Genomic DNA, 72,089 nt, shown 5'->3' with positions numbered 1-72,089 from the left:
CATGCCACGCTCTAATTTAAGCACATATATTCCTTTGAAATTATAACCTTCATACCCACCCTTCTCTGCACTTTACATGATTTGCATGCTGACTGGGTGAACTTAGACAATGCTGATGTAGTGGATAACAAATCAACTGAGATCCATTTTGTGATAAGCTTACAGTTTTGTCTGAGAGTTATGAATCACAAGAAAAGTAGCAGTTAATCCTTTGAGCCTTATCAGATGGTGCATGCAATTGTAACTGCTTTGTGAGAAGCGGCAACAGTTGCTTGCATGAAATGCGACTCATAGGACAGAATATACAAATCTACATAATTTTTGCATGTTGATTTTAGAAATTGCAGTCAGGCCCAGAAATATTTGGACAGTGACACAATCTTCATGATTTGGACTCTGCATGCCACCATTGGATTTGAAATGAAACAACTATAACAATGGAATTGATAGGCAGACTTTAAGATTTAATTCAAGGGGTTGAACAAAAATGTATGGTTGAACATGTAGGAATGGTGGCAATTTTCATACAAACGCTCCTAATTTCAGGGGCTTAAAAGTAATTGGACAAATAAACATAACCCAAAGTGAAATGTTACTTTTCAATATTTTGTTGAGAATCCTTTGCAGTCAATGACTACCTGAAGTCTGGAAACCATGGGCATCACCAAACGCTGAGTGTCCTGCTTGGTGAGGCCTTGCCAGGCCTTTACAGCAGCTGTCTTTGTGGGTCGTTTGTGGGTCTTTCTGCCTTAAGTTTTTTCTTGAGCAAGTGAAATGCATGGTCAACTGCGCTGAGATCTGGTGATTGACTAAGTCATTGCAGAATATTCTACTTTTTTGCTTTAAAAAACTTGTGGTTTTTTTTGCAGTATGTCTTGGATCATTGTCCATCTGTACGGTGAAAGTATATCCCTACACACTTCACAATTCATCCGGCTGCTTCTGTCTTTTGTCACATCATCAATAAACACAAGTGGGCCATTGCCATTGGAAGCCATGCGTGCTCATGACATCACACTGCCTCCACCATGTTTTACATGTTTTTTTTGTGAGCTGTTCCAATGGTTCTCCAAACAGGTTGAGTAATGGTTTGCACCGCGTGGTAAATCCTTTGTATTTACTCTCTTGAAGTCTTCTTCTTATGGTAGACTTAGATACTGATACTTCCTGCAGTGTTCTTCAGTTGAGTGGATGTTGTGAAGGGGTTTTTCTTCACACGATGACTTGTATGCTCGGTTGGATAGTAAGGAGGGTGAGAATGATCTATACAGGTTGGAGAAACAGAGAGATAATGATAGAATGGATGTACAACAGGTCCGGGTGATTAAGGATAGAGAGGGAAATGTACTGACAGATGTTAGAAGAGTGATGGGAAGATGGAAAGAGTACTTTGAAGAGCTGATGAATGGGGAAAATGAAAGAGAGGCAAGGGTAGAAGAGGTGACTATTGTAGACCACAAAGTAGCACAAGTTAGTAAAAGTGAAGTGAGGAAGGCATTGAAGAGGATGAAGAGTGGAAAGCAGTTGGTCCTGATGATATATCCGTGGAGGTGTTGAAGTGTCTAGGAGAGGTAGCGGTAGATTTTCTGACTCGATTATTCAACAGGATCGTAGAGAATGAGAAGATGCCTGAAGAATGGAGACAAAGTGTGATGGTGCCTACTTTAAGAATAAAGGGGATGTGCAGAATTGCGGCAACTACAGAGGGATAAAGTTGATGAGCCATACAATGAAATTATGGGAAAGAGTAGTGGAAACTAGACTGAGAGCAGAAGTCAGCATTTGTGAACAGCAGTATGGCTTCATGACTAGAAAGAGTACTACAGATGCAGTATTTGCTTTGAGAATGCTAATAGAAAAGTACAGAGAAGGCCAGAGGGAGCTGCATTGTGTTTTTGTAGACCTAGAAAAAGCACATGACAGGGTGCCAAAAGAGGAGCTCTGGTATTGTATGAGGAAGTCTGGAATGGCAGAGAAGTATGTTAAACTGGTGCAGGACATGTATGTTCGCTGTGAGACAGTGGTACGGTGTGCTGTAGGGGTAACAGAGAAGTTCAAGGTGGAGGTGGGACTCCATCAGAGATCAGCTCTGAGGCCCTTCTTGTTAGCAATGGTGATGGACAGGCTGACAGATGAGGTTAGGCAGGAATCTCCATGGACCATGATGTTTGCAGATGACATTATGATCTGTAGTGAGAGCAGAAAACAGGTAGAGGAAAATCTAGAGAGGTGGAGGTATGCTCTGGAAAGAAGAGGAATGAAAGTTAGTCGCAGCAGGACAGAATATATGTGTGTGAATGAGAGGAACTCGGATGGAATAGTGAGGCTACAGGGAGTGGAGATCAAGAAGCTGGAGGATTTCAGGTACTTGGGGTCAACAGTCCAGAGCAACGGAAAGTGTGGAAAAGAGGTGAAGAGACGGATCCAAGGAGGTTGGAATGGGTGGAGAAAAGTGTCAGGGCTACTATGTGATAGAAGACTATCGGCCAGAATAAAAGGAAAGGTGTACAAGACAGTGGTGAGACCAGCGATGCTGTATGGACTTGGAACTGTTACAATGACGAAAAGTCAGGAGGCAGAACTAGAGGTTGGAGAGATGAAGATGTTGAGGTTCTCTTTGGGAGTGACCATGATGGATAGGATCAGGAATGAGTCTATCAGAGGAACAGCACATGTTAGATGTTTTGGAGAGAAGGTCAGAGAAGCCAGACTGAAATGGTTTGGTCATGTACAGAGGAGGAATAGAGAATACATTGGTAGACGGATGCTGGAATTGGAGCTACTAGGCAAGAGGTCTCGAGGAAGATCAAAGAGAAGATTTATGGACGCAGTGAGAGAGGATATGAAGGTAGTTGGTGTGATGGAGAAAGTTGATTTGCTGTGGCGACCCCTGAAGGTGAAAGCCGAAAGAAGAAGTCCTAAACCCTTGGTCCAATTTTGATGTGAATACTCTAGAATTACAGCTAGGAGTGTGCACTTTAAGCCCATATTAATTATATAATTGTATCTTGAATATGTTTTTGTAAATAGCTAAAATAACACAACCTCTGTCACTGTCCAAATATTTCTGGACCTAACTATATGTTTGAATAATCAATTTTTTAAATTTATATATTAATCTCCATAACAAGCAGTTTGTCCCAACTATAATTATTTAAACCACTTGTTTATCTTGTGGTGCTGCATTGCAGTCATAGGAATTGCAATGCAGGGTTGAAAACAGCAAAGTGGCAGTTTTGCCAAGTGGAACAGATGCTAAGATCTACAACTTTCTAATAACTTTAACAGCGCCACAAAAGCCAGCACAGACATGAGGACGTAATTAAACTTCTTTATGTTACTTCCTCAGGTTAACTTTATCCCTAAACCACTTGTCATTGCTAAGAAATTCAGATTTCACAACTGAAACCACCAAAAGAACAAGCCAATATCGAACTACATGGTAGAGCTCAGAAAAGTTGCAGAACGTTGCCAGTTTGGCATGGGTTTATTTGATGCACTCAACGATAGGCTTTTGTGCAGCATATATAATGAAAGCACACAAAGACGGCTCCTGGCCGAAAAAGACTTGATGTTAGTAAGGGCTGTAGAAGTTGCCGTTGCAATGGAAATGGTATCAAAGGATGCCATGCGGCTGTAAAAGAAAGTTTCAAATGAGTGTACTGTGAACAAATTTACTGGAAGGAATAACATTTGATGATAACATTTTGTCAATTCGCTAGCTTCTCTTGGTCAAATAAAACTTGTAAATTTAAGACTCAGCAAAGCTATCTCTATGTGAGAATAATATGCTTCAAGAGAGATTTTTAAAACATACAAAATTCGCTTCACTATTAATGGCTAAATGTATTTGCATTTTTATAGAGGACACGACTCAGATTGGATTCCACATAATATATCGTTACACCAACACTGGCAGAGTGAATGAGATTTCTCAGGTATAGTTTTGAACTAAAGCACAAAGAATGTTCGTACCTAAACAGTTATGACCTTCAGTTCTGGTCGGACCAGAGGTTATTAGGGGTGTATCTCTTTAAAGGTGTTGACAATGACTGCTTTGCAGCATACTGTTTGATGGGTGCAGTGAAAGATATGATGTGAAAGATATGACAGACAATCTAACACTCACACCTCTCCTGGGAATGCCTTGAAAAACATGCATAGTACTTCACTGTGCGTTCAGGAGTAGACAGTGGTGACTCATTATAGTTTGCTAGAAATGGTAGGCGTAACTGTGTTTTGACTAAACTACAGTATCTGATCCCGACACAGCTGATGGTATGCACTTTATTTACAGACAAAAAGAGTAAAAATCAATGCTCCAGTGAGAAGACTCCTCGATCTACAGTTTACTAGGCAGGTGTTTGGTAGAGTTATGTTTAACTCCTGATCACCAGCTTGCCATATGTAGATTAGTGACCTGCCTTACACTTTATAATTTCTTAACTTCACTTCACTCAATCATTTGACACAAAAATGCAGCATCAATGGATGCCAGTGCAAGGGAGGGGAAGTCAGTGAAAGGATGTCCAATGGCTACTTGTATTACAAACTGAATTTGTTCCCAGAGGCTAGTCAGACACCAGGCATCAGTAACAGCTTTTTTTTTTTTCTGAGACTCACATCTGTTTAACAGACCAAACAACATTTATGCGTAGATACAAATTTAAATAGAACAATAGTGCAATAGTTGTAGGCAATATGATTCTGTCAGACATCAGAGAGGATGCTACATGCAGTCAATATTAATTTTTAGGTTATAGTTAATACAGACCGTTGATATGCTATGAGTCTGCCATAGTCACTGCCGTTTTTTACACTGTTGCATGCTCGGGCAGCAACCTGAGAGTGACTGAAAATGACAGACATAAACTGGCCCCAAAGGCCAACAAGGTTATGGGATTGGCGCTGGACACTCTGACGGTGGTGTCTTAGAGGAGAATGTTGTCCAACACAATGGCATTACTCAAGAACACCTTTCACCCACTCCATGACCACTTACAAGAGTTCATTCAGCAATAGACTGATTCCACCAAGTTGCACTACTAAACATCACAGGAAGTCATTCTTGCCTGTGGCTGTCAGACTGTTTAACTTGGCCATGTTATAACACTGAATGACTCACCGCACTCATTACTGTTACTCATATCTGGTTGTGTTTTCTCTTTTTAACTTATCCATAATCTCCCCATTGATATTTCTCGACAGTAGTCATATTTTATCTTTAACCTTTATATTTCTATTTCGTTTTTATTTATATCCACTTTTTACTGTATGGAGTAACTGAAAACACTCAATTTCCTCCAGGATGAATGAAATATTTTTGATGACAGAATATGAAAATGCATTGACCTGACATACCGAGGAAGCTTGCATGAAGCCAGGTCACGCTTAAGATGGCTGCTCTGCCTCTGTTCAGATATATACAGTCAAAGAAAAACATAGTGGCGATAGTAGCTTTAATGTAGGATGCCTCATCTCTGATAGGAGTGTGGATCCATCAAAATGAAAAGATCAGGTCCAGAACCATTTATTTTTCAGGAAACAATCAATTTAATGTACATTTTGTCCATTGAGCATTTTCAAAATGGCAATTGTGCATTCGTCACCTCGGATGTATCACACACGGATGTCACGTTTACAGTTCAAGGGTGCCTTTGTTCAACTATGCTGTAGTTCATTCATTTACTTGGGTGTGTTGAAGGCACAACAATCCAGTGCTATCACACAGTAAGTGCTTTTGAATAGAATTTGTTCATTGTCACATAAGATGGAGAGCTATGGGGGCCTTGGCATTTGAAAAGGGCATATTTGAGGGCCTCCTCTGCGAGTATTTACCTTCAAGGACAAATGAAGCCATTGAGTCCATGCAAGCTGTGAATGAGCTCCTTCTGTACACACAAGCTTTTTGAATGCACATCAAAACAACCTCAGCCAACCCAGGGACACATTCCACAGGTGTTTAATGTGAGGGCAAATAGGCAACCACTTCAATAAAATACCCCTTGGATGGAACTGCATAAGCCAGAAAAGCAAGTGCTGGCCAGATCTCGCTTAAACGAAGGAACTTGGGAAGCCAACAGTTAAAGCTTTACCTGAAGTTATTAAGTACTAGGGACTGAGAAAGAGGATTTATTGTCATGGCAGGTTTAAAGCACATATAAATGCAACAGCTATGTATAGTACCAGTATATACATGTAATGAGGGGAATGCGTTTTGTAAGAGGTGGAAACAAGTTCACAATGATCAAGGAATAAAATTCATAAAATCTTTTCACAGGAAAAGAAGAAAGCACTTGACTGCATTTCTATTTTTACATGCTGTCATTTTGAGGTTAAACAGACAATACCAAACCAAGGCCGGCGAAGGCCATCCTATTTTAATTATATTGTACCGAAGTTCCCCTGCCCCACAGTCCCTTCCCTTCAGAAACACACACTAAACAGCATCACATTACACACATAACATTCCCACTCCCCATGCTATATAATTATACAATCTGCAGAAGACAGTTAATTTTAGGGTCAGTAAATGTTTGACTTCTTCTTGTGTATGAAGCTGAAAGAACAGGCTCGGGTATTCAACTACAAAATTTGAACTCCTTAATCTGCATTGTTCAGTTTTTGGATTTTATGATGTGTGGGTGTCCGCTAGAGTTGGAAGATTTTCCAGGTCCGGTGTTTTTCAATTAAAGATTTGTGGCATACAATGATTTGTGTTTCAGGTGTAACTGGTTGAAAATACTGGTTACTGTACATGAGTGTATTTCCACGGTAAATGTTTTTCTTTCTAATTTGGTCTATGGAAGAACAGGCATGATGGTTTCTATATAAGGACAAAAAACATGCAATGTTTTTTTAAATTGGAATGTTTTTATTAGTTTCTTTTAAGAATTTCCTGCATCCTTGAATCACAATGCGTCACTGGAATTGCTTGCTCTTGCTCTTTGCTCCTTTACCTCATGAACTGTGGTTAAGCACAGCATACAGTGTTTCAGCTGCTGGACAATTACTTTGTCATCTACAAGTTTGATGAGTACAGTTTAAGGCCTAAAAGTCACTACTAACTTGTCCTCATGGGCATAGCCATTTTCATTCATTCATCCATTATCTATACTGCTTATCTTGCAACGCACATTTTCATATATTCATTGTTTAGGATTTGTTTGAAGATGTGGGAGGATTTGTAAATCCTTTAAAGGTATGTACATGATAGTGGTATTCTTGCCAAGGTTGCCTGTCACATAAAAGAGATACACTTTTTGAACTAAGCATTGTTGGAGTATTGATAAAGTTGCATTAACAGAATTCCAAATCCACTGAGCATCCATTTCTCTAGGATTTTCACAATAGCCACTCATGTTTCCTGATCAAGAGGCTTTTTATAACTTGTAAACATGTCTGTGGTTTCATCAAATGTAGCAGAAGAGGATATGAAGTAAGTTGGTGTGAGAGAAGAGCCTAGACAGAGCAGGGTTAGATGGAGGAGGTTTATTCACTGTGGTGACCCCTGAAGGGAGTAGCCTAAGAAAAAGAAGTCTGTGGTTTCATCAAAGGTGTTTTGAAGAAGTAGTCCACTGAAATTAAGTCAAATTGATAATATATGCTTGCTGTCCTCGTACATCATGTTTGTAAATAAATGATGTGGGGAAATGAAATGGTCCCTTTGTAGATATAAAAGAATCATTTGAATCAAATTAAAACACTTGCATTTTCAAAAATAAATGTGGCGATATGCTATTGAATGTGATGGTATGCTGGTGAAAGTTTAGTTATGGATATTATATCTCATACCTGCCTAGTTATGTTTAACTATTTTACATTTACTACAGCAAAATATACTTTACGATAGTAAAATATAGTTAAACAAATTTAGTTAGCATATTTCATTGTGCCATCTTTAATTTGCCGTTAAATAGTTGTTCAATTCATTACAATATGATCTGATCAAATCTGACGCAACTGCATCAAACAGGTGTGGCTCGTATGCATGTGTGTGCTTGTGTGTGCTTATGTGTGCTTGTGTGTGTGTGTGTGTGTGTGTGTGTGTGTGTGTGTGAGAGAGAGAGAGTGAGAGAGAGAGAGAGAGAGGGAGAGAAAGAGAGAGAGAGTTTGAGCATGTGTGGTTGTGTTTGGACTTCTCCAAGTTTTCAAACTCATCAAATGTGTCAGATCTCAATTGTACCTTAAGTTTTAAATGATATTGCTTCAGAGTGTTTACACTGGCCAGTCATTAAGCATCTTCTATACTGCTCTACACTGCAAAACTGAGTGCAGGTTAAGCGGTACAAACAATGAATGAATGGATTTCTAAAATACATATCTTAAATTATATAACAGTGAGACAAAGACGAAAATGACTCTGGTTGCTACTCAGAACAAGACTGTACCCGGTTGATCCCATTTATTACTCATGATATATTCATCAAGAAAATATTTTCATGACAAACAAGACAGAGAATGAAAAAGCGATAATTTCCAACCTGACAGGGCTGAAACTTGCTTAGCTAACATCTTGCTACCCATTATGTCCTCGAGGAGCATGACATCACATCTCATTGTTTGAGCTAAAATCAGATACAATGTCTGTTGTGTTGTTTGGTATTTGCTTCATCTGTGAGGTTCACGTGACTTGCTGGCATAGACTAGTCTGACAAACAGAGGTGCAATATCATCCACTGTATGTAAAACCAGCAACTGGGTATTTAAACTTAGTGTGAAAATATTTAGTGAAGTGAAGCACTTTCATTTTTTCTCAAGCGTTTAATGTTATCACAAGTGTAGACTCCCTCTGATAGAATTTAAAAGGCCTGAGCACTTTCATATAAGCTATATATTGGCTTTTGTTGGAAGTTGCATACATTTTCTCACATGCCTCCATGACAACAGTCAAACAGATCTACACATCATTTTGGTTTATTAAGTCACACAATCTGCAGTAAAGTGTTTGTAAAAGGTATGACCTTATCTCAAAGTTTAGAATAAATAGACCATTCGTGATAGAAGCTGCTGAAACTGGTGATGTGCCAGTGGTAAATCTTATCTGGATAAAGAAAGGGTTTGAATTCATGCCAACTATACAGTATGTAAGTGAGAGAATTGTATGAGAGGCCTCCTAATTCTCCTAATAGTTTTTCTGACTGTGTATCCACCGACAAAGTTTTGCATACCGAAATGGGATTTTTCTCTATAAAATAATTAGTTTGTATTCTAAAATAACTTGAAATGATTCTTTGATATAAAATATTTCTATGTGTGAAAGAATTCTTACAAACCCATCCAAGTTGGCCTCTGTGATGGAGTTTGACTGGGGTCAATACAAGGCACACCCATGGCATATGTAGTGACTCACTTAAGATCAAGCTGCTACGGGTGCACTTTCCTGTATCCAGTTTATTGTCACACAATCTGAACATTAATATTTTAAATGCTTGGGGTTATTATGTGCAGTAATGTCATGTAACATGTTCATAACATGTAACACAAACATACAGATACATTTCTGGTGTATCAGTATCTTCTCTGAGAGCCAATGAATGCGTCAGGCAAAAGCAGTCAAAATGTAACCACTCTGTAGAAGCAAAGGTGAACTAATTTGTCCTTTGAAAAGTAAAAGTTCCGTCAAAAGGTGTCACCTCTCAACTCATACCAGTTCAAAAAGCTTTTGAATAACTTTGGATTTAATTCCTTGAGCTTCTTTGATTGTTTGGAAGACTTTTTCAAAGCAAGTTGAGTTGAGTAAAAGTTGTCCAGGCTGCCACCTGCTTTAGATCAAGCAGGGTGTTAATCAGCCTCAAGAAATATTGAAATTCCTCTAAAATCACATTATTGTTCCCCGAAAGCCCTAATTTAAAAACTGTGTTCATATTATTGAAATTATACAACCTGTAGTTTGGTGTCTAATTACTGTAGTACTTAAAAACTACTTAAATAACAATTTTGTCTTAAAAACTTGTTTTATATTGACATTTTCTACAAACTATGCAAATGTGAATAACTGTTTTGTTATTCTTGATTAGTGTGGGGGACCTCAGGGCTACAACTTTGTCACTAACACTAAATGTTTGGTGTTGATGAAAGCAGGGATTTTACCAGAGATGCTTATCAGATGACAGAATATTTAGCTCTGGTGGTGTTCTCTATAATTAAAGAGTTAGTTTACTAATAGCTGCAAACGCTGATCTCTTTTTTTGTCTTTCCGGTCTTTTAGATTCATCTACTTGTAATTACACTCATTTACACTCAAAATCCATCTTGCATGTGATGAATCCCTTTTTTCCCTCGCAAATAATATCTGAGGAATCACATTTGAAACATGACTCTGACAGCACAAAATCATGAGGCCAGGGGCTAGCCATGGTTAAAGGAAGCCAGGGAAAACCCTTAACTGAGTGTGTTAAGCTTGACAGCATACCTCAAACACATCTTCAGGGCTGCTTAAGAAGTCTGAAATTACATGTTGTCACAAAGAAAGAGATAAGTTAAGCTGGGTTCAGGCACTGGAAGAGATGCCTTTTTCAGCACACATTTGGCATCAATTATGAACAAATGTTTACAATTTAAGTTTTGGAAGACAATCTTGATCAATGACTTCCTTTTGCTGCTTTTTTCATAAACAAAACCAACATACTGAGTTAAACTGTTTCATTCTTTAAGGAAAACCAACAAAAAAAAAAAATGAAAATGAAGAAAATTCAAAGACAGATTTCAATTAGAACATAAGATCCATCCTTTACAGTACATCCATGTAATTAATTTAGTATGGTCATCCAAATCAAAGTGTCAAAAAATTAATTATCCAGGGCCAAGGGCTAATACACAAGTAATATGGACTGTGGTGTAGGCGGGAGACACATTTACCTCCGTTTGAATTCTTGGAAGCTGAAAAGCTGGACATTTTACTTTAAAAGCTGGACATATTACTGTATGAATAGCATGCTCCCCAAATAGGCATATAGAAGTTGCATTATGAGGTTTAACAATATTTGTATTATTATTAAAGAAAAACAAAGCAGCAGTTCCCAATTGTACTCACATCAAATCGACTGCCTGTAGTGACAGTTGATATTTGTAAGTTCTTTCTTGGAAACATTTAATCATGGAATAAGGTATGATTCAACACAGTGACTTGCAGTCAGGGGAGGCAGAGGTTACGCCTCATGTACCAATCTTGGAAAGAAAAAATGTGAAACGAAAATCAGAATTAAATGATTATATGTATCAGTGATTTGCACTATTAAGGTAATTTTCATTTAACTTCACCCGTTTTAGATTGATTTTTATTCAAAATTGCTGGATTTTCACATTTACTGTTCAAATTATTAAGAAGAGATGTGCGGTGAGCAGACTGTTGAGCCTCCTGGCATGCTCTTTACTAAGACCATATTGCTGTCTCCCTGTATGTGACCATTAAGATGTTTAAACAATTTTGCTATATGAACTACATTTCTAATGTACAGTGTTTTTTTGGCAACAACTGTGTGTGTGTTTCCAGCTTCTTGTGCTAGGCGATCATAAAACAGCTGCGAAGAGCCACCAAGTGAGGCGTACAGTTCTACTGCCTCATGGCAGGGGGCGCTCGTGATTCCCGGGATTCCTATTGCGACTCCCCAGCTGCAGAATAGAGTAACAGCTAGCGAGGATTAGCAAGTCAAGTGCAGCCATCCATTTATTTCTTTCCTTCAAAATGTTCTAAATTTGACTGGCATGGATATCATTTATAAGTAAAGGTAAGACCATAAAAACTTTTCTTTAGATTAAATGTGCTTTTTTGTGTGCCGCAGTTTGTGTGTATAAACAAAGCTGATGTGAGATTTTAAACATAAACTGTTAACTACTGACGGTCAAATGGCATCTTGAAGAGAAAGAATGTATTTCCTAAATGTTAGGAAACCCCAACTGTATTATGAAACCATAAGTCATAAACTCAGTTACTTCTCCAGTTGAGTCCCTGCATCCCTACATCCCTGCATTGACTTCTGTAACTGAAACTACCTACGTATCTCAGCGGACAATGATGGTGACTGAACCTACCTCTGTTGTCTACATGCATTGTGTTGCATGGGAATGAGGACAGCAAGAAACCTATCCTTTGTTGAACTCTTATATTTTGAACCATTACATTCACATGCACGCTACCGGAACACACAACATTTACCTCACCACTTCAAAGCTTCAGTCTCCGTACACAAATGAGAAGGAGAGCATGGTGCTTTTGCTGAGGGAGAGGAAGCAGATGAGAAGAACCTCTAATCTCATGTGATCCTGCCAAACTGATCCCTGACATAACAGCATCACATGCAACAATATGACATCGCAAAATATGAAATTCATACTTTTGCTGAATATTAGAAGGAGCAGAAGTGGAGCAATATTGAATAACATTTGAATGATGGGTTATTGAGCAAATTTACTTTTTCTTTGATGTAACAATGACCACATTGTTTTGGGGGTTATGTTATAAACCCAAAAAAGGACACTTATCCAGTCAACAAAGTCAACAGCTCATGGTACTGCATCAGTCATAATATCCCTTGTGCTCTGCTTGATAGATGTCTGTATTATTTTAGGCAGAGAAATGCTTCCTTTGCAGGGTCATGGAAATCTGGAGTAACCGAGATACAAATGAATATTCAAACAGAAATGCGCGGGTGGTCTTCTGCTTGGAATGGTAAAGATTCACATTTTTTGAGCGTGTTGTTTTATAAAAGTGGCCAACTTTCAAGTGCTAGAAAAAAATGGACAAAGATAGAAGTTCTGTTTTGTTTTTTTCTTTCTTTTGACATAACCCACCATCAGATAGTCACAGCACTGATCAGTCCTTGGGTTTTGACATAAAGGTTTCCCAAAAACAGAGGTGAAGTCTGGCAGGCAAGGAAAGAGATGTTGCAAGCTTTTGACTGTTTTCCTTTAAAATCATTACAAAATATGATGGTGTCCTTTACCTGATGGCTTGTGACATTGAGGATCCATCACTCAATCAATTGGAGTGGTGGATCAGTGATCTAAGCCTAGTTTTGATAGTAGTATCTAAAATCATAACAAAATTTACCTCGAGCACTTTGGACAGGGTCAACAAATGACTCCAAACACAAATATATTCCTTTGTCCAAAATGTGCCAATGTGTGTGGATTATTAGTGTAGCATGTTTATATATCTATATGTATGTGTGTGTGTGTGTATGTGTGTTGTCTTGGTATAGTTATTTTTGCTGAAATGCCATTGAGCAAGGAAAACTGACCCTCAATGGACTACCCTGGTGGCTATCCACAACCAATGGTCCATTAGTGTGGTCATTGTGTGTGTTTGCATGGTCACATGGATAGGTTATCAAAAGCAATCCAACAAAAATAAGATGCTTACTTACTTCTTGAAGACATCGGGCTGTTTCAAACACCACTTTAGGAATTAGTGCCATATGATATTTACAGTTAAACCACAGTATCACTCCACCCTCAGATGAGAGAGTTACCGCTGTCCATCCATACAAAAGTGGTTCTGCCACATTCTTCTTATCTGTTGGGGGTTTTGGTACTGTGATGAACCGTTACATGGCCCCATTCAACAAATCAACAAGGAGCTGCTGGAAGCCCTGTGCCCCCACAACCAGTTCTTTAGCAGTTAGAAAGACAACAATAAAAGAGGTCCCTCACAATGCAGGGCTCCTTATAACAATAAGGGGGGGCTATAGCGGCAATCAGTGCAGGACTCCCAATGGGGCAGATCTGCTCCTTGCAGACGTCTGGACTGGGGATTTAACCACAGGCCTCAGGCAATCAAACCTGACGGACTGTGAGCAACCTGAGACACAGGTTGGAAGGAGGGGGTGGGATGGAGACTGCTGAAGGAATGAATGAAGTTTGGGTAAAATTACATGGAAAAACCTCAGTGAGTAACTGCTATGTATCATGTTACTGACAATAATATGCAAGGCGCTAAGTCTTTTTTTTTAGTATTTTTTTTCCAAGTATCAATTTAATTAAGCATTAGATAGATAGATAGATAGATAGATAGATAGATAGATAGATAGATAGATAGATAGATAGATAGATAGATAGATAGATAGATAGATAGATAGATAGATAGATAGATAGATAGATAGATAGATAGATAGATAGATAGATAGATCACTTACACTTAGATTAGTTTTGTGAAAACAGAGAACTAAATTACTAAAAGATGCTACTAGACAAAAAATGCAACTCTATTCTAGCAGTGTAGCACAGTGGCTCATGGAACAACAACGACCTGGAACCACAATCTTCTCAAATTGAGAAAAAGTTGAATGAATGGAGCGCTTGCAGTGTGCTAGCTTGTGTGTCTGTTTGCCAGCCTGAGTTTGTGCATGTGGGCTTTTGTGACATGCCTCATAAATATTTACCATCTCTAACTCAATCTCTCGTGTGCCGATGTGGATTTAAGACCTAATATTATAAAGGATGAAACAATGAGCTTGTGGTTTCAGGGAGCCAGAGGGAAACAAGCTTGGAAAAATAAGGAGAGCAAGTAAATGGGGCCTTTGTTGAGCTCTGTGATACCTCTCACTCTGCACAAACAGAGAGGAGATGTCAGAGGTGATTAGGAAAACAAATGTCAAGTCCTTTCATTCTGCTATCAGCTCTTTTCAAGGCAATCCTGCACAGGTGCATGATGAGTGTGTGTTTAAGTGAATGTATGTGGAAACACATCAAATTTAAGTTTTGTCTTTGCTGAAACTCTTTCGAAATTAAAATGTATGAATATCTGTTTTCAAACAATCGTTACTATCTTGGCATGCAGTGTTTAGAATCCCAGAAATGAAAAATTGTGGGCAAAAATTGGGGTGTGAAGTGTTTACTTGTACAGTTTTTGTTTCAAAAATATGAGGATCTTAGTAAAGGTTTTTATTGTTGTAGATGTCTCCTAAAATGTGTATTAAAATATAATTCACAGCAAGCTGGCAAGTCAGCTTAAAATGACACCTACGCTGAGGTGCCAGTAGAATTCGAGGTATTTATATGAAGGCCTGTCTGGAATATGAAATCGTTAGTTGGCTAACTCTAGCACTCTCTTTAGAGATATCAGTCAGTGCTGTACAAGACAGACAGAAACGTGTGTGAAAAAAATTGCAGGAAGTCCTTTCTTCTATCTCTGTAGTATGTATTTAATTCACTACATTCTCATTAAGCTACGTTTTATTTTTTAACATTTCATTGGATATTGTGATGGACTTACTACCCTGTAGATCATTTTATTATAAAATCATTTGTTTCAAGAAAGCTAAAAAGAGAAAGGAAAAAACAACTTTTGTTGTTAGCAGTTGTTTCATTTGGTGTGGCATGTGGAATGAAGGTTTAATACACCCAATTTCATTCAAATAAATCAAAGGTAGCATCATACTTTGTTGATCAAGCCTGATGTATGGATGTGCATTGCATAGTGGTCAACAGTACCAAGTCTAAAGCCAATATTATGCAAATTATGCAGCCAATAAAAATGTTTTTGTCCATGTTTTCTGTTTTTGTCTATGTTTTCTTATTGTAAAATACACTTCTCGGCAAAAGACTTATAAAGAATCCAACATACAGTATGTTAGCTGATAAAAGAATTCAGCCAAAAAATGTATCAATCACAGATAATTCTTACTGGGAAATAAAATGACAAGGCTGTGTGTGTGAAGATGGGACCTCAATCAAGAAGGAATCACAGAAACATAATTTTTTTTAATTGCTTTATAAGCTTATTAGACACAAAACACACCTACAGGCTGTGTTATATGTCTGCACAACATGTGCACTGTAGATGTATGAGCCTTAACTAAACAAAATCTTGCTATTGTTTGAACACTTCATGCACAACATATAGTTTTGACATTAGTCTCATTGGATAATGCAAAGGGAGGTGATTGAGTAAAACACCCTTGGCACTGATGATTCAGCTACACCTTATCAACAGATATAAAGATAAGTCCATAATGGGACAAGTTCCAATGTTGCAAATTTGAACGCCCAATGCTTTGCAAACCTTTTTGACATACTTTGTACCATGTGTTATCCTTGAATTATATTTACCTTATCTTCTATGCTTGCAAAAAAGCCCTTCATGGTGAATTTCTTGCACCTTTCTTACTTATTTATCTCCTCCTCTCATACTAAGGTTTTCCATTCTGTCAGCACCTTGAGGGTCGGACCCAGGACGCTCTTAGTTTATCACTCCATTGCTGAGGAGCTGCTGAGTGAGGTCAGTGTAAACGGGGATTAACCCTTCCCACCCTTTGGTTGAACAGGAGGTCAGGGCAGCTTTCCTGCCTCTTACTCGGGGCCCTTGTTTCGACTTCTTTTGTCTGGAGGAGCCTCTAAAACATTTCAATCATTTAAAGAGTTTTTTTTCTGTTCAAAGATCTTAACTGTTGTTGAGGACCATAGCTGATTGGTTCACAGGCCCCTGGAGCAGGTGAAACCAGAAAAGTTAGGGTTCTTCTAGGATTCATTTCTGAGATTCCAGAAACTAAACAGCTTTCAAGGTAAAGTTTAAAGAAAGTAGACAAGCTAGAATTATATAAATATACTATTACTACCTCGACTGACAGCAACAACAAACCAGATCCATCTGTATATTTGATGATATTCTCATATGCTTCTGTTTTCATGTTCTTTATTCAAATACTGAGTAATTGATAGTGAAAAGTAATGAAAGCTAGTATTGTATCACTCTCCTATATCATTATTGAATAACAGCTGGATTTTACTGTCATTTACTTTACCTCTTTATTTTTATGGTCACCACTTAACTGATACTGAGCTGTAAAAGTGTACAGTACTATATATTTATTTGTGTTGTAGGTTGGGAGTGTGTATTGGTGTGTTTTGAGCTTAGGGATGGTGTTTGGCCCAAGTCAGCTGATTAGTAGTGGTAGTTGTTTGATTTCACCAAAAAAACTGTATATAAATGTTAAATGTATAAAACAGTATATAAATGTAAAATATAAATGCTCTTCAATATATAAATGTTATCCAGTGAGCCATTTGGTTACTGGGCAAAAACATTATTTTGCAATAAAGTATTTAAATGTTATCCAATACATTTGTTTGCTTCTTTTATCCAAGTCGCCAATGTACTTTTGGATTTATGTAGAAAGTACTTGTAGAAAATGTTTGTCTGAATTTCTAGTGCGAAAGCTCACAATCTCAACCTCCACTTTGCCAATTCTGATATTTTTCAAACTAAGATCTGTAATAATTCTCTTTGTCTTGGGTCTTGTTACCGATTATCGACACACATTTGAGATATTGTTATCAAAATAAATGAACAGAAAAAAATAGTACTCATGCCACAGTTTTGCCCCTTTGACACTACCTTAGACAAGTTATGATTATATCTATTATATCATTTTTCATAATTCTGCCATATGAATATGTGGCAGGAGAAATAAGAAACAGTGATTTCAAAATGTGATTTGCATTATTAATTATTAATGTACATTATTGTTCCATAACGTTTTGCTTCACAGAGTCGGTCTGGCAACTCATAATGTCCCTGAGGTGCAAGATGCTGCTCATTATAACAACAGGTCAGGCAGTTTAGACTCTTTCCACAGAATCTTCAGGCTAGTAAATTACAGTAAAGATAGTACATGCCACTAATCTTTTTCTTTTTCTGTTACACTATGATATATTAGTCACATGAACATCCAGGGACGCTCCTATCCACCCTCTAAAAACCTCCCAATGTGACATCCTAGGCAAATGTTGTACTTTCGTGCAGAATGAACGCATTTTCACTGTGGATCCTGGACTCATACATCCTGCTAATTAGAGCGCATCCTTCAGCCAAGTGTGGCTATAAGTCAGTCATTTTATGTTTACGGCCAGTTTCTTTCTGCTGTTGCTATTAAACTGTGGGAGAATTGGTATATAGATTACTTAAGGAAACCTGGATGAATATAAGAGCAATAATTTTTCGGTATCAGCAGGCGATCATTGTATCCATTCGACTATAACCATTGGCCAGTTGCCAATAGACAACAGTAATGGTTACCCACATACATTTCCAAAATCTCACGGAGTGTGTAGCTTATGTAGTTATATTCTCCAAAGACTCTTCTTCCTTGAGGAGTCTTTGGAGAAAACCTTGAGGAACATACCAAGCTCAGATTTGATGAGAAGAAAGAATTTGGCTGGGAGAGAGTTGTTCTTCTGCTGTCATGTTGGATTTGGCCAGAAGCGCAAATGCAGTGGTAAAAATGCGGATTGGAATACCTCACAGTTGAAATAGTCTTTGTATTCAGAGCATGGGAAAAGATAGACTTAACAGGTCCCATTCACCAAACACGCAATGAGTCATTTCAGGTTGGTTGAACAGTGTTGTCTGTGGTGACTCATAAGTACTGGCATATGGCTATCCAAAACACTTAGAATGGCGAGAAAAAGCTAAGTCAAGGCAAAGATCTGTATCCACCCTGAAAACTAATTACACCTTGTTAATTCCTCAGTATACCGGACATTAGTAATGCATATGCAAACAACTTGGAATTTTATTTGCATTTGAGTTTAGTGTTGTCTTACGCATTTGTGCTTCTGGAAATATCAGGTGACCTGCGTCGGGTTCTAACAACTCCAACTACTCGCATGGGTATAGCTTCTTGTGATTAAAAATCCTGTGCAAATAAGCAATAACCTTCCTCCTGAGTCACTGAGTCAACATGAAAGTTGTCTTTTACTTTTCCCATCAATGGCTTTAGACAGTTCCCGTCTAATTGTCAATCCTGCCTTGAGTCTCCCTGACAGAGTGGCATAGTTGTTAATGCAGGTTACTGGTATATTAAAAGATACAGAACTGTAAAATAGCTCTAAATGTTTCCACTATATTTTCTATATTCCACAATTTTTTTGCATTTGATTGTGATTTCAATTGGTATTTATTCATGGTTTCAAATCATTTTTTCATAAGCAACACACACCTGTCACTCTGACAGTTATACATGCTTTGCATATCCTGTCTTCCTCTTTTCAAACAGGATTTAGAGATTTATGTTTCTGTGTACATACTGCAGCCAACAAGGTGCTCTGAGTAACACTCTCTACAACTTACATGTAGCATGACATAGTCATTTTGGAACTATTTTCTTTGATTTCAGAAATGGAAAAGGACTGCATGTGAATGACTGCAAGACATACAGACAGCGTTATACGTCAATTCCCTGCGTGACTAGTGCCCAGACAGCTTCTATTTAATTTATTGAATATAACAATTCCTATATACTCCCATATAGAAATAAAGGGAAAAACAAACTGACCAGCACTCATGTCTTTTTAGGACTAAAAGTGAGAAACCTCCTAGCCTCAAATTTCAAGACTTTCTGATTTTACAAAATAAAATCAAAAAACAAAATACATAATGCAGACACATAGGTATAAGGCTTTCAAACTCCGATTCTAACAAATTGGAATACTGATTTTATGCATCATTCTAAACGAGTCCTTCACAGAGGGATTTTCAAAACATGTTTATTGAAAAAATTAAATCCATGTTTACTTTCCATTTCAAGGAAAATCCCTGCAACACTCCGGTGATCATTGATTGTCATTGCCAGAGGAAATTATGAAGTGTAAAGTTTCAGGAGGGAAAGGGGCGCCTGTTAATTTTATCCAGGTTATAATAGTGGCACGTAAATGCTGCATGTTACATTGTACGTCACAGCTGCTCCAAGTCAAAACCAGGATTGAAATAATATAGCTGATGTGAGATGCCAACAAGCGGTTGCAATTAAGTTATATACAAATGGGACTGATAAAGAGAAATCCTAATAAGAACACTTCACACTCTTGATGAACTCCAGTATCTTCCACTGACGTATACATGAGCAGTAATTAAAATAAATCTGAGAAAGTGACTTGAACGGTTTCAAGACTGTGTCTCTCATGATAAGAAACATAAAATGTTGTACTGAAAATCACCCTATCACCCTGAATATGATTTTAAACTGTGGTTGTGACCTTCCTGCGTTCATCTGAGGTCTGAGGAGAAAACAGGGACCTCAGGGTCCCGATTTGGCCGCTGCCCTGTCTCCTCTGCTCACAAGTCTCTTGCAGAGAACGGTATACATTTTTCTTCTTTTTTCCTCCAGGGTCACATAAACACTAGCGCCAGACCTGACTGGGATCAAAGTGCTCGTTAAAGAAGCCCACAACCCTGAGAAATAGCAGACCAAATAGCAGTTCATAGTGGCAGGCGAATACTAAATTTGGAACAAGGGCATGCATTCATTTCCCAGGAATTGGGTGTCTTGGGGAATTGCTATTGAGAAATGGCAGTGTTTTAAACAGTACTTTCTAAAGTGTTAGCAACACACAACAGTGTTTTCAGCCAAAAACAGGAGATGAGTTCTTTCTCTAGACAGATAAATTAATTATGAGAGTTAAATGTGATTTATCTGCAGTTTGAGTGTCTGTTAACAAGGTAAGGTAAATGCAGCGCAGCTCATGAAAGGCCACAGCGCAGCTCATGTACGACCAAAATACCTATAAACTGGGGAACAACCCTCATGTTGAAATAACATGCAATTATGTGAAAAAGTGCATTACATCTTATTTTCATACCACTGAGGTGTCAGAGTTTCTGCTCATTTAATGGTTTCCGCCAGCTGGGCTGAAATAGTGGAAATGCAGCAACCAGTTTGGTTGTCAAACAGAAACACACTGAGGGATGTGTTGCAAGTGGCTGAATACAAGTTATTCATAAAATTGCCAATGATTTGAAACAATTTATTTTTAGATTTTAATTATTTTATTATAGGAATAAAATAGCCTGTTCTGTTGGCTTACAATAATCTTTTTAGGGTTTTCTGGGTATAATCAATTTGATAAAAGCAAAATTTCATATCACATTTACTTCAAGGTTGAATCAAAGAATCTTTAGCTTTTGTGTGAGGGACAATCGATTTCTTGTTCTGAATATGAAACAGCTCTGTGTAAAGGGACTAAATGAAACAATCTGGAATTATCTGTCGATTCAGATTCTATATATGTCTTTGTGATTATGGTCCTCTCGCCTTTGCTCTGTAATTACAGGCCTGCTTCCCCTCTACAGCAAGGGTCACATTACAAGAGTGATTCTGAAAATGTGTGTGACAGTAAGTGAGAATATGTGAGAGTCACAGTGCACGACAGGCAGAAGAGGACTTTCGGCACATGCTGAGTAGGCGTGTGGTTGAAATTTTATCTTAATATTCCAGGTGGAGGTTAATTATTCGGCAAAAGAACCTCTGGCGAAGCAATGTGTGGTTTCCAAAGTAGTCGTGATAGATGCAGCACATATGGCACTTGACGTACTTTGGTTTGGTCTCTAGCTTTGTGCTGCTATTCTCTGCTATGGCGTAATTTGATTTGGTGTCATTTTTTTTCTCCTTTATCATTGTTACATAGATTCTGGTTACAAAGGAATTCATTTGGGGCTATGCAATATCCGTATACAGTAGAATCACGCACTTTAAGATATCTGATGGATAAATAATAATTGGAGAAGTAACAAAATGATTAAGTAATCCTTAAAATACTTCATAAGAAGGTTGAAGTAATTTATCCTCCATATTCAGTAAAAGAGCAGATGATATCATGGTCTAAATACAATAAAATACAGGGGTTTTATACTTCTGTGAGTACCACGCTCTTTAAAATAAAACTACTGGTTTATGCATACAAAAACTGTGTTACAGAAGAAAACTTTGACGATCCAAATAAATCAAAACTTATATTTATTTCTGTAAATCATCTCACAAACTCCTATTTGTAGTGTGTGATATTGTATTGTATTGTGCCAACTTATGAGTGAGTGCCAAACACAGAAAACAGGTTTCAGTACTGTGTCATTTGAATGACATGTACTCGTGATGGAGTAATTTTTTCAGGTTGTATTAATAATCACTATAGGGTAAAGTCATGGGGACCCTTTTTTTTTAAGTTATTGCATATGTTATAGTATTAACTATAGCAAAATATTGCTATAGTTCATAAAGTTTATAAATCTATGGAAAAGAAGCTGCTTCCTATGTTAAAGGGGCTGACATCTGAGTAAGGAATGTAGGCTTACATCTTTTAGGAATAAACACATTCCAGCTGGAATTTGGACTCTCCAGAGAAGTCATCAGTCAAGTAGAGGACAAGACCGAGGTGTACTTACTTTAAACTCTGGAGACACCGCCAACAGTGCCACTTTTTAAGTATAGATAGCAATGTTACCAGATGAGGCCTTGACAGGCCAAACCATGAATGATGAATTAGGTTATTCACCCCTCCAGAATATGTGTGTTTTGTCATGTGAAAACACAATATTGCCCCTTTACCCCAGGCCAATGTATGTAAAAACAGAGGAAATAGCTGAAAGAAAAGGTATAATTCTTCTCCATCTGAAAGCATGAGTGTGTACGTGTGCAAGTGTGTGTGTGTGTGTGTGTGTGTGTGTGCATGTGTTTTTGTGCGTGTGACTAAGTAGGATCAGAAAAAGTGAGAGTTCCAGCTTGCTCTAGAAACACATGGAGGGAAAGTGAGAGTGTAACAGTAAAAAGAGAAGAGAGTCTCTAATTTGCTGATCCAAGCTGATTGCATCTCCCCACCCAGACAGTAGACATTCCTTCAACCTGTGGCTGCAACCATAGGGCCCCTCTGGTTTTAATACTGCAGTAGACTCCCATTAGAGGTTAACAACACTGACTCTAGGCAGGCCACAGCAACAGGTGGGCATACCAGGGGTTAGACTGGTTACTGAAATCCTGTTAGAGGTCAGGATGCAAATAGAGATATTTGTGGATTTTATGTACCAAAAATGAGGTTTTCAACCTTCAAATCTTTTTTTTTAACCTTTTTCTTGGTACTTCTTTTAATGCAGGATTGGATGCGAATGGAATTAAAATGTCCCTCCCACAGGTTTCTCTGGGTTGGCACGGGAATGTGAACGGTCCAAGACACTAACACTGAGGAGATGCATCATGGCACAAATGAGTCAAATGTCCATGCGTACATAAAGTGTACTTTATGTGCGCATGTTCCCACTCATCTATCTGCTTCTGCCAGGCCTTTACTTTACACCCTAAAACACATACACATAGTCAAAACACACACCATCACTCCAATGACAGCATCAGTTTTTCCTCCATTTAGGTCACATAGGTCAGGGAAATATTTGGCAGCATTTCAACAAGCTCTCCCCCCCAAATGTCCTTTGCTCCTCAGCGGCCACACGTTTACTATCTACAGGAAACATCTTTCACGACAGAGGAAGTGTTGCTCTCTAATTGGCGTGACGTTTTTCGATGACCAGGCTGCCCAGCCAATGGGAGGGGGCTTATTTTAAGAGGAGGTATAAAGGGGGACAGAAGGCCTTCAAGAACCCTTAGACAGCACAAAGTTCTCACACTGACTACATAGTGTTTTCTCCGTTCAAACTTCAGACTGCACACGGACACATTACTAAGCACATCTGGTTTCGTTGTTGTCTCATGGATCCCGTAACACATCATGAAACCACAGTCTAAGCAAAAGGAGACAGGGGAAACCCAGAATGCAAAAAACTGACCAGTCTTAGAAAATGACTTATTCTTTTCACAATGTATGAACAGTAAGGAATGATCCATGTATCCAGTAGCTCGTAATATACGATGACATACGTCATACTGAAAATAAACTGTATATGACAGTGGGGGAAAGCTGTTGTAAGGAAAGATTTAGTGCTGTTTTTCAGGTATTCGACCAGAATCAAACCCTCAGTTGCCTTATGCCATAGATCTAATTTCTAGATGACTATTCTTGCCAACTTTGACTTTTCTCTTTTTTCTTTGTTTGTTATTGCTTTGTTGAACTTCATGAGCTCAGAGCCAAAAATATCATAATAAAGAGGGTGACATTAAGGGAGCCTGACCTAGCGACGGGGAACTGTGACGGAGTTCCCTGATTAGTGAGTTACATGCAGAGACAAAAGGCCTCTGAAATCACAGGAAACAGAACAATCAAAGAGCCTGCATACATTCCAAGAAAAGCAGCATACCAAAGAAACACAACATGACCCAGGACGATGAAAGCTTTAGCTGAACAATTGTAATGAATTACGACAGAAGAAAGACAGCAAAGACAGACCAAAAAGCAACACAAGCAGAAATTCCAGGCAGAACATTCATGAAGAGAATGGGCTAAGTTATTGGCAAATTATTCCCGATGACAAGATTTATGTTGATCGAGAGCATTTACTGATCAAGGCACACTGTAGATTACTGTGAAATTAAATGATATGTGTATGACAAACACTGTCATGGCAGAACACAAAACCTTAAAAAGAACTGCCTGCAGTTGGGATACCTTTGAGACACTTGTGTCGTTTTTTGGTACTGCTGGACATCCATAAAATTGACCTCGCTGATGGTGGAAGTAAACTTGAGGACAACATTATAAATTCCTTAAAGAAATGTAAAAAATGTTTTCAAAATTTAAAAAGTGCTTTTTACAGAGCATGAGATTTTCAACATAGCATTTCTGTTATTTGGCCATAGCACAAACCATGACTGCAATGATGTGCTATAAATTGTAATGCCCAATGCCTAGACAGTCAAGTTAAAACTGAGGTTTGCCCTCCAATTTTTTACCTGTAGTCAAAGTACAAAACTTTTTATCAAGTGTTTGAGCTGCCTTTTGAGAAACCATTGTGCCAAACCAAAACAAATCAGTTGAGACTTGAGAAAAAGAATTGTTAATGCTCAAAAGCAGGTGACAGCTATACAGTTATTATAACATTTCCAAGTGTCAAGACCTAGAGAGAGAAGTACAATGAAAAAAAGTCAGAGAGCCACATATTACAGAACAAGCTTGACAGTGGTAAAAACAAAAGGTTTCAACAACCCCAGAAAGAAATCTTGAGAGAGACTTGTCTAAAAACACCTAAATGTTTGACTGAAGTATCCTGAGGACGACATGAAGAAAGATAATGCACACTGGAAATATAACCTCCAGTCTGATGAGACGAGACTAGAGCTCTTTGGCCTTTGAGATTCTGGTTATGTTTGAACAAAGAAGGGACAGACATACAACCCAAAGAACACCATGCGGTAAATTATGTTGGTGGAAGTATTTTGCTGTTAGGATTGTTCAGTGCATCTGGCTCTGGAAATCTTGGCAGGGAGGAAGGAATCATGAGGAAAGGAGGAAATGCAAAGATTTCGAAAGAAAAGCTTGACACCTCGTCACTTGTTTCTTTCAACATGATTACGACCTAAAACATACAGTGCATCATTCGTGGTGTAGAACAATCCCCGGAAGACCACAGTAAACATTATTGACTGTCCTGCTCAAAGCCCTGGCTTGAATCCAGTTGCAAATCTGAGGGATGATTGCAGGTTATTATCCAGCAAAAAGAGCACTAAAATGGTCATTAGCATTAAGGTAGTTTTCGCTTTTTGTGAAATAATTCACTTATGTACTTTGTGTAAGAAAACTGTTTAGCAAAGCTGTGTTGGTAACATCCTGCTCTGTTTAACAGCTCTTGGGAAATACTTTAAGATAATAAGTATGTGACCTTAAATTATTCATGTACACTTCCTTCTACCGGATTTCGCTGAGAGGAGGAATACAGCCTCGATCTTGATTTATTAGACTCATCTGCATTTGGTAAACCGTAAATGGTGTCCACTTATATAGCGCTTTCATGACCTTGTGGTTTTAATGTGTTTCACACTGGTGATACCAAATGTCCTTAATTCACCCATTCACACACTCTTACAACGATGAAGAAATATTGTTTTCATTTCCAATGTATTTTCTCAGTCATTTATCCTATCTCAACCTCCTTTGTTCCTGCATTAACATGTTACCAAATTCAGTTCTTTACAATGCAGAGATGGAATGACATAAAATTTTGAATTGGGCCATATGAACAGAGAGTAGGGGATACTGAAACATCCTTCACCTAAACTATTTGATCCTTCAATATAATCTTTAATATAATTTACTGTTTCATTGATTTATACATGAAAGGTTTTGGGAGCCTTTACTCTGACTGAAGTATCCATGTGGAGCTGTTTTTTTTTAATTGAGTTAGGGCTATGAATGATTCATGTTCAGAAAAACCTGTTTTGCAAACATAATGAGATATTTTCACATGTGCAGATTCAACACCCCTGCCTCACACCAGACCCTCAACCATTTCCCTAACACCGCTGAGCCCACAGAGCTTCCCCATGAACCGAAAGATCTCGGCCCGGACTTGGGAAGCCAACTCACTTTCTCCAAAACGGCAGCTCTCTTTCCACAGCACTGGTTTGCTGGATTAGAACAATTCCCCACCAGCCCATAATTTGTGGGATTCTCATAGCACACCACACCCTGCCATACATCTCCATAATAACTCCTGTTTTGTCCTCTGATGAGGATATTTCAGGATGAAGAATAACAGCCCCTCCAGCTTTTGGTGAAGGACCCTTTAGGGGGTGCTTTGGCTTGGGGCCCTCACAGATGAGTAGTTAGCCATGAAATGTCTCAGATTTCTCCTCAATTGTTCAGTAGCAGGTAACAACAGGGTTGAGTGAAATCCCTCAATGTGGTCACACAAAATCTTGGTCAAGTAGAGGAAGGAGATCTATTTTAAGAAAAATATGCTGTTTATCTCAGTGTGTAAAACCAACAGAGAACTTCTCTCCCCACAAGCCAGACCCACTTCTCTAACTTGTGGTGTGTGTGGCTACCTATGTCATGCAGATGCTGGATAATCTGTTTTCTCTTTCTTTTTCTTAAGGTGACATTGTGGGGTGAGCCTGTTAGTAACTATTCATCCGCCGCAATTTCATTTTAACATTGTTAAATATAGTGTCCGATTTAAGGACATTTGGTATCTCCACATGAAAAAAATAAAACAATATTTTAACAATTACATTTTAAATGCCTTATCAGGCGCATTAGTTAAACCTGAATGCTTTTCACTTTGTCAGGTCATGAGTGTATCATTCAGCCTTGTGCAAGAATATGGGGCAAAAGTCAAAAATACCAGATGATTAGAAATTTTTAACACAGCTTAACCACCCATAAACAAATTGGGGCCTCTTGGTAAAAACACATCTTATATAGACAAGTGCTAAACAAGTGTTCTTATTAATCCCTGTTTTGAAAGACAACATTTTTACATGTACCACCGCAAGGGCACAAATGTCATATCTGTTTCTCAAGTATGTTTGCAGTCTTGGCTGAGTTGATTATTGATAAAGAAAAAACAGATGTGGTGATGGAGAAATAATGTAAAATAAGTTCTGAAATAAATTAATTAACGATGATTGATTACTGGTTTTGCGATCATGCGTAGAGTCAAACATTAGGGAGGCCTGGTGCCGTTCATGACGTGTCTGGTGCCCTCCGTGTCACTGAATGTGTGCATTTTTTCACTGAAAGATAATATCTTCTGCCTAGATTTAAGCATTTGTCACAATATGTTGGACTCATGATAATGTGTGTTTCAAGACATCTAAGTTTGTGGAAAAATGTTGAAATGATGGAACATGCTCTCTTCAACCAAAAATTTCACAAATCCCTGCTGAAGACCTTAATTCATTCCTCAAAGCGTAGATCTGTTTCATACACTTGCATTACTGAATTTTTGTACAGCTGCACATGGATATAAACATATGCAAAACCATTCTTCCCACATGTATTTTTGGTCTTTATTAATACATATGTAATGTGCAGCCCCAACATTTGCAGCACTGTGAATGTCATTCATTTCTAATATGTGTCCCACTTCAATATCACATATATGAGGCGTGCGTACACACAAACCACATATTTCAGGAAATTATGGTCAAACTATAAGAGATTCGATGTTGGCACCAGCACACAACAAAAATGGAAGTGGTGATTAGCTCCGTGAAAACCAGTGTAATCCTCTATGATACTAACTTCAGTACGACAATCAACAATGTCTGACTCAACAGTAAAAGGAGTCAAGGATTCCACTGTGTCTTCAAAGTAAGATTTTTTTTGTATAAGAGACAGAGCTGGAATCAAAAAAGGTTCTTATGCGATGGTGATGGCTCTTTTGCACTGAATTGTAACATTTCACAGAAGCAGTCACATGTCATTAGAAAGTTGTATTTCACATGCATTCTAGCTTTTGACAAATAACATCTCTATAGCATGAATTAAAATGATCTCTGAAATACATAAAATGCCTGACAGGGAAATTAGCATAGGCCTATGCTGCTGCATGTTTGTGCTGTTGATTACTGTGCCTTTAGTCAAACCAAGCAGCTGCATTTTAGAATGTCACCCAGGGCTGCAGGGCTCTCCTTCCAAATGAGTGGAGATCCATTTATGGATCAAGTGAGTTTATCTCCTTGGATTGCCACAGATTGAAGTACATGACCTGTCCTGCTGCAAAGAATTGCACAGGCATGCTGACAACTGCAAGAGCTTAGATGGGAATAAATCGGGCCAAGTGTTATTATCCGAGCAGCTCAGAGGACAACACAGGCACTATGCTATGAGAACAGGTTCTGACAGTTGAACTGAGCCGCAAACAAAATGGGCCTATAAGTGCTTAAGGGAGGGTTTAGGCAATATTAAGTGGTCAGTCAAGGTTAAGAGGGCAAGGGACACCTCAGAAAGTGTGTTGCTTTGACATTTGACCCTCAAAATAGCATCTAAGATGTGGTCACAGGGTCAGAATGCTAAGGAGTGACATTGTGTATGCACACTTGTATGTGTGTGTGTGTGTGTGTGTGTGTGTGTTAAAAACATGTTTAAGAACAGACAATTTAAGAAATGCTTAATAATCATCCAAGTCAATACGTAATACATACCATGTCAAAATTGTGTTTAAAAGCTATCTTTGTAATCATTTCTATAAATATGTATTGGCATATTGAAAAGTATTCACTAACAACTGACTTGTCCTGTTGATCGATAAAATAGTTCTATAATAATCCAAATGACAATGTTCGGTTGTATTTCATTCATGCTTTTCATTTGGCTTCTCTCTGCATTTCAGCCATGGTAACAACCAGGCCCCTTTATGTTCCCTTTACAAACAGCCCAGAAATGACTGCCTGATCAGTGGTGGGCCCCAGTCAGGAAAGTAGTGAAGAGGCACAAATGGTATGAGAGAGAAAGACCAGCAGGTAGAAGGAGAGTCCGATGTTAACCAGGTTGGTAAACCAATACAGTAGGTTAAGTGTAACTTTGTTGAAATGTTAAAAAGACAAGTTTTTATAGAAAAAAGGGGTAGGAAATATATCAATTTTATAGCAAGACAGATGTGAGAGTCCTTCAGTAGTAAATTTCTTTGTGGAAGTTTTCAATCTTATGCCAGTGAGGAAAGTTACCCACAAAAGAAACAGATGAGAGGAAACCAACATGAGGCACTCTTTGCCTTGAGGTAGAATGCTTGACATATTCTGAGAATTTTTTTTTTTCATCAGTCCATATTCACCCTGAGCAACTAACCCCCTGGCAAGCTGACAAAACCACAATGTCAAAAACAGTTCCTGTGAGCAAGCTAAGAGTGAAAGAGGGACACATCAAAATCTTAACGGTATGTATGTTGAATGGATGGTGTGCACCGGATGTCGTTTGTTTGTCAACCACAGGTTGTTAGACTATCTGCTGTTTTCAACGAAAAAAAATCTAAATTACTCAGTTGCAGATATGCTAACAGCACCTGAAAAAAACCTTTAACTGTTGAAACTGTTTGAAGGAATTAATCTAACTGTTGCTGCACTTCAAGATGGCTTTATGTGCTGTATCTTATAGTTCTCAATGCAGTTTCCACTGTGTTCTGCTTAGATAATAGTCAGACTAGACACAGGTAGACACAAGTGCATCGTTCTCAACCCGCACCAGCCCCAAAAACAGGGGTGTTTTATGACAGAGGGACTCAGGATCAGTATCCCTCTGCTCCTTTGAGATGGCATTTGTAACGTGCTGAGGCCCTGCAATGCACCAGTCCAATGAGTTACTAATTGCACTGCAGCTTGAAAATTTGGGATGTCTTCCCCCTTGAGACATGGAAGCGATTGTATCATTAGCATAGATTTGACTTTCTGAAAATTAGTCTCCTTACAGCCAGCCTTCAATAACTGAATAACATCTGATAATTGCCTCACTTTTAAAAGTGTACAAACAAGAAGAAATAAAATCACTGTGTCTGAAAATATGACAATAAAATAAAATAAAAATCTTGATTTCTTGATACTTGAACTTCATACATTTTGAAATATCAATAGTGAGAAACTTAATCCTAAATGGTAATCCTTAATTAATCCTAAAAATAGTTTTTGACTTACTTTGCAACACATCCTGATCCTTTGACCAGCTGTTATTCGATTCATGTTCCACACAATTTGGCATCAGATTGTAATTCTTTCACTCTGCTTCCAAAAGGAGTCATCAATGTGCTCCGAACAGTTTGGGGGTGAAATGGAAATTGACCGTTGAAAGAACATGTGTTTTAGATGTCAATCATTTAGCAAAACACAACACCATTCAGAGGTACAGGATCAATATACCCTCACTGACAGAGCATGGTTCTGTGAAAACAGAAACAGAGAGCACTCAAGGAATCGTAACCAGGTGTAGGGGAGGAAATACCTGGTGCATTCCTTGCTGGAGGAATGTTTTTATTAACGTTTTTACAAATGTCCCCATTTCGAGGTGTGTACACTATAAAGTGCACTGCAGGCTGGATCACTCAATCAAACAGAGTGTGGCTTCAATGGAGAACCTGTGTAAGGCCAGGGCTATGCTGTTTCAACAGCTGGCACAGTTTAGTTCTGCATGTTCAAATGAACAAACGTCTGAAGCTGTCGCACCGCACAGAGCTAAAAAAATGAAAAAAAAAAAAAAAAACGTGGACTCAGACCATCTCAGGCCTTCGGCAGGCCATAATCAGCTTTTTAAAGTGTCTCACTCAATGTGTTGCAGGAACCACTTTCAAAATAGTTCATCGATGTATCATATTGTTGCCTTCTAAAAAGAAAAAATGCCTGAATATTTTTTCAAGTTTTTCAGAAAACAAAATGACCAAAAATGACTTGGGCAAGTATCTGAAGACGGTGACAATATAAGGAATAAAAGGAAGCTGGTTATGCAAACATCTACTTTTCAAATTCAAAACATAAAACAATACAGGGCACAGCTTCTTTTTGAGTGTTTTCTAATGAGCTCAAATTCAGTCCCAGTGTCCTCCTTTAGTCGGTTCCAAACTCGGATAGATGAGGAGGGTTGTGTCAGGAGGGGAATCTGACATTATTTCTGTGCCAAACAAAATATGTAAATCAAATCGGTGACTGCCTTACCAGATCAGTCAAGGCCCAGAGAGAGAAGACAAAAGACAAGAAACTGGTACTGAGAGTAGGGGCTTTGATTTTGGGACTATGACAGCCAACTAGAGCTGGGTTGACACTACGAGTTGGAGGAAGGAAGATATACTGTGCGTCCCAGAAACCAGTCGAAAAGATAGCAAGGCTAGAAGCTTGGTACCAGGATTTAAGTACTTCTGTGAAAACGAATAGGAGGTATCTTGAAGTGACAGTTTGTTGGAATTGTTCTGGATGTGAAAAAAGTCTCAGATACAGAGTCTGAAGCTAGAAACTCAAAGTGTAATAATACATGTTGTGTGTGGTTATGCCCTGCAAGTAGGATGGGAGTTGGAAGAGAGGAAGAGTTAGTGAATTAAATGAAGTCATGCAAAGGTGAAAGTGGGAATTGGGGAAGACTTCAATGGACATGTTGGTGCAGGCAAAAGAAGTTATAGGCCAGTTCAGTATCCAGCATAGGGACACAGAAAGACAAATAGTGGTACGTTTTGTGAAAAGGATGGCAATCCTTTTGTGAAAAGGAATAAAGTCTTGCACAAGAGACAGGAACGCAACGCAATAAGAGTGGCGAGAAGTGCACACAGGTGGATCGAATCTTGTAAATACAATGTGATCTGAAGGAGAGCAGTAGTAGCAGTAGGTACTGGTGAGCGTGTTCCAACATAGCATTGGATGGTGGCATGGAGGATGACTCTGGTGGCAAGGAAGATTAAGAGGACAAAGCCAAAGTCATGGACAAAAAGTGTTGGAAGCTGAAAGTCAAGAGAATTGTGTGATTTTCAGGGAAGAGTTGAGACAGGGTCTGAATGGTTAGGAGGAGTTTCCAGTTGACTGTACAACTGCAGCAGATGTGATGAGGGAGACAGGTAGGAGAGTGTGTTCTCTGGGAGGAAAGTGGATAAAGAGACCTGGTGGTGAAATTAGGCAATGTGGGGGTATAAAAAGAGAAAGAGGTTAAGAAGGAGTGGAATACTGAGGGGACTGAAGAGAGTAGACAAGAGTACAGAGAGATGCAGCGCAAGGTGAGCCAGAGGGGGAAAACACCAAACTCAGGGCAAATGTTGACTTGTATGCCAGGATGGATAGCAGGGAAGGGCAGACTGATTTATACAGGCCGGCGAAGAAAGAGAGCTGAGAAGGACGTGTTGTAGGTTCTGGTGATTAAGGATAGACAGGGAAATGTATTGAGAGGTGCCAGAAGTGTGATGGGAAGAGTACTTTGGAAAGTCGATGAATGAGAAAAAAGGGAGAACGAAGAGCGGAAGAGGTGCTCAAGAAGTGACCATTAAGTAGCAAAGATGAGTAAAGGTAGTGTGAAGAGGGCATTGAAGAGGCTTAACAGTCAAAAGTAATTTGGTCCTGATATACCTGCGGATATATTGAAATATTTTTTTTTTTTTTAAGTAAGATTTTTGATAAGATTGTTTGACAGGATCTTGGAGAGTGAGAGGAGGCCTGAGGAATGGAGGATAAGTGTGCTGGTGCCATTTTTTGGAACAAGCAAGTAGTGCAGAGTAGCGGTAAATACAGAGGAATAAAGTTGATGACTCATAGAATTAAGTTATTGGCAAGAGTAGTGAAAGTTAGACCACGGGAAGAATGAGCATTTGTGAGCAGCAATATGGTTACATGCCAAAAAAAGAGTATAGTAGAGTAGAAAAAAGCATGACAGGGTGCCGAGAGAGGAACTATGGTATTGTATTAGGAAGTCTGCGGTGGCAGAGAAGTATGTTAGACAGGTGCAAAAGTTGTATGAGGGCTGTAAGACAGTGGTGAGGTGGGTCATAGGTGAGAGAGGAGTTCAAGGTGGAGGTGGGACTCCATCAGGGATCAGTTCTGAACCTCTTCTTGTTTGCAGTGGTGATGGACAAGCTGACAGATGAGGTTAGACAGGAATCTCCATGAACTTGATGTTTGCGGATGACTTCGAAAGGAGTGGAATGAGGGTTAGCACAAGCACGATAGAAGACCCGGGTGAGTAAGAGGGACCAAAAAGGAACGATGGGATTACAGTGAAGCGATAAAGGAGATGGATGATATGAACTACTTATGGTCAACCGTCCAGAGCAAGAGAAGAAGATGCGAAAAACTCATGATCTCAGACAGACATACACTGAATCGTTTTTTTTTTGCACCATTCACCACTGAGTAGTTTGTTTTTTTTTAATTTCAGTTAACAATGCAAAACTGAACAAAAAATATAATTCTGTAATGCAAATAATGTCACATGAGGGATCATCATTATTATTTGCAGAACCAATCTCTAATGTACACCACTGACACCACATACAGTAATGTCATGTGTAACTAAAAGTATTGTTTGGTAATTCACAGAGCTTAAAGTTATTGCTAATTTCTGGAAAATAGGTGTCAGTGGTTCTGATTGCAGTCTGTTTAAGCGTCCATGAAAAAGCATATACAGAAAATAGTGGGTTACAGACAGTGGGTTACTTTGGTCTATGTTGTGAAACAATTTTGTAAACAGGACTTAAAAGGGACCAGTGACCCAGCAAAATGTGGTGTTCAGTGGAAAAAAAGACCACACTATATCATAGACATTTGTGTGCCAACCATGTGTAAGAATTCTATCATTTTATAAACATTTCATTTTATAAACATCATCTTCATAGGTGCAAAGGGGTGTAAAGAAAGTACATGCTGTTTTGGTACAATGAATGTAGTGCTAAGAGGTCATGGTTATTTTGTATACCTTCTGCAGATGACAAAGCAAGGCTGTGTACATCTCTGTCATTAAGGAAGTGAAAAGATGAAGAGGACTGAACCCAGCTTCTAAAACAAGTGAAAGCAGAAAACAAGTGCAAACATTGTGGCATTTTTTTCCTATGTGGAATATGCTGATCACGGACAAAGGTTTTCAGAGTCCTGTAAAGTTCCCTGGTTTCAGTTGAAAGGGTAATTTTGCCCAAACAATCCCAAATGCTCCCCTGTATGATTAGAAATAATAGGTTACCCATCTGAACAACACTAACCCCTGTTAACTTAATGATAAACATTTAGAATAAAAAAACTGGATACAGCCTTATGCATTGATGTTGAGGCACTGTGGACTATCATGCGTCCAAAGGCCAGCCTGAGAATATTCCCGTGTCTAAAGTCTACTGTAGGACTGGAGCCTACTTTCTGTAGGCTACTTCCAGTCCCACGGGAGCATGCCCAATCTCATTTATCAAATAAAGGCATCTTTTTAACACTCTGGAGAGAATAAAACAACATATTCACAGCCTGTGCAGGCATGAGTATGTGGTTTAAGATGTGGAACAGCTAGGATTCTTGTTTTTAACAGCTAATAAAGTGCCCCCTGTGTCATACTGGCTCAATTATATCCACATGTAACCATTATTCCTGCCATATTAGCCAGACGGAGTTGAATATTTTTAAAAGGTAGGTTTTCATAACACTTTCTGAAAACTATGATGGTTGTTGAACCATATGCTTGGGCTTCCTGGAGGCCAGGTGCTGGTTGTCTTGAGAAAATGTGCTGTGGAACCCAGAATACACTGGTAAATGCCTATTTTTTAAAAATCTCACCTTGGTAATCCAAACAGAGATGGTAGAAAGGGCTACAGAAAACTATTTGAACAATTTAAAATGTCTCTGTTGTGCTTTTGGAAGCTTTTCTGCAGGATATTACAAATGTTACAACCCTATGATTTGTAGCAGTATATTGCTAATGATCAGCTTATTAAAAACACCCAAAAGTTAGGCACTGACTTAGACAATACAGCATATATGAAGGTTATAATGTTAATTTCTAACTGAAACTGTCTTCGAAACACGTTCATCTAAAAATGACAATGTTTTGCAAAATGGAGCAGAAATGAGTAGGTGGTTACATTAGAAGTATAAAACACTCGACAAGTGAAACTCGCCAGACCGAGGGACAAAATCCAGTTCTTGACAAAATCAAACAGAAATACACAAAGGAAATTTCATTAATGCCTGCCGTAATTCACCAGAGACTTAGAAATCGCCATATCAACCAAAGAGTGCTTCATACAGACACAGTTAAATATTTCTACTGCTGTACTTGTGTGATTTTCAGCAGTATTTCTCCCATTTTCCACCATCATGTTATAGGTGTCTTATTACCACAACAAAATATATTAATGATACATTCTAACATTACATGGTTCTATGACCTTTACAAACAATTGAAAACTAAAATGACCTGGGTATCATGGCTAAAGACTGTGACAAAAGTCAACAGTCTATTGTCTGGTATTGACTTTTTAAATTCCAACCATTTTACCATTATATCAATGTCATGCAATTGAAACGCATTATTCAAATGGTTACAGTGTAATTAACCTCTCTTTCCACCATAGTTCACAGACAGCTCTGCTTGCTGACAGTTATCTTTAACAGTGAAACTCAACTGCTCTTTGGTTATGCTAATGACGCAAAGACATTCTGTCAAATGCCTCCCAGAAGCTACAAAGCTGCTTTTTCTTTACAAATGTTTGAAGGTTTTTGAAATTGGAGCAGAACTAGAATGTCTCACAATGGCACGTGCCATTTTATTTTTATTTTTTTGACTAAATACTTCTCTCCACCTCTTGCACTCCCCCAAAACACACACAGACACACACACACACACACACACACACATTTTTTCCAACATGGGGGATGGAGAGCCTCAATGCAATCATTCTTTGATTCTGTTTGAATCTGGCCGCTCGTGACCAGGAAAAGGAGCCAAACGTGCTTCCTGAGTGGTCTGAGGGGGAAACGCTGTAATGAGCAAGGGGTGGGCAGTTAAAAATAACTGAGCTATATAAGCCTAGAGCAGGATCCCACTCACTCTCAAACTCTCACTCTTCGTCTTACTCGGTCACATCATCCTGTGCAGGCTGCCTCTCACACTTACACACTGTTTTTCCATGGAAGTTAGCACATTTTGCCACATGAGGCAGAGCTGATGTGTCCATATCCTCGCCATAGTGACGGAATACTCACAGACATGATGCATGCCTGTATTAATGTCACTTGTCCTCCCAATAGCAACTTATATGTGAGAAAATTGGGTTTCATCATGAAGATTGTTTCCCATCTGTACATCTGTTTTTATGAGAAATATGTATCCAAATTCTCCTCTTCTTCACAAAAAACTGAAAGGGCATGCCTAAAATGTTCAAACTCATTAGAGTCACTCCTAGGTTAGTATCTATATGAACAAGTGTGCTGAGAAAACCACAAAACTAGGAGAATTTCTCTCACTGTCTCAGCTACAGGTCATGTCAGCAACTTCATGACTCGCTAACAACCTGACAGCTTTTGTGGAGCTGCAAAAATAATTCAGCAACACACTTCAAGCTTTGGAATTGTGAAACCGGAGTGATTGCTCAATGCCAAAAGTATTGTGTAAATGATGATGCGGGAAAGAAATTCTCAGAGGCTTCTGCGGAAATGTTGCTCATCCATATTTAACGTGGTCTTACAGTGATTTTATTTGTTCTTCTTTCCATTTGAATTCGGCTGCACAGTGAGATAAGCATGAACTCCGAAACAAGGGGTCATAATTCTGATAATGACACCAGCTCTGGGGTGTTTGTACCATTTTGACCCCTGTAGACATGATGGGAGAATTTCACTTTGCTTCTAGCAAATCTCTTCAACTGAGACCTCCTCCGAGACAGGTTTAATGGATAGCAGGCTAAAGACCGTCCCACCCACATACTCTATGTCAGAGGCTGTGAATTTGTCAAATTTTGCTAAACATAATTCTCTCTGTATACACATGGTATATGGCTCACAGGAAATGATGGCAGTACAATATATGCTACCAAATTATGTTATTATGCTAATTTTACAACACGTCAAAGAAATAATACTCTATGCGATTGAGATGGGACAAACAATGATTTTTTTCTTTGTTTGTTTGGTTGAGAATTGCACCAGTCTTTTTAGCATCCTGTAAATTAAAGAATGCACTCATTCAGGAAAGACCAGACTTCCCAGGCAGAGCTCTCTTTGTCGTTGTAATCTCCTTGCTGCACGTTACACGGTACTTACATTGATTGAAGGCTACTCAAGTCCAAACCATGTCTTTCTATGGATTTGATATGCAGATATAAATCCCACTGTAAAATCCTCTGCTAAGTAAAATGTGTAACATCTTGTAAAGGAATAGCAAATGTTGAACCCTTACCTGCTCACTGGGCGCTTCTGAGTAGCAGCTCACTGTTCCAGTTTCATTTACAAATAACATTTTCTAATTAATAGTAGATGTCACAGTGATATGTGTGTGTGTGTGTGTGTGTGTGTGTGTGTGTGTGTGTGTGTGTGTATAATGTTTGGTTTGCGTATATACAGAACATATATATATACGTTTGTATCAGTATCAACAATAATCTGCATCATCTGTCAACAATAATCTGCCATCCATCTTCTGCTGCTTATCCTCACAGGGGATGCTGGATTAAATCAGAGATAGATGTTTTAGATGATTATTAGAACTATTAGATGACTAATAGTTCGAAATGGATAGTGATTTAAGAAAATGAAATGAAATAAAAACTAAGAAAGATAAAGCATTAAAGGCAGCAAAATTACATGGGAAGTCTCACTTTGGTAACAAAGCTGAGGTGAGAGTCAGCGGTCAGGGGTTCAGACATCAGGGCAGCCACTTCGCTGACTCCAAACACACACTTCCTCTCTAACTTGTGCTGAATCTATCCAGTGTGACGCACTTTGTCAGGAACACACAGTACAGATAGAGGATCAAGAGGAAGCTCACAGCTCCAAAGACAGAATTTACAGGTGATAGTGGAAATGACAGTTTGATGAAAGTTGTATACCAGAGGGAAAATAACTCAGGTGTCTGGAATTGCTAAAACAATCCTTCAAATCCTACAAAAGTTTGTTTCTCTTCGTTGGACTGCCTAAACTTACACAGATTTAGATTGAAATGACAAAAAAATCTGTAAATGTATTCTCTGCTCTGATTTGATAAGATGCGTACACGATCCCATATTGTTGAAAACCTTTTCATGCACATTCATTCATCGTGGAGTTTTGTGTTGAAATGGGACACAGTTTCTGTCAAGCACTTCAGTAACTAGTGAAAAATAAATAATGGAAAATAATGATGAGGAAGAAAGACTGTTTGGCAATTCAGTTGTAATGATTGTATTGCAATTTTCTTTGTCACTAAAATAAACACTCAAATTTGACATATGTTTGCATATGTATGTGTGTGTGTTTGTCTGTGTGTTGTAGCAACCCCTGGAATAAAAGCCTTGTATGAATGAAGACATCGGCAACGAGGATTTCACTCCCTACAATCTTTCTTGATATAACCGTACTAGACCCTGTACTACGCTCTCCCATCTTCCTATCTCCACCTATACATATTTATATACATATACATGCATACAATGCCCCCATTTCCCCATAAAAAATGTTTTGCAGGGAGAGACATGACTTATGAAGTCATCATCAATGTACAAAGGTCATAGTATATTTAAAATAATCCATTTGTTTTTTGTCTTTATTGACCATTGTCATTAATTATTGATATAGAATATTACCGTTATCGCCCAATGACAGCTGGGATGGGCAGCAGCGTCCCTTGCGAGCCTGAGGGCGGGATAAATAATGACTGAATGAATGAATATCACTGGCATAGGGATGTTGGCATCAGTGTTAAATGCGGCTCATGGGCTATCTTACACTGTCATTAAAACTTTTGTGTAGTGGTGCTAAAGACGCTTTTTGATGTAGTTTGGATTATTCTATTGTGAAATAATTCATTTAATCCCGTCTTGAGTTGAGAATAACGTGATCAGGACACTCGGGAGACATTATGACATTTAAAACCTCTTAACAGACAAGCTGACATGTGGCTTCATTACTTCGGATCCCAGATCTCAGGACAGTTGCGACTCCGTCGCCTCTGCGTCCGTCATTTACACCTGAATGGGGTGTAGCCTTTTCAATCGTGTTTACATCACGAGTGGTTAGTGTTTAAAAAAAGGCTGCGGAGGCCGTTTCAGACGACCCTGGCGCCTGTTTGGACAAGCCTGCAGCGCAGGGACAAAACCGATGTCCATTGATGATAATAAGTCGATACCGTGGGGGGGTTTGGGGGGGGGGGGTACATACACACACACACACACACACGCACGCACACACACACACAAACACAAACATATAAGTTGTTTCAACATCTTTGTAACCATTTGTATTGCACGATTATTCATATTCATGTCTACCGTCCTTGCGGTCTTTACTACACAACTACATGCATATGTGCTCATGTATTTTTCTTTTATGTACTTCATCATCTTTTTTTTTCTTGTGATTATTAACCATCAGCCTTAATTCTAGGCTGGCGGGGGGCAAGCAGTGTTCTGTGATCATAATCCTTTTTTTTTCTCAACATTACGTAAGTATCTACGGTTATTACATATTGCCCGCGTGTTTCTAATTTGCCTGCATTTTTTTTCCAGCTCTAATTTAGGTGGGGCGGTCTGCCGATTGTTTACGTCATTGTGAGGGAGGTCCTGCTCTTTATAGGCCCCTCTGCCCTGGACGGGTTATCAGAACACGCACTGAATGTTGTAGCCTGCGGGAGCGCTTTATAAAGAGCTAAATTTACCAAACTTTACGTTGTTTCCTGAGTCCTCACAATTGGCCAGTCGAGCTCGGGACGGAGAGTTATAAGGTTGGGAGGACCTCCTACCATCTAAAACTTGTTCATGTCTGGAAAGCGCAGCACTGGAGGAGCGACAGTGAAACAGGCGCACAGACTGTAGTGCGGCAGCCGCTCAACGCGACGCGACTTTGTCAAGACATTGTTATTATATTGTTATTATCAATTCACCAAACGATGGCCTTATCCGGAGTGATGCTACCGTCATTTTCTACATTCACGAACCAAAGAGAGAAAACCTGGGAAAACGTAAGTTTCGACCACCTCCATTTTTTTCGGAATCTGCGAATATTTGTGAATGACAGTCTCTGATTTTGACTTTATTATACGTAAAAGGGAGATCCGGTAGCCATCAGTCAGAATGAGACTGACTCCCCGGTCCGGTTGTTAAAATCTGCAGTGTCGCTCAACTTTGTTTTGCCCAGAAACTCACCTGATAATATGTCTGGTTATTTCAGAGGTGGAGGGGGGACGCGGAAAAGTTTGTCTCCAGCAGTTGTTCCGTGGCCGAAATCGCACACAGCCTGGACAGCAACAGCAAAAAGGACGACGAGGATCTGAGTAACTATTTAGATCTGGATTTTATTCTCGCCAACACAACGGGCTCAGACTGCGCCGCGGTCTACGTGGGTCCCGCCGACACCAGTATGTACACGACGGACAACTCGGTGCCAGCGTTCCCGGCGGAAGAGCACCGCTCTCCGCCTCCCCCGTACGGCGCCAACCTCCTGACGGAGCTGCTGCGCTCAGAGGGAGCCAACAACTACGGCGTCCAGGGGAGATTTTACGTCAACGCGGCTCACTTTCCTCGCCAGGACAGCATCAAAGTGGAGCCCCCGATGGACAGTTACGGCCCCGTCTTGGGAATGGTGCCCCAGAGCTGCAGCAAAATCAAACAAGAAGGGAACGTTTCGTGCATGATGTCGTTCGATCAGCCGCGAGTTGCCATCTCCCCGCGGGCGGCCAGTAGCCTGACCCCACCTCTGAGCCCGGATGATCGCGGGGCGTCGGAGTGCCAGGCACAGATGTGCCACCCCATGAACTTCCCGCAAAAGTATCATACCGCGGCGGCTTTCCCGCATCAGGCTCCCCAGATGTCGATGCCTTATCACGCTCCGCACGGTGCGTTTGCCATGTACGACGAAGGTCTCGGCTTGCAGCCTGGCGCGCAGCGAGTGATGCTCACACCGCCCTCATCCCCACTGGAGCTGCTGGAGTCAAAACCCAAGAGAGGGCGACGCACCTGGCCACGAAAGCGCACGGCGACACATACCTGCAACTTCGCCGGCTGTGGGAAAACCTACACCAAGAGTTCACACCTGAAGGCACACCTTCGAACTCACACCGGTAGGTGTCTTTTTTTCATCTCGATCGACTTAACGCCCGCGCTGGCCGTGAGAGCCGTGCGTATTTACGCACTTGGGCGCAGAACTCTGAGCCAAGTTTCCACTTTCTGCGCAAGCTAATATTTTTTCATTCCCTTTCCCCGGCAGGTGAGAAGCCATACCACTGCAGCTGGGAAGGTTGTGGATGGAAATTTGCTCGCTCCGATGAGCTGACCCGACATTTCCGCAAACACACCGGACACAGGCCGTTCCAGTGCCATCTGTGCGAGCGCGCTTTTTCACGGTCCGACCACCTGGCCCTTCACATGAAGAGACACATGTGAAAATTTGTGTGAAAATACAGAAGAGGGACTATGGGTTTATGGGTGGGTTGTCTCGTTTTTGTTGTAATTCAACTGATGAATTTTTTTTATTTAAATTGTTCTCAACACGATCAAAGCCATTTTATATATTATTGAATTCAAAAGGCTTTTGTGTTATCATTTTCTAATATTGTAGCTGGTACTACTTTGGTTATAGAAAAGCTTTAGAAAAGCTTTGTTTGCTTTACAGCAGGCAGACCAAAAAGGGGCTGGCCCTGTATATACTACTCTTCATTGACAAAACTGGAATTCTGTGTTTGACACAAAAGTGCCTTTCTATGACTCTGCTACTGTAAAACTCTTTGTAACAGAACTTCGTGGCCTCCACATAGTGCATGTTCTTGTTGACAGGAGTGAAATGCACATACATCTGCCTAATATGTGCAAAGACAATGTTTTTTTTCTTTGAACTGCCTCAATGTTTGAACGGCCTGAGCTGTTAACTCCAATGCGGTCTCCTGTTTTCTTGGGTGATTTTGTCTCCTGTTGCGTGAACCTCCTGGATCCAGCCCCACTGTACACTATCAGGGCTTGATGTCCTGTGCATTATTTTCTACTTAAATTTATATATGTACATGGATTTTATACTGTATTGTGTATTTATTGTAAATATTAAAAACTGATATTGAATATTTGGCTTGGGACTTCCTTTGGGAAACCATTCGGCAGTTCAGCTCGTTGACAGGTGCCGTTTATTAACCCACAACCACACTCTCCCCGCAGGTACCTACTAGAAAGCACATGGAATAGGTGCAATAGACCTGCAATCCATCAAGTCGCTCACACTGGATAGGTTGTACATGTTGCCATTTTGTAACCACTTTCACTTTAAAACACAGGCACATGATTTTTTTCTGTGATGCTTTGCAGCTGCAAGACAGGACTGCAACCACTTGTGGGCTCAGCCTATAAATACAAACACTCCATTGCCATAATTACAGGGAGCTGTCTGGACAAGGGGCACAGCAAACCCTCATCAGGGAGCCCTTAGACTCCATTTTTGATGAGTAGAAATTATAGTTGGACATCAAAGACTCCAAATACTACAATTATATAGAGCCAAACTACTCTGCTTTCAAAGTATTGGAGTCCATGCATTTGACATCTGCATGGTTTCTCTGAGCATTCATTTCACCAGCATCAAATCTGTATGGCATATATATAAATAAGACATGTTTTAATGTCTCCCTTAAAATAGGCCATAAGAAACTAATAACATATGACTAATATTTTAGTTAGTGACAATTGAACAGCTTGGCACATGGGTCAGTAAAACCAAACCTGTCATCCATAACGAAGTTCCTGAAATGTGTCTTCATACTGGCCATCAGACGGACCAGCGAAATCGTACTAAAGTTCATGAAGTGCTGAAAGCATCGATCTAAAAGGTATACAAAAATTAGTCTGACTGATAAGTTGTATTAATTCCACATTAAAATCATTGATTTTCAAGATTATTAGAAATCATTTTTATTCAATTAAACACACAGTTTTGGATAAGCAAAAGTCATCATAAAATCACAGACATAATGTGCAATATTACATGTTACGATTATATGTTGATAAATAAGGCAGTCACCCTATAAAATGTCAAGAAAGCTCCAGAATATACAATTAATACAATATGTGCCAGAGAAACCTGATTAACCTAAAAACTATAACAAAAGACGAAAGAAATACAATGTTGAAAGTTACATGACTGGGCAAAAAATACTATTCTTTAAGAAAGAAAAACATCAGATGATTTGACAGTTGAAAAGAAACAAAAATAAAACCTGATGTAAATGGCAATCAGATTTCATGTATAGCATTTACAAATAAAAAAAAACATAGCTTAGTGTAACGGCAACAGTATAAACAAAGGGTTACACTTCCTCCGTTATCATTACAGATGTTCTTGTTTATGTGGAACTTCAAGTATATGTGGAGTGATCAACAAGGCAATGTTCAATTATCTGATGAGCCACTGATGGCAGCAATGTCATGCAGCAGGTGGATTAGACTTTGTTCCCATGAAGGGAAGTAATCGATGAGTAATCACAAGCATCTAAATTACTGGGGGAAAAAAACAACCTGCACGTAAATTACAAGATCATAAGTAATCACCAGCAGCCTAATTACCAGGAAAAAAAAAACCTCCACATAAATTACAAGATAATTTAAAACAATCGTCATTTTTGAACTAAAGTGTAACATTATGATGACTTGATTTTCTTAAAAATTAAAATTTCTGTACTTAAACAATGAACAAAAACTACGTCTAGAAGGTCTAAAAAGTAATCTTCAGCGGTATTGTTTGAGGGATGCATTCAGCTTCCCTAAAAACCTTAAATAGATATACAGTATATGAACAAGTTTAATGGCAATGGTAACTGGGCAAGAACAGCCATATATTGACTGAGCTAATAGTCACAAACATGCTTCATATTAAATTAAACATGTTTGGTTTTACTTTTAACAAAAATGTTGGACAATTAAAAGGCAACTTACAGTTTACATAGTGCATTTTATAAGGAATTCATCCTTCAGATCCCAAAATGATTTACTCTGGCATGTTAATGAAACAGAGTAATAGTTGAAAAAGGTTATTTTTCAAAAAACAAAACAGACGATCGATAAAGGTTGTAATCATGTACCCTTGTGATTTGGCTAGTGTTAGATCGTGATGTTCTAACTGGATGAAACCACACTTAAATCAAATAGCTCAATATTGTCCGTGATTATATAGAAGCAACGAACAGTCTGGAACCGATGAACCTTAACTAGTAGCTAAATGTAACCATTTGACATGCATCCAGTATTGGAGTAACCCTGACCTTTTACAAAAACTGTTAAAAGTGGCTCCAAATTTAAGGCCAGGGTAGAACCTATTGTCATGAATTTGCAGACCACTGTAGAAGGAGGAATAAATGCCAGGTCACAGACTAGGTATGTTGGCCCTGCTGAGAGTGATGGCCAACTCCATGTCTTGCTGTTCTTGGAGCTGCAACCGCCTCAGTCTCTCCTGCTCCTCACGCTCGCTTTCGCGCTTGGCCCACTCTAGCTGCTCGCTTTCACTTCCAAACTAGGGCAGAGATACAAACTTCAGATGTGGAAGAAGAAATGATAGACATGGGTTGCTAACAGAAAAAACAAACCTTTTTGTAAAACAAAGTGTTTATATAGAATGTCAAAGACTAAAATCAAACAATGAAATATAGTCCTTGCAGTTGAGACATTTGGATTTTGCAGCTTAAAAAAATTGAAATGACAGACACAAACAAACACAAAGATTTCCTAAGATTACACTATTGACAAGATTTCATTTACAAGGGTTGAAAGCAGACTACCACGCCATTCATGGCTTACCTTGGCTTGTTCACAAGAATGAGAAAAATTATAATAGAGCGTCATCTCATTTCTAAAAAAATGTCATGCTGGTATAAAAGACAGACATACTGAGATGTTAAATGATACAAAAAGCCATCATGCACTGTTTTCACCCAGCCATGAGGAGAACAAAGCGACAAACCAGAAGACAGACAATAAGGCGGATCTGATGATGTGATATTCTCACAGCTGATTATGCTTTCAAACCAAAATGGCATGTACTGAAGAAAAGAGGACTATTTCTTGATTTAAACCAGATTTGAATAATCACTAACATGTGTAATATATGACATTCTGTCAAAGAATACAGCCAGATAAAACCACAAGCATGCAATAGCCTTCTGATAACCACAACAGCTGACTAGATGGGAGTCTCCAAGCAGTTCATGCAAATGTATTTTCCTTCAAAAGAAGCCCTTCAAAGGCTCTCATATACTCTCTGTTAGTCTACAGTCTGTCTGTAGCCATCCTGTCATAAAGTCAGTGTGAAGGAAAGTCAAGCATGATGCCCAACAACTGACAGTTTTCATCACTGAGCAGTCAGCTCAAGAATTTGATGCAACACATTAAACAATCCATTACTCATGCAGAGAACGACACTTATACCAACAACTTGTAAGTAGACTGCACTTACAGCAGCAAAATCTGCAAAACCCAGCCGACAGTCTTTGATTGCTTTACCGGAGTGAGTCGTTACAAAATAATCTTTACTGTCAGCTGTGGAGCAAATGCTTTGGGATGGCTCGGTAGCGCTCAGACCGAGCACACCTACTGGGGAAGGAAGACATTTTAATAAGGACTGAATCCATTTTAAGATTCAAAAACTGATTCATGAGGAGATCAACTGAAGTAAAATATCGTAAGCTAGAGGCACAAAAACTTGTCAAACTGTAGGAGGTACAAGGTTGAAAAACTTTATTCTAAGCAAAGATGATGAAACAAAAGGGGATTCTTTTTTAAAATACCAACTTGGAAATTAAAGACCCAGTTAAATCTAGCATAATACAAGAATGGTATCAGGCTTTGCTCAATAAAACACTGTGCATCAGGTCATTGTAGACAAACTAACATGAGGCTTGCCTGCCTAAAATTGCCAAGTCTTTTATTTAATTCTCTTAGAACATGACGCAGAACATATTGTGTTTGCTGATTCACATAGAAATAATGAGATAAAGACCTATATAGTGAAAAACCCTGTTGTGCAATTTTTACATAATTCAGTCGTTCAGTGCTGAGATGGCTTTCGACATTGGGCTTCTCACTTCCCTAGAGTATGAGGCACATCTCAAAAACTGGTTAATGTTGGATATGCAACTATACACAGCTGTGCGGTGAAGTAAAGAGGAACTTCAGCTTTCTCACGTTGTGGCTTCTGCTTAAAGAACTACAACAGGAGTCAGTGAGCAGAAACCTCCTGTAAGGTCAACAGCCTATAATTAGATTTGGCAGGAACCAAATGCATATTTTCGATACATTGACTGGTAATATACCTGTTTTAAAATGTACACAAAGCTGTATTTGGAAATAAAATTTGTAATTTAAACTATCTAGTTGTGAATTTCATTTCAGTAAGAAAACATATTGTAATGTACTGTATTCTTCTTTGACCAAATGCAACACTTCCACCAACTAGATGGTGCAACCTTGCCCCTTCAACAAGGGACAAACAAGGAGCCACAATCAAATAACTTTTTGGTAAAGGTATATAAGGTCACAGCAGCAGGATCCTTACAGGGTATAACCTACGTGCAGGATGTGACACACATGTGCACACGCACATGAAAAGGATTTAAGTGTCTGTCTTCAGAGAGATTTTCAATTTTCTCATGCAGCCAAAAATGTCTTGATAACATTACTCTGTAAAGCAAAGGCATTCCCTATATTTCAAACTGAGGTTTTCAATAAAGATAAAACATAAAAAGAGGCATCCAAGAAGCATCCACAACTATCAGTGCCAATGAACTCAAATGAATGAACTACTGCAATTATTTTTAGGATAAACATAGAACCGACAACAAGAAATGCAAATCAAATAATAGCTTTGTAAGTTTTTATTGTATTGACACTGACTGATCTAAACTTAACATGGCAATCATGAATATAACTAACCCATGGCGGGGTAGACATTGTCAAACATTCTTACCATATGGAGGTGCAGGTCGGTTCGGCACATGCTCCTTTGATGGGAGAACAGAACGGTCTGACCTCTGTTAAGACCCAAGGGAACAAAATAATAAGATGTATATACACACACACATACATACGTACATACATACACACACACACACACACACACACACACACATATATATATATATATTTATGCACCTTTAGTGTTGAGTAACTTTATTAATGCATTTGGAATATCAACTGCAAGAAAAGGTCCTCGTACATAATAACTTATATTTTGAAAAGCCATACCTTTGACATTTGACTAAAATCAGCAAATCCACTCTTGCTCTCAGAAAAGTTACTTCCAAAGGGGTCGGCTGACCGAAATAAATCTGTAACAGTAGCATATTGAAATATAACTGGAACAGTTGAACAAATTCCTGAAAATACCAATTCAGTCTAAACTACACATTAAAAAATATTTGAGTACATTGCTTATTTTCAAATACCCTGAGTGCTAATGTCAGTATTGGGCCAGTGGCATGACTGTTAAATTTTCCATGACATTTCACAAAATCCTAAAAACAGAGGGTTTTTTTAACCTAACATATGAATGTGATAAACTAATTAAAGGCATCAGTTGGAGTACTGTTAACTTGAACTGAGCCTGGGTTGTTTTGAAGCTCTGTGGTATGGCACTTAATGAAAAAAGTGGCAAACTGCAGATGGTTACTGTGAAAAAACAAAACATTGTAATAGAATATGTTTGTTGTGAGTGTGTAACCACAAGAGACCCCATTCAAATAGAGTGCAGTGTATTTTCTTATATGCACACTTACTCAGCTTATGCCTACAGTTGCCTCTGTGTTCTTTTGATGGTGTGCAGCCTGCTCGTGCAATGGTAAACAGTGGCTACTAACTTAAAACAACTTCCATACCAAATGAAGCACCATGGTTCAACAGCAGCAAATATAAAGGCAGGATAGAGGCAGGAATGAACAGGTTAAAGGAGTGGCAGTGTGTTCTAGTGGAACAGGACCTACAGTCACAAAGTTTCTATTATGCTTGGCCCCTGCATGCCTCCTGTTTTTCCAGGGTGGTGGTGGGGGGGTATTTTTAGTTGTCCAGTAGTTAAATGCGTAGGTACATGACTAAAAATAACCATAAACCACAGGAAAATGTGAACCCCCAGTGAATAAAAACAGTTTGCCCCATATGCCCCTTGTCAACCAAAATGGCAAAGAATTACTCTTTGAGCTATGTTGCACAGATTTTTCACATGTCTACATGGCATTTAATTCTAACATTCAAAGAAATCTGCACGTATCTACTACACTGCATCTATCTACTTGACCAGGGGTCGGCAACCTTTAACACCCAAAGAGCCATTTGGACCCGGTTTCCATGGAAAAGAAAACACTGCGAGCTGCAGTTACTTTTTGACGTCTAAAATATATTGCTTTTTCATATTTTGCCTACCTGTGGTTTAAAGTCTTGACAAACTGATGGCGTCTTGGCGGGTATACTGGCTTCCGCGAGTGTGACGTATATTTTGAGCGTCGAAAAATAGTAAATATAATTTTATTTTAATATTTCAAGATCACAACAATCTTCCAATTTAGAACTGAAATTAAAAAAAGGAACTAACACAAATGAAATATTAAATATTATTAAATATTATTATTAATTATTATTATTATTATTATTATTTAAATATTAAATATTAAATACTTATAAATACAATTAAATACTTATAATTTATTTTCCCAAGCCACTCCGAGCCACAGTGTAAGGATGAAAGAGCCGCATACAGCTCCGGAGCCGCGGGTTGCCGACCCCTGTACTAGACTCTACCCTTCCTCTAGTAACTAGAGGAATGATTATACAGCTTTAAAAAAGACACAGTGTGGTGTGTTCAACTGCTGTAACATGTTACGGTTCTTCCATTCATAAAAGAACAAATGAAGAATTTTCACTGTTTAATCTGTTACTTATGTATATTTAAAAATATACATAATCAAATAATAACTAACAATAATTAATTAATTAAAATAGTTGACAGTGTGTATTACAGATTCAACATAATAATGAAATCTAAAAAACACAGAGTTTAATATCATCCATGAATCATGGGGGTAATGACGTACCTGAATCCTTAAGTTTTGGATTGTTTGATGACATCACATCACTACTGCTGTAGGAACTTGGCTGAAAAAAACCCCAGACCATATTTAGGAAAAAAAGTTATTCAAATGAGCACAACCACACAGTGACTTAAGTGGCGAAAAACCACTAAAAAGCTCTCTTTAGAACTCTGATTCCTTTTTTCAGCTACCTACAATTTAGAGGGCTTGTCAAAGGTTCTCTCATCAGCAAATTGATAAGCATGAAAAAAGCTGTTTGAACCTAGAAATAAAAACGATTTTGGGCCTTCGACAAGTAAGCTTTTTTTTTTCATAATCATAATGCAGACAAACTACCAATTATCAAAGCATCTGAAACACACATTTCCAATATTAAACCCACAGGGTGTTTTGGTACCTTGGCTGGAGGTATCGGCTTTCTACTAGACGGTGTGGATCCAAAGGCGTCCGACTTATCTGTCCTCTTGAAAAAATCTTCAGATGAGGTGCCTGTGAAGGGATCGCTTTCTTTGAAAGGATCTTCTCCAAACGGATCTACCAGAAAGAACAAAACAGTAGTGAGTGGATCGCAAAGGGCTCTTCCAGTATCAAGTCTGTGAGAATTCCTTGTTTTTTTCTATTGCATGATCTGCAGCAAACCTATAAACACAGCAACAACAAAAAAATCAATAATATCAAAATAACTTTACTACATGACGTATAAAGCTATAGACACACATTTGGGGAGTTTTGTAGTAACTTGTTCAAAACCTTTAAATATATCGGACTTGAAGGGGTCCTCTGTAAGGAAGGGGTCAGGTGGGCGCTCCTTGGCACTGCTATTGTTGAACATTGTTATTTTTGATTTGAAAGATTCATCCTGAAGAAAAATGAATACATTAATAAATAAATCTGCAAACAATAGTAAAGCAATTAGGCAAAATTATCATCTTTTACATATCCATATACTTTAATATTTTTATACAAAAACTTAGCTTCGATAAATGTACTGAAATTTTTGAAAATGAAACCGGGCACAAATTACAAATAAATGTTAGTGGATTCTGTTTCTTTCACATGGAATGTGAATTCAAGCAACCTACAAGGACATTAACAGCATTGGCTTAACAAATTTCACCATCACATGGAATAGCAAAAAAAATCTTTGAAAGAAAAAAAAAAAAGGATTAATTCATACACTTACCCCACTTGGGAAACCACCATTCTCTTTTTCAGTAAATGGTTCACTTAAGTCTGGCAAGTTGGTGAAGGTTCCCCTGTTCATATCATTCAGGGCACTATTGTATTGCTCAATGGTCTTTGTCACTTCCTTTTGAGTGTCCTGAATCAGAGACAGCTTACTTCGAGCCTAAAAACACAAAGGATTAGTTCAGAAATACAAATGGAAAACTTCTTTATCAAGTCGCACCACTAGATAATAGCGCACAATTTCTATTACACATTAGTAATCGTTTCTTCTTCTTCTTTTTCTTCTTCTTTTACTTTTTGCTGCTCCATTCCGGGTGAATGAAAACCATGAATCATCCGCCACCATCTAACCCTATTCTCTGTATCGTCTTCGCTCACACCAACTAAGTAAATGTTCTCCATCACTGCATCCATAGATATCCTTGTCGGTCTCACTCTAGGCCTCAAATCTCACAGTTCCAATCTCAGCATCCTTCTACCAATATATTCACTATCTCTCCTCTGTACATGTCCAAACCACCTCAGTCAGGCCCCTCTGACTTTAGTTCCAAAACAACTAGATTTTGCAATAGTGTGAGTTGTTGAAGCAGATGGTAAATCTGAACGATAATCTTGGTATTGACACTGCCTATCCAGCAATCCACATATGAGACTAAATGGCTTGCAGCAAGTTATCATACACACCCACATTAGCTCAACAAAAAACACCTTCCTTGTCTGCATCTTGTCTCCTTTCTGGAGCTTGAAGCTCCATCATGGTGTATATCTTACATTTCAAATGTTTGCAATTTAATAAGAACCAAAACCTTTACAACACTGCAATTTTTTCCCCAAATCACAAGAAACTGATGTTTGTATTTATAACTCAACATGAATGTATTACATACAGATAGCAGTTGGCATGTTTGCATATATTCTACAGTTTACCACTTCTATTGGGGTCAGGCAGAGGCACCTGCCTGCCCTCTGTGCCAGCGGAGAGGATTACTGAAGCACATCCTAAGCATTTGCCTGAAAGCCCTTGGGTGAGGTGTACTAACAGTGGCCACAAACCAGGTGCTGAAGGTAATAGCAGATACCATCACCTCAGGGATCTAATGCAGCCTCAGGGCGGCACGGCCAGTGTCTCCCTGAGCCAGCCTCAGGGGGGAGGTATGGGCCAGTGTCTCCCTGAGACGGTCCCAAACCCAGATAAATGCAGAGGGTCATGTCAGGAAGGGCATTTGACGTAAAACTAATGCCAAAACCAAACATGCGAATCAATCATAATAGCAAAATCATACCAGATCGGTTGAGGCCCAGGTTAAAAACGACCACCAGTGGGACTGATGACCTACAGGGTGCCAGAGGAAATTGGGCTACTGTGGGTCAAAGAGGGAGAGAAGGAAGAGCTGTCCGGAAGCAGAGAGAGAATAGGAAAGGCAAGAGCCTCGGACTGAGAGTAGGAACTTTGAATATTGGGACTATGAGAGGAAAAGGTAGAGAGTTAGTCGACATGATGCAGAAAGCAATGATGCAATAAGGATGGAAATGGCTGTAGTGAACACTCTTTCCCAGAACAGACAGGAACAAAGGGTAACTTATAAGAGCGGAGGTAGGAGTATGCAGGTGGCCTACGTCTTGTATAGACGGAGTAACTTGAAAGAGATCAGTGACTGCAAAGTAGTTGTAGACAACATAGGTTGGTGGTTTGTAGCATGACTCTGGTGACAAGGAAGATCAAGAAGACATAGGAAGAGCAGAGAACAAAGTGGTGGAAGCTGAAAAGAGAGGAGTGTTGAATGGTTTTCAGGGAGGAGTTAAGAAAGGCTCTGGGTGGTCAGGGAGAGCTTCCAGATGACTGTGCAACTACAGCTAATATTATCAGGGAAATAGGTAGGAGAGTACTTGGTCTATCATCTGGAAGCAAAGTAGATAAGGAGACTTGGTGGTGGAATGAGGAAGTGCAGGAGTATATATAGAGAAAGCAGTGAGCAAAGAAGAAGTGGGACACTGAGGGGACTGAAGTGAATAGACCGGAGTACAGGGAGATACAGTGTAAGGTAAAGATAGAGGTAGAAAAGGCAAAACAAAGGGCGTACGATGACCTGTATGCTTGGTTGGACAGTAAGGAGGGAGAGAATGACCTATACCAGTTGGTGAAACAGAGGGATAGAGATGGAAAAGATAAACAGCAGGTCCAGGTGATTAAGGATAGAGAGGGAAATGTATTGACAGATACTAGACGAGTGATGCGAAGATGGAAAGAGTACTTTGAAGAGCTGATGAATGAGGAAAATGAAAGAGAGGCAAGGGTATTGTAGACCTCAAAGTAGCAGAGATTAGTAAAAGTGAAATGAGGAAGGCATTGAAGAGGATGAAGAGTGGAAAGGCAGTTGGTCGAGTGGAGGTGTGGAAATGTCCAAGAATGGCAGCGGTAGTTTCTGACAAGATTATCCGACAGGATCTTAGAAAGTGAGAAGATAGCTGAAGATTTAAGGTTAAGTGTGATGGTGCCCATTTTTGAATTAAGGGAGATGTGCAGAATTGTGGCAACTATAGAGGGATAAAGTTGATGAGCCATACAATGAAGTTATGGGAAAGAGTAGTGGAAGAGGAATAGAGGAATGAAGGTTAGCCACAGCAAGACAGAGTATACGTGTATGAATGAGAGGAACGGGGATGGAACAGTGAGGCGATCAAGAAGTTGGAGGATTTCAGGTACTTGGGGTCCACACTCCTGAGCAACGGAGAGTGTGGAAAAGAGGTGAAGAGATGGGTTCAAGCAGATTGGAATGGGTGGAGAAAAGTGTCAGGGGTACTATATGAAGACTATCAGCCAGAATCAAAGGAAAGGTGTACAAGACATGGTGAGACCAGCGATGCTGTATGGCCTAGAAATCATAACAATGAAGAAAAGACAGGAGGCAGAGCTAGAGGTGACAGAGATGAAGATGCTAAGGTTCTCTTTGGGAGTGACCAGGATGGATAGGACCAGGGATGACTGTCAGAGGAACAGCACATGTTAGATGTTTTGGAGAGAAGGGGCAGAGAAGCCAGACTGACATGGTTCAGTCATGTGCAGAGGAGAGATAGTAAATATATTGGTAGACGGATGCTGGAATTGGAGCTGCCAGGCAGGAGGTCTAGAGGAAGACCAAAGACAGGATTTATGGACATAGTGAGAGAGGATATGAAGGTAGTTGGTGTGAGAGAGGAAGATACAGAGAATAGGGTGAGATTGAGAAGGTCTATTTGCTGTGGCGTCCCCTGAAGGGAAAAGCCAAAAGGAGAAGAAGAATCAGCTCAAGGATCTCACTCAGCAAGATGCAACAGCCAGTCAGGCATGCAATTGCCTTTGTTAAAGCTGGAGGGAAGCCACAGCAACACCCCAGCCAAGTAGTGGAGCTTCTGACCTCAGCTAGGGACCTGGGTAGGTAGCCTAAATTCCCAGATACCATCGCAATGACCACACTCTGGTTGGATGTGGCCCTTATGTCTGACTGCCAATAAGGCAGGTGGTATTTCTGGAGTTGACTGTGCCCTGGGAAGACCGGATGAAGGAGGCATTTGAGAGAAAGAAGGTGAAGCTGGCAGGCGAACCCGGGCAAAGCGGGTGGAAGACCAGTGCAACCCCACTGCGGTTGGATGGCGAAGATTTGCAGGCCAGTCACTTTGCACATGTCTCAGGGTGTTGGGAATAAGGGGACTGCACAGTAAGAAAGCCATTAAAAACATCACTCAGGCCCCCGAGAAGGCGTCAAGATGGCTATGGATCAAGAGGGGCCACACAAGCTACCTAGACACAAGCTGCGGTATGATCACCCGGGCTGGGTCAACATCATCTGATGACCCGAAAGACCTGAAACACCCGATGACCCCAGGTCATTGATGATGAGGCTGAATTGCACCAGTAGTTGTGAAATAAACCAGTTAACTATTCCTCATGTCAGACACTACTGATCTGAACATAGACCCTTAGATTTTCAAATTATGAGATATTTGTCTTTTTCAGTCCACACTTACCTGGCTGATCTCTTCCTGTGTGGTTTTGAGTGACTTGATGATGCTGTCTAGCTGGACACGACCAGACAGCAGGCTCTGCTCCAGCTGGGCTTCCTCACTTTGTAGTCGACTAAGATCTGCCTTGGTGCGGCTAACTTCATCCTCTTGACAGCGGAGGTCAGTCTCTTGAGAGTGTATCTGGCTCTGCAGAGATGAAATCTGGAGGTTGGAAAGATAAGGAAAAGTTAGAGCAGAGCTGGTCTACATTTACTATTTACAATACATCAGCTTAGGCGGCACAGAAATGCAGTGGTTAGCTCTGCTTGGTTCAGTATCTTGTAAATTCCTGGCTCAATTATGAATGGGTCCTTTCTGTGTGGCATTTGGATGTTCTCCCTGTGTTTGCGTGAGCTTTTTCAAGGTTAATTATAGAGTCTTAATTGCCCAGACGTGAATGTGAGAATCAACGATGTAGGTCTATATATGTGGCCTTGTGATCAAGTGGCCCAATAACAGCTGGGATTGGTTCCTGCCCCATCGTGACCCTTGTTAAAATAATGATAATAATGAGATGGAGAAATGAACTTGATTTGCAGCGGTTGTTTTTGGACTGACAAGGTCTTCTGCAACTCAGTGCCACACACTTACCATTCAGCTTTGTGCCTGTTTGAGATGATGGAATAAATTTGTCATGCACCACTTCAGAGTGGACAGTTTTCAGACAACATTTCCAGACAACTGTAGAGACAGTGCTATTTTGCCCCAGAATGGACATGTCACTATTCTTGGAGACTGATGGACTTTTTTTTTTTTTTTGCTGGTTTGAAGAAGAGTCATTGAGAAAACCAACAATAATAGAAGCAGGGGCACACTTTAGAAAAATTAAAGTTTATTATAACCTATTTTTCAAGTAATCCATAAATTAATAAATACATTTTACTTAAGTGGTTCAAGTGTGCTTCAACAACTTTATTATCAGCAGAACTGTGGATGTTTGTGGGTAATAATTCCGAGTATGCAAGGGAATGATAGTAAATGGATGATACATTTTGCATAACTCAAGAACTCCCTGTTCTGTTTATTTTTTCGAAAATCACTTGTAGTGACATTATTGAAGATTGGTTCTTCACTGCTCCAGAATGACAGTCAGTCGGTCAAATGTTGTCACAAAGGCCAATAGGATGAAGTTAATGTCTGTGCATGCAGATAGTTCAGACAAAGATCTTTCCTCCGTTTTCTTAATTCAATATTGATATGGTCTGAGAATGACTTTATGATTTTGCATTTTGGTCATGGTACATTACCTATGTGTTAACTAAATATTTTGTTATATATTAACTAAAAAGAGAATATCTGTTTCCTCTGGTAATGTGACAATGCAAGCATGATCTTTAGATAACACATGCAACTAATTTTATAAGATCCCTTTTCAAGCAGTGGTAGCAGAGTTGTTGACTTACAAGTAGTTGGAAAATGTCACTGTCACTAATCTGGAGTTTATATCTACAGTCATACATTATTATGTCTTTTTAAGCAGAGGTTTTTATTACAGGGTTTCTGTGGTTATCAGCTGAACAAATTTGATGCTTTTTAATGCCTTTTTTTTCCCCCAATGCCACTTTAAAAAAATATAGTGTCCATGTCTAACTGCAGATATTTCTATTTATAATGTCAATCATTTACATCTGGAATAGACATCGCACAGCAGCAGATATATACATACAGTGGGGAGAACAAGTATTTAATGCACTGCTGATTTTTCAGCTTTTCCCAATGCAAAGCATGCAGAGGTCTGTAATTTTTTTTGTCATAGGTACTCTTCAACTGTGAGTGATGGAATAATAATAATAATAATTTATCCTTTATTAATCCCTCTTGGGGAAATTCATTCTCTGCAATTAACCCATTATGGATGAACCATAAGCAGTAGGCTGCTGTCCACTAGCGCTAGGGTAGAAGTTAGGGGTCCAGTGTCTCGCTAAAAAACACTTTGACACACTAGGAGGAGCCGGGAATTGAACCAGGAATGCTTGGTTCCAAAGACAATCGCTCAACCTCCTGCACCACGCCATCCACTGAGAGGGGGATTAAGACTGATGCATCATTTTTTCAAAACCAAAAAGCCATAAAAAACATATTGTATAATTTTTAAGTAATTAATTTCCTATTTATTGCATGACATAAGTATGTGATACACCAGAAAAACAGAACTTAATTTTTGGCATAGAAACCTTTGTTGGCAATTACAGACATCAGACCTTTCCTGTTATTCTGCAGCATTCACACACTGCAGCAGGGATTTTGGCCCACTCCTTCATATAGATCTTCTTCAGATCCTTCAGGTTTCAGGGCGGTCGCTGGGCACTAAGGATAGTCAGCTCCCTCCAAAAATTTTCTATTGGGTTTAGGTCTGGAGACTGGCTAGGCCACTCCAGGACCTTGAGATGTTTCTTACAGAGCAACTCCTTAGTTGCCCTGGCTGTGTGTTTCGGGTCGTTGTCATGCTAGAGGGCCTAACCATCCCATCTTCAAGGCTCTTACTGAGAGAAGGTGGTTGGCTAAGATCTTGTGATACATGGCACTATCCATCCGACCCTCAATATGGTGCAGTTGTCCTGCCCCCTTTGCTAAAGAGCATCCCCAAAGAATGATGTTTCCACCTCCATGCCTAATGGTTGGGATGGTGTTCTTGGGGTTGTACTCCTTCTTCTTCCTCCAAACACAGCAAGTGGAGCTTAGACCACAAAGCTCTATTTTTGTATCATCAGACCACATGAATCTTCCAATCCTCCTCTGGATCATCCAGATGTTCATTGACAAACCTCAGACGGGCCTGGACATGTGCTGGCTTGAGCAGGGGGACCTTCTGTGTGCTGCAGGATTTTAATCCATGACGATGTAGTGTGTTACTAATGGTTTTCTTTGAGACTGTGGTCCCAGCTCTCTTCAGGTCTTTGACCAGGTCCAGCCATGTAGTTCTGGGCTGATTCCTCAACTTCCTCATGATCACTGATGCCCCGCGAGGAGAGATCTTGCATTGAGCCCCAGACTTTTCATCATTTGACTTTCATCGTGAACTTCTTCCATTTTCTAATAATTGTGCCAACAGTTGTTTCCTTATCATAAAGTTGTTTGCTTATTGTCCTGTAGCCCATCCCAGCCTTGTGCATGTCTACAATTTTATCCCTGATGTCCTTAATAGCTCTCTGGTCTTGGCCATTGTGGAGAGGTTGGAGTTTGTTTGATTGAGTGTGTGGACTTGTGTGTGGGTGTCTTTTATACAAGTAAGGGGTTCAAACTGGTGAGTTAATACAGGTAATGAGTAAAGAACAGGAGGGCTTCTTAAATAGAACTAATGGGTGTGTGAGAGCCGCAATTCTTACTGGTCTGTAGGTGATTAAATACTTATGTAATGCAATAAAAAGCAAATTAATAACTTAAAAATCATATAATGTGTTTTTCTGGATTTTTGTTTTAGATTCCATCACTCACAGCTGAAGAGTACCTATGATAAAAATGACAGACCTCTACATGCTTTGCAAGGGCGAAAAGCTGAAAACTCAGCAGTGCATCAAGTACTTGTCCTCCCCACTATGGTCTAAGTGACAATGAAACCAAAGAAGCACATGGCTTTAACCTCTTGCTCCAACTCTGTCTCAATGTTTTTTAGTTCAAAGCATTTGTCCTTCTATCCTCAGAGTACTCCATTCAGAAAAGTTAAATTGCAAATGGGGCTGAAACCTGTAAGAAAAAGGTCCAAACTATGGGACGTATAGGGGGCACTGGATATTAACTAAAAGGTGCCATAATTCTGGATCTCACAAATTTATGAATTATATAATTATCTTCGAATTATTATTCTAAGAACCAATCATGTATAACATGTAATTCATGTTACTGAGTATATTAAGAACCAAACATGTATGACATGTAATTCATGTTACTGAGTTTGAAAAAATGTGATTGGCACAACCGCAAACTACAATGAGAAAAACAGAACACATGGAAGTTACTGGAGAACACACAGATAACAATCAATTGTGTTTCAAGTTTACTATACTCATATCACTAGTTATATTCATATGTTCATGTTGTTTTAGTATATTCCACCTCTTACCATCTGAGACTCTTCCTGACACTTCTGCTGGACATCACTAAGCATCCCCTCTAGCTTTGAGCGTTGCTGGTCCATCTCCTCCAGACGTTCCTGAGCATCCTGTTTTTGTGATTCAAGGTCTTGTAGGGTACTGCTTTCTCTATCCAAATCATTTTGCATGTCCTGAGATCCAGCAAATGCATACATACATGCACACACACAAATATAGGTCAGTAATTGACATATATAATTTGAGTCACAATAAAAGTATAAATATTTCCAATGGCTCATGTACAAGTTTTATAATTCCAATTTACCTGAACTTCACTGTTTTGTGCTTTGATCGCATCCTCCTTTTCCCTGATTTCTTGATCCAGGACAAATTTCTCTCTATAGATAAACCACATGGATAGATGGATGACTTGTCATTTGTAACAAAAGAAAAAGAGGAAAACTTGAAGCCCAAAAGACAAATACATGCAAAAATGTTTGTGCCATAATTGTGACTTACTTTATGAGAATAATGTGAAAAATTGGCATCTGTTTAAATCAGTTGAAAATCACAAATACATGACAGAATTATACAGGCAAGAAAAATGTGGAAAAAATGTCTCTGTTGTGAGCTAAAACTTTTTAGGACACAAATAGCCTTTTACCAGTATTGGGTTACATAACTGTCCACTAAACATTCTAAGAGATTCAAAAAAAGGACCTGATAGTTTAAAGAAGATTGGATTCCCATTCCAAGTATCCATCTTTTCTCAGAGAAAGACAAACAAAGGCAACATTTTCTGCAACTCAGGGTGCTGGGGCTCACCTCTGAAGCTGAGCTATTTCCTGGCTGAGGTCATCTAACTCTTTTATGCCTGTCAAGTCTGCTGATGTAAAGCCGCTGCTGTCCTGAAGAAAGACACGGTAATGTTTATAAAAAATACATTCTGACATGTAATGGAAGTGAATCATGACAGTTAACTGCAGCTGGGATCCAGGAGAACAGAAATGATAGGCAGGTACCAGAAACAGTGGGTTCATTAAAAGGAATTATAAAGAGGAAAATGTGGTTAAGAAGAGGGACAGACCGGAGAGGAGACCTATGGTATGAAGGGGAAGAAATTAGCTCCCTGCTGATAGGACAAACAAAACAAAGGAGAAAAAAAAACAAAACAAAAAAAGAAAAATCAAAAACACAGGAAGGAAATGGAAACACCTTGAAAAACTAGAGAACAATACAATACAGAAACAGAGAGATACACAGACAAGAAAATGCTCTAGAATGTACAAAACAGTTGAATCATTCACATAACAAAAATGGATCATCTGAGAATCCCTTTTTTCTTAAACAGAAATATCTTTTGTTTACCCTTATTCTGACCTTTATTTCAGAGACATTATTTCTTTACTTTTTTAGAGACTCACAGGTGATGTGTGCAGAGCACTAGATTCTATGTGGAGCAGCTCAGCTGTGATTACTGACATTGTCTTATTATAACCTGGGTAGCTGCATAGATCAATAATAAAATTATGTGAAATGTATCAGTTTGCCTCAGTTTTTGGCATCAAATTCAGGAGAATCTATTCCCATCTTTTTCAACATTTTTTATTTATGAGAATCCAGGTTAAGTTTATGGGCAAAAATCTTTGCCATGGAAGAATGACTTAATTTAGGAACGATGTGAAAAGGGAGGAATTAGAATAGTTTTCGTTAATGAGGCCCTTTTAGAGGCATGTATACTTCCTCATATTGCATGGCTGTATATGAAAGACTCTGACAAGGCTTTGATTCTTGAACATTTCAAAACAGATTTGTATTTGCAAACTTGCAATAACAAATAGGATAGCCCATGATCCAGATGGCAGTATGTAGATTATACTATATAGTGTGGAGTTTATGGTTGCTTCTAATGATCATGAACAAAATTTGATTTCAATGACATAACTCTCAAAGTGGTTAGAGAGTAAAGCACTCAAATCTAATATATTATTGAAAAAGAAAATAACTCTTAACACTGAACTCTACTAATCTTTACAAACCAGAGTGTGGACATGCCTTCAGGATGTAGACATGCCTTCCTTGGAGCTCTTGAGAAATTTTGAAAGTGTAAATTTGGGGATAATAGGGGAAATTACACATTTTGTTCTTATGAAAAAGAACCACTACGAATTGTATGTACTGAAATAGTGGTATTTTAAAACTACCTTGTGCTCTACGAAGACAATGATTTGATAGCACAAAGGCGCCACCTTGTGGCACAAGGCAAAAATAGCCAATGCAGGATATTCCGGTAAATACCACATCCTACATAAACCCAACATAACTGTAATAGAAATGACAGACAAGAGCTCAAAAAAGAACAAGCACAATATCATCTTGTAGGGAAAACCCCAAGAGCCAGTGATTACTCATTATTTTATAATGAATATAGAGAAAGGAAACGATTGTTTCTTGATACATTAAAGTGCTATTTATATTAGTGTCATTCATGAATTGCTGAGACCCAATATAACTATAATTTCTTTGACATAAAATGGATTGCAAGCAAATCAGCAAAAGACATGCCCTTTTATTTAGAGTAAACAATTAAAAGTGCTGTCCGATTTTTATTAAAGCTTAGACTCACTGAACCCAGCACTGTAGCTGCGGTCCTCTCTGATGGAGGAATCATATCTGGAGTGAGAGAGGATGGGGGGTCCATTCCTTTAGTGACCTTCTGTTGGATCAGATGCATGGCCAGAGAGAACTGCTCCCGGGTCAGTTTCCCCGTCTGTTTAGTGTCAGCTAGTCCCCTGCAGACAGAACAGACTTCACATTATCCATTATTATCATAAAAATGGCTTAATAGGTATATTTATCCAACCTTGGTTTATAATGGAAAGGTTTGGTAAAATTTAATGTCTAATTTTCCACCCCCCCCTCAAATTGAAAAGGAGACTAAATACTTTAATATGTGTATGAATGTGTTTTTAATAGCATTGGGAAAATAGGAAAATGCCCGTCCAATTTGATTTTATCTACCGATGAATGCTACTAAAAGTGTACTACCATTTTTTTTTTTTTTTTACATACATAGAGGTAGTACGTAAGCCAACACATGGGCAACATTTTTCAACAAAAATACCTTAACTAAAACAGAAAATGAAGAAACACACTGATGTAGATGACAAAAACACACCTAAAAATTAAAGCTTTTTTGTAGGGAGGAGTTTATACATATGTATCAGATTGTTTCTTGATTTCCAAATAATAATGTCATCTTGTCCCTTGGCGTGCCTGACAACTGGTTCAGTCTTAATCTTTTACAGGGGTGGACACCACAGGGAGAGAAGTGCATATTTTTAAGTGTACAATTTTGTGTTACGCATGTTTTATACAACTTTAAAGAAAATGAAATTGCCAAGATGGCAAGAATTGGAACCTTATGTATCAACACACGTATGTTTGTAAATTATAGGCTGTGGAATGGGTGGAGAAAAGTGTCAGGGGTACTATGTGATAGAAGACTATCGGCCAGAATAAAAGGAAAGGTGTACAAGACAGTGGTGAGACCAGCGATGATGTATGGACTAGAAACTGTTACAATGACCAAAAGACAGCAGGCAGAACTAGAGGTTGCAGAGATGAAGATGTTGAGGTTCTCTTTGGGAGTGACCAGGATGGATAGGATCAGGAATGAATCTATCAGAGGGACGGCACATGTTCGATGTTTTGGAGAGAAGGTCAGAGAAGCCAGACTGAGATGGTTCGGTCATGTACAGAGAAGAGATAGTGAATATATTGGTAGACGGATGCTGGAATTGGAGCTGCCAGGCAAGAGGTCTCGAGGAAGACCAAAGAGAAGATTTATGGACGTAGTGAGAGAGGATATGAAAGTAGCTGGTGTGAGAGAGGAAGATACAGAGAATAGGGTTAGATGGAGAAAGTTGACTCGCTGTGGCGACCCCTAACGGGAAAAGCCGAAAGAAGAAGAAGAAGAAGAAGAAGAAGGCTGTGGGAGTTTGGTTACTAATCTTTAAGCAGTGAAAAGGAAAACCTTACTAAACAGGAACATTTCACTGGGTTATGGGAGAACATTCAAAAATACTACGGATCTGTTGTGAACAGTGGTCTCACCATATCTGTGCCAACATGGTCTGGGAGAGACTGGAATGCATGAAGATCTCTATAACCTCGGTTCCAGTTACGAGCCCATCACTGTCCAAGTCTGTTTTCTTAAAGATTTCATCATATGTCTCTCTGTCAGCTACTGGAACCACCCAATTATCAACCAACTGGAATAAAAAATAAGAAAAATATTTGTTTATAAAATTAAGGGGAAAAAAAATCCTACAAGTCCTTGCAATACTCGAGAATACAGGCATGACTTTTTGATAAATTGTTTATCAACCTTCAAGAGACCACAGTCTTTTTCAAAGCTTACCTAACATTCTAGCAGGTAAATTGGAAAAAATTGGGAAAATTGCCCCGAATGAGTGAGTGGGTGAGTGAGTGAGTGAATGAATGGTTGTTGTCGGTCTATATGTGGTCTTGTCATTGACTGGCAACCAGTCCAGGGTGTACCCCACCTCTCGCCCAATGATGGGATAGGGTCCAGAATCCCCTGCGACCCTGACTGCAGGATAAGCAGAAGAAGATGGATGGATGTTTTTTCCCCCACTTACTTTCAGTCAGTGAAAAAAAAAAAAAAAAATCTAATCTTCAAAATGAAAACTTTGTGACTAAATTACTGGATGAAAGTAAATGTGATTGGAAACACACCCTTGTTTTGATATTATTTCTGAAAGAAATAATATCTTTCTTTTTCTGGATATCGTACACAGCAACACAAAATTGCAGTTGTTAAAAAGTTGCAAAGAATAGCAATTTGGAGGGGCCATCACAACAAGTGTTATGACATCTGTGTCAGGAGATCATGGTTCAGGTATGACCATAGCATCTTATGGCTCCTCCCTTTCAAATAAACCTGTCCATCCAGCAGGGAGTGGTAGAAGCCCTGAGGTAATAACAAAAAATGAATAAAAATAAAAGCAAAAAAAAAACCAGCAAGCCCAAAATAATGTGGTTAGACAAGTTCATCTCCTGACACCAGAAGAATGTTAGTGTTTAAAATGAAGAACCCTCCAACCATTACTAATATCCATTACAAATTCTCAAAGACAGGAGGCCTTTCTTCTGATGGTTGTGATACAAAAGATTTTCATCTTTTGTATCAGAAATGACATAATGAAGTCACTATACCACAATTCAAAATTTGATTACAGCAAGTGTGAACTAACATACCTTAACATTAGATTTAAAGGAGAGTTTTGGAGAGCGGTTGACAGTTGGGGTGCTGATAGAAGATGAGCTGACCAGAGGAGGAGTACTTCGCAGATTCTCTTTGAGATGAACCGAGCCAGCAGTGAACCCAGTCAGAGGCGGCAGGACAGCCACAGCACCTGGGATTGCACCTGCAGACTTTTTCCTTTTGGAGGGGGGAATGAGGGAAGCTGGTAAGGTAGTTGGAATAGGCTCTTTCTCCATGGCTCGATACACAAGATGCATAACCTAAAATACACAAATTTTTTCTTTGAAAAGCAGAATTTTTTGAAGTAAAAATATAGTATTAGCATCTCAGAGAAAAACTTACCACAATGAATTCATCTTTGTCCAAATATCCATCTTTGTCAACATCACTTAAGTCCCATATCTGCAGAGGCATTATGTGATTGTCCAAATGAAAAACAATGCAATTGCATTTACGTGTGATCTGTGGAAATTTACCCTTTTTGCATAAGCGTTACTTCATTCTTATATGTAACTTTACCTTGCCTAACACATCCAGAGGTAGTTTGGAGTTTATCAAAACTGGCTTGACTTTATCCCCAGAGAGGAGGCCATTCACAGGGGAAAGACTGTCAAAAATACCCTCAAATTTCCCTTTTTCATCCAGCTGGAAAAAGGAAACTAGTTCAGGTACAGAGGTTACTGTTATCACATTCTGACAAACAATGTGTATGATTGCCTGTAGCTCACCCTTATCGCCCATTGTGGCTCAGATGAATTTGTTGAAACACCGAATGTCGGGCTGTTTACATCATTCTGTGAAGAAGAATAGCATTTACAAAAAAGGACAACAAAAAACTGCAAAAAGCCTCAACAAAATGAAGTTGGCTCAACATTAGTGGTTGTATTTATATAAGGAATTTGGCCATTAAATGATCAGATAGCCAATCTCACATGTGTGTATAAAAGTATAAATGTACAAGTAGTTGAATATATAAAAAATATCCAGATTAATATATTAAGTGGTTGTTTTTTTGGCTGAAAATTTAGATAGAACAAAATCAACAACTACTGGACAAAAATGTTGTTAAGTGAATATGTATGCACTGTCAACATCTTGAAACTGATGATATTCCAACATCTGACAAATGTTCATTTTCATATGACATGAGTTTTTCATATCTTTCATCTTGAGATTTTGTCAGTTGTGTTTTAACATCACTTAAGAGTTTAGTGTCAACTAAAATGTCATGTTGGTATCCTGTATTATGATCTCTTACTGAAATAAAAGAGGTTTCTGTTGTAAAATTTGATACTAAACTATATCAGATGTTTAAAATTGTTCTATTTGAATAGCACATAACCGCTGATCAAATGCCATCAACGAAATCAATTATCAAGGTATTTTGTGCTTTAGAAATGGTTTACAATGATTTGTACTAATATAGAACCAATGAGTTTTCAAATCAGCACAAATACAAATACTTTTTGAAGGAGTGGCATGACACAATGGGCTAGAGCGGTCATCCTTGGAACCGGACATTCCTGGCTCCTCCTCGCCTGTTGAAGTGTTGTTGGGCAAGATGCTGAACCTCTAACTGCTCCCCTGGTACGTTCAGCAGCATGGTTCATCAGTGATGGGATAAATGTGGTCAATTTTTGCTTTATCGTGCTCTATGTAGGTCACAATAAAGGCCTTCCTTCTTGTGGTCTAAAACACATCTCTGGATGTTGCTACTGTCAGCATATTAATTCCTACACTCACAAATTTGGGGACAGCTAAAGTTTGGTTGAGGTTGTTGAGGCTGATATCATTTCCACTTTGTGCTGAGGCCACCAGTCTCAAGGCTATGAAGAAACCCTGTAAAAGAGGCAAAAAACTGAGAAAATCCTGAGCTTTTCTTAGCATTAACAGTCAGTAAAGGAATAGAAATATTAAGTGTTACCTCCTTATCCAAATAGCCTTTATGTTCAGAATCAGCTAAATCCCAGATCTAAGAGATAAAACACACACACACGCGCAAACACGCAAACACACACACACACACACACACACACACACACACACACACACACACACACACACACACACACACACACACACACAAATATGAAAAATTAACAAATACACAAATGAGCTTCTTGGGGGGGGGTCTGTGCTTTACCTTTCCCAAAGTACTATCTGATAGCCCAGACTTTTTAAGGAATTGAGCGGCATCTCCGGCTGATATTTTGCCATTGTTTCCTGGATCCAACTACCAAAAAGTAAATAGTCGAAATTAAATTAGTGCATCAGACAAAATGATTTTAAACCAAAGATGTTGTGCAGTTGACTGTACAAGCGAAAACGTATATTTACGAATAATCCTTACCAGTTTGTAGTACTTTTCGTAAGCTGGGCTTCCACTTGATAACTAGCCAAACAGACAGGAAAAATAATATCAGCAGCTAAATATCAATGACTCAGTAGCTGAAGCGTAATAACTAACCAAATTTTAAGCGATCAGACTGAGTGACGTTATGGCATACCTCCGATGTTATGTTAGCGACAAGATTGGGTGGCTAATGTTCGTGTTAAACGCTTCTAAATAAGTGGTAATTTATTCTACATTATCTATGCACTTATTCGAGTAAAAGTGAGTTACACGTCTAATGGCACAAAATTTAAAATAAGTGTGAAGTTAAATATCGCCGATCCCCTCTAGTACCTCGGGGTAAACAAGCTAACATGGATTAAACCGGTAGAACTTGACAACACTCCAAATTTGATCAACAACATCAATTCTATTTAGCCTAAACTCAAATCAGTTAATACTTCTGTGACAGTAAACAAAAACAAACTCTGACTGTCAGCTAATGACGTTAACCATAAACGTTGAACTTTTCCTTGAGCATTGGGAAGTTATTACCTGACTCAGGGACAAGAGCGCCGCCATGTTTCCTGGTATCACGGGAGCGTGCACACGCCCTTTAAACGGGCGGACACGAGCGGCGGTCTGTGGCTCATTGACTGGCACACAACTACACTGACAGCCTGCCGGAAACTGTAAATAAACGCAGCCTCTGAAAAACGAGCATGAGTTGAGTGTTGGAAATTAGGACGCAGGTGTTTTCATCACATCTTTACGTCCCTTTATCCCCTTGGCAAGTGAGGGTTAGACGTCTGAAATGTATACTGTTTTAAATGGGCCAAAACGTTAATCATCACAGTTGATTCTTGCATGAATGTGTATTTAGAGGAGATTGTTGTATGGCTATTAAGGTTTAGAGAAACGTTATTAGTGGTGTCCATTAACATTGTCCTCAATGTCCACAGTAGGACAATATTAAGATTTTATATTGCTTAATCACCATTTTTGATACACAACATTTGGTTTGCATTGGTCAGACACTTCAACCTAGCCCAGTTGTCATTGGTCGAAAGGCTGGGTTCAGGACCAGTTGCCAGTCAATCAGAGGGATACATATAGACCCATGCAACCATTCACAACCCGGTGGCAAGCAGAAAGCAGTTCTGCAAGCGTTGGACAAATGCACAGGAGTTTGAAAAGGAGGGCCTGAAAGCTCCCAGGGATGAGATCGGAAGCGGGTTGCAAACCTCCCCAGAGGGCAGAACACATCAAGATCAAGTTTCTGTAGGAATCCTTTCCGGCCTGCACATGGGCTCCTTTAGGAGAAGACAAGTGGAACCTTGGATATCTCCACTGAAGAACTGCAGGAACACATACACAGTGCAGTGTGTACAGTGTGTACAAAAACAAAATGAAATATCTGAATTGCTAATACAACAACAGAGAGCAAGTCAACTACTACCAAGAGAAATACAAGATTTTGATGGTGAATCTTTGAAATTCAGTCTTTTCATGCATGCATTCAAACACTGAGGAGAGGACAAAAGTGCATCTGAAGGGGGTTGCATGTATTGTCTGTAAAGGTACACCAGGGGGAGTCCAAGAGAAGTTGTGCAAAGTTGCCTACACTACAGACAGAGGCTTTGAAAAAGCTAAAGCTCTCCTGAAGGAACATCTTGGGAGATGAAACAAAGATCACAGCAGCATACATGGACAAGGTACATAACCGGTCTGTTGTCAAAGCAGAAAATGTTTCTTCACTTCAGGATTACGCCGTCTTCCTCCATGGATGTAACAACACCATGGCTGATTTTCAGGATGAGAGAACTGGACAATGTCTGCCAATCTCAAACTCACTATGTCAAAGCTTCCATTTAAATTAAGAGAACAATTTAGGCTCATTGCATATGACATCTGTGAGAATTGAAATCGCAGACTATGTTTCAATGATTTATTCGTTTTGTGGAGTATCAGGTTAATCTTTTTGTCTGATCCAGTTATTGGTGACATTCAATGGCATTCAATTGACTGAGCCAATTGTAAATAACACACTTGTATCAGCTGTAACATTTGGAAGTCACACGGGTCGGAAGCAGGGATATGCGGTCACTTTTACCAGTTCAAGCAAAACAAATAAGAAGCAATGAAGTAATTCAAACCTATGTGTTTATGGACAATGGGTCAACATCTACATTTTACTCCAAAGGTCTGATGAGAAAGCTGAACCTGAATGGAAAAAGATCAAAAATATGCTCACCAACAATGAGTCCCAAAAGATCAGATGTAAGTGACCTGGAAGTATCTTACTTCAATGGAGAGGTATCACAGTCTTCCAGATGTTTACACACAAAAAAACAATGCCAGTGAGTGTAACACATATAATCAATACAGATTTGCCCCAAAACGGTCATACCTTGATCATGTACACATTCCAGAGATCCGTGAAACTAACATTTCTCATTAGCTGAAACCATGGGAAGTGGTCATTAGTCAAGAAGATGGACCCTTTGCCATTAAAACCCTACTGGGGTGGGTGGAGTGCCTCATGTAAAGATTGGGAAAGCCACAATGACTGTCAATCTGTCTCTGTGAACCAAGTATCTGCAGAGTCAGAGCTGCTGTTGGGGAAGCAGTGTACGCAAAGATGCTGAAGACAAAATCGAAATGCCAAGAGAGGAAGTAAGATTAGTTGAAATCATGGAAATCATGCTGGTGAGGAAAATATGTTCTACATACCTCATCCTGGTATTTACCATCCATGCAAAGGAAAGTTAAGGGTCGTCCTTGACTGTGGTTCCAAATTTAAAGGTACATCCCCGAATTATCAACTTTTGCAGGGCCCAAACCTTACAAGTTCCTCATCTGGAGTGCTTTTAAGGTTCAGACAAGAGCCCATCGCCTTTATGTCTGACATAAAATCGATGCATTATCAAGTCAAAGTGGCAGACGTGGATAAAGACTTTCTTCATTTCTTATGGTGGCTTGATGGAGATTTGTCAAAGGAAATTGCAGAGTACAGAATGACTGTGCATTTATTTGGATTAGAAACCACTGGGATGTTCTTTAAGCTATTTCTGAGAAAGAACACTCTAAAATGTAAGTGAACTCAACTTGGACAAAGATCGACCTCAAGTGGAAAGAGCTCCGGGACTACATTGGTGTGTGGAAAGTGACACTTTCAACTTCCTCCTGGATTGCAAAGAGCGTGCAAATACTCAACATGGGATTTTATCACTAAGTGGACATGAATTTCTTTGCTTGAAGATGTTTCACCCGTCATCCGAGAGGCTTCTTACTTCTACAGAACTAAAGGTTTTCATATGTCTGTTGTTGTTGAGCAGTCGTTGATGACCAGGATAGGAACGCAGAGGGACAGATGGTGGTAGACTTTGCAAAAAGGATGGAAATGGCTGTAGTGAACACATTTTTCCAGAAGAGGCAGGAACATAATGTAACCTATAAGAGCGGAGGTAGGAGGATGCATGTAGACTACATCTTCTATAAAGGAGGTAATCTGAAAGAGATCAGTGACTGCAACTTAGTGGTAGGTGAGAGTGTAGCCAGACAACATAGGATGCTGGTTTGTAGGATGACACTGTTTTAAAGGGTCCTAAAGAGGACAAAAACAGAGCAGAGGACAAAGTGGTGGAAGCTGAAAAGGAAGGAGAGTTGTATGGTTCTCATGGAGGAGTTGAAAAAGGCTCTGGGTGATCAAGGAGAGCTTCCAGATGACTGGACAACTACAGCCAACGTGATCGGAGAGACAGATAGGAGAGAATTTGGTATGTCGTCTGCAAGAAAAGTAGATAAGGAGACTTGTTGTGGAGGGAAATGTATTGACAAATGCTAGAAGAGTGATGGGAAGATGGAAAAAGTACTTTAAAGAGCTGATAAATGAGGAAAATGAAAGATGGGGAAGGGTAGAAGAGGTGACTATTGTAGACCACAAAGTAGCACAGATGAGTAAAAGTTAAGTGGGAAAAGCATTGAAGAGGATGAAGAGTAGAAAGACAGTTGGTCCCCATTTTTATGAATAAGGGGGGTATGCAGTATTGCAGTGACTAATGCAGCCTCAGAGAGGGACGGATAGGTGTCTGACCGAGCCAGCATCGGGGGGGCACGGGCCACTGTCTCCCTGAGCCGGTCCCAAGCTCAGATAAATACGGAGGGTTGCATCAGGAAGAGCATCTGGCGTAAAACTTTTGCCAAAATTAAACATGCAAATCAATCATAATAACCAGATCATACCAGATCGGTCAAGGTCCGGGTTAACAACGACCTCCATTGGTACCGATGACCTACAGGGAACCAATGGAAACTGGGTTACTGTTGGTCAAAGAAGGAGAGGAGGAAGGTGTGTTTGGAAGCAGAGTCTGGGACTGATAGTAGGGACTTTATATAGGGACTATGACAGGAAAAGGTAGAGTTGGTTGACATGATGCAGAGAAGGAAGGTTGATATACTGCCTCCAGGAGACCAGGTGGAGCGGTATTAAGGCTAGAAGCTTAGGAGCAAGCTTTAAGTTGTACTATCATGGTACTGACAAGAAGAGAAATAGAGTAGGAGTTATTTTGAAGGAGGAGTTTGTGAGGAATGTTCTGGAGGTGAAAAGAATGTCAGATAGGCTTATATATGAGTCGGAAACTGGAAATTGAAGGTGTTGTTGTTAGTGGCTATGCCCCACAGGAGGGATATGAGTTAAAAGAGAAGGAGAGGTTCTGGAATGAGCTAGATGAAGTGATGCAGAGTATCCCCACAAATGAGAGTGGTAATTGGTGCAGACTTCAATGGGCATGCTGGTGCAGGCAACAGAGGGGATGAAGAAGTGATTGGCAGATTTGGTATACAGGATAGGAACACAGAGGAAAAAGATGGTGGTAGATTTTGCAAAAAGGATGGAAATGGTTGTAGTGAACACTTTTTTCCAGTAAAGACAGGAACATAGGGTGACTTATAAGAGCGGAGGTAGGAACATTAAGGTATACTACATCTTGTACAGACGAGGTAACCTGAAAGATATCAGTGACTTCAAAGTAGTTGTAGGTGAGAATGTAGCCAGACAGCATTGGATGCTGGTTTGTAGGAACTCAGTTCCCACAAACCAAGAACTCAGTTGGAACAGCGAGGCTTCAGGGAGTGGAGATGAAGATTAAGTTTTTGAAGTACTCAAGAGTCAACTGTCCAGAGAAATGGAGTGGAAAAGAGGTGTAGAAACATGTTCAGGCACGTGAGGGTGTCTGATGTAAAACCCTAAACACCTGATGTGTCCAGGTTGCTCTACAAGGTGTATTCAAGACTCAGTAATATAATTGGATTAAGAGGCTAGATGATATTTGAATTGGATGACTCTGCAGTTTTAGAATGGTATAGATGAGGTTACAAAGGTTTTATCCTTTGTTGTCAAACATATTCCCTCCAAAGTTCTACATCCTTTTCAGAAATAAACAAGGCTGTTCACAGCATTAGTCTTTTTACAAATTCTGTGTGTAATTTCACAAGTTCAGGGGTTTTTCCATTTCAGAAAAACTGTCAAAAAAAAAACTTCAAAATTTGATTCCAGCTACATTTGTCTTTCAAATTCTATATAAATGACCACACCAAAATGGTTATAATATTTTTAATAAAAACTTTGGTATCAACAACATCCTGTCCAAATAATAATGCGTGTAATTTTGAGTGATGGCATCAGTAACATCTGTGCTTGTTTCTCCAGATTTTCAAGATATGAGAACTTTGGCAAACTATCAAGATCTAATATTTCTGTATTAAAAAAGCATTGTGCATAAAGATGTATTTAACCTTTATCATGTAAGGTCAAAGGGAAAGTGGTTAAGATCAGAGTACAGGCACAAAAGAGCATTTTGTGTCTGTCTTGTTCAAGGGGGTG

At 39.3% G+C, this 72,089-nt stretch overlaps 3 protein-coding genes across 8 annotated transcripts in view; 1 reads left to right on the top strand and 2 right to left on the bottom strand.

The window, feature by feature from the left end:
* Positions 1–39,879: 39,879 nt before the first annotated feature.
* klf2b (Kruppel like factor 2b) lies at positions 39,880–42,323 on the top strand. Its single transcript, XM_086176255.1, has 3 exons — positions 39,880–40,239; positions 40,449–41,337; positions 41,484–42,323. The coding sequence occupies exons 1-3, from the start codon at positions 40,168–40,170 to the stop codon at positions 41,657–41,659; spliced, it is 1,137 nt and encodes a 378-aa protein (XP_086032381.1). The 5' UTR covers positions 39,880–40,167; the 3' UTR covers positions 41,660–42,323.
* Positions 42,324–43,143: 820 nt separating this feature from the next.
* Positions 43,144–66,844, bottom strand: LOC147217658 (epidermal growth factor receptor substrate 15-like 1). Of its 6 annotated transcripts, none has more exons than XM_086175766.1 (23): positions 66,761–66,844; positions 66,224–66,265; positions 66,017–66,106; positions 65,798–65,845; positions 65,617–65,712; positions 64,602–64,667; positions 64,393–64,518; positions 64,216–64,275; positions 63,867–64,133; positions 62,700–62,857; positions 61,210–61,375; positions 59,409–59,491; positions 58,909–58,981; positions 58,613–58,774; positions 54,517–54,714; positions 50,507–50,671; positions 50,041–50,182; positions 49,721–49,857; positions 49,327–49,387; positions 47,489–47,571; positions 47,211–47,274; positions 45,702–45,838; positions 43,144–44,762 (listed from the first exon to the last, which is right to left on the bottom strand). In XM_086175766.1, exons 1-23 carry the CDS (start codon positions 66,785–66,787, stop codon positions 44,616–44,618), a joined length of 2,598 nt encoding a protein of 865 aa, XP_086031892.1. In that variant the 5' UTR covers positions 66,788–66,844; the 3' UTR covers positions 43,144–44,615. The 6 variants fall into 6 exon arrangements, with proteins under 6 accessions (XP_086031892.1, XP_086031893.1, XP_086031894.1 ...); XM_086175767.1 differs by having other exon boundaries at positions 45,702–45,835; XM_086175768.1 differs by having other exon boundaries at positions 50,074–50,182.
* A 4,946-nt stretch (positions 66,845–71,790) lies between these two features.
* The window catches only part of calr3b (calreticulin 3b), a 3,476-nt gene continuing 3,177 nt past the window's right edge, over positions 71,791–72,089 (bottom strand). Inside the window, exon 9 of the mRNA XM_086176240.1 lies at positions 71,791–72,089. This exon is cut by the window's right edge and continues 648 nt beyond it. The gene's annotated coding sequence lies outside the window, so the exon portion shown is untranslated.

The sequence above is a fragment of the Fistularia commersonii genome, chromosome 28 (genome assembly GCF_037954325.1).
Source record: "Fistularia commersonii isolate RoL2024-O1a breed Wild chromosome 28, RoL_Fcom_v1.0, whole genome shotgun sequence".
Classification (NCBI taxonomy): Eukaryota; Metazoa; Chordata; class Actinopteri; order Syngnathiformes; family Fistulariidae; genus Fistularia; species Fistularia commersonii.
The sequence above is the reverse complement of the archived record's forward strand: the minus strand, read 5'-3'. Positions and strand labels throughout refer to the sequence as shown.

Excerpts from the sequence above, each read along its gene's own strand:
- klf2b (XM_086176255.1), top strand. The coding sequence starts at position 40,168 with ATGGCCTTATCCGGAGTGATGCTACCGTCATTTTCTACATTCACGAAC. Across the intron at positions 40,240-40,448 it reads GAGAGAAAACCTGGGAAAAC|AGGTGGAGGGGGGACGCGGA; the intron begins GTAAGTTTCGAC and ends TGGTTATTTCAG. Across the intron at positions 41,338-41,483 it reads ACACCTTCGAACTCACACCG|GTGAGAAGCCATACCACTGC; the intron begins GTAGGTGTCTTT and ends TTTCCCCGGCAG.
- LOC147217658 (XM_086175766.1), bottom strand. The coding sequence starts at position 66,787 with ATGGCGGCGCTCTTGTCCCTGAGTCAG. Across the intron at positions 64,668-65,616 it reads CTTTAGCTGTCCCCAAATTT|AATGATGTAAACAGCCCGAC; the intron begins GTGAGTGTAGGA and ends TCTTCTTCACAG. Across the intron at positions 49,858-50,040 it reads TACTACAAAACTCCCCAAAT|ATCCGTTTGGAGAAGATCCT; the intron begins GTGTGTCTATAG and ends TCTTTCTGGTAG.